At 50.2% G+C, this 57,510-nt stretch overlaps 2 protein-coding genes across 2 annotated transcripts in view; both read left to right on the top strand.

Annotated features, from left to right (window-relative positions):
• SEC23B (SEC23 homolog B, COPII coat complex component) overlaps positions 1-15,289 on the top strand; it is a 31,333-nt gene extending 16,044 nt beyond the window's left edge. Inside the window, exons 15-20 of the mRNA XM_059832974.1 lie at positions 9,352-9,429; positions 9,724-9,885; positions 10,737-10,823; positions 12,403-12,558; positions 13,816-13,881; positions 15,064-15,289. Of these exons, the coding sequence (XP_059688957.1) occupies positions 9,352-9,429; positions 9,724-9,885; positions 10,737-10,823; positions 12,403-12,558; positions 13,816-13,881; positions 15,064-15,153 (639 nt within the window). The 3' untranslated portion in view covers positions 15,154-15,289. The remainder of the gene's footprint in view (positions 1-9,351; positions 9,430-9,723; positions 9,886-10,736; positions 10,824-12,402; positions 12,559-13,815; positions 13,882-15,063) is intronic.
• Positions 15,290-19,333: 4,044 nt separating this feature from the next.
• DTD1 (D-aminoacyl-tRNA deacylase 1) lies at positions 19,334-46,526 on the top strand. The gene is made up of 6 exons (XM_059832965.1): positions 19,334-19,395; positions 22,303-22,393; positions 25,247-25,482; positions 34,142-34,239; positions 43,955-44,131; positions 45,931-46,526. Exons 1-5 carry the CDS (start codon positions 19,353-19,355, stop codon positions 44,108-44,110), a joined length of 624 nt encoding a protein of 207 aa, XP_059688948.1. The 5' UTR covers positions 19,334-19,352; the 3' UTR covers positions 44,111-44,131; positions 45,931-46,526.
• Positions 46,527-57,510: the final 10,984 nt, after the last annotated feature.

The raw sequence follows: 57,510 nt of genomic DNA, 5'->3' as shown, positions 1-57,510 counted from the left end.
TCACACCCCCTTTCCCACACCCCCTTTCCCACACCCCCTTTCCCACACCCCCTTTCCACACCCCACCTTTCTCCCCCCGCCCCTTTCTCCCCCCGCCCCTTTCTCCCCCCGCCCCTTTCTCCCCCCGCCCCCTTTCTCCCCCCGCCCCTTTCTCCCCCCGCCCCTTTCTCCCCCCGCCCCTTTCTCCCCCCGCCCCTTTCTCCCCCCGCCCTTTCTCCCCCCCGCCCCTTTCTCCCCCCCCGCCCCTTTCTCCCCCCCGCCCCTTTCTCCCCCCCCGCCCCTTTCTCCCCCCCCGCCCCTTTCTCTCCCCGCCCCTTTCTCTCCCCGCCCCTTTCTCTCCCCGCCCCTTTCTCTCCCCGCCCCTTTCTCTCCCCTGCCCCTTTCTCTCCCCGCCCCTTTCTCTCCCCCGCCCCTTTCTCTCCCCGCCCCTTTCTCTCCCCGCCCCTTTCTCTCCCCGCCCCTTTCTCTCCCCGCCCCTTTCTCTCCCCGCCCCTTTCTCTCCCCCGCCCCTTTCTCTCCCCGCCCCTTTCTCTCCCCGCCCCTTTCTCTCCCCGCCCCTTTCTCTCCCCCGCCCCTTTCTCTCCCCCGCCCCTTTCTCCCCCCCCGCCCCTTTCTCCCCCCCGCCCCTTTCTCCCCCCCCGCCCCTTTCTCCCCCCCGCCCCTTTCTCCCCCCCCGCCCCTTTCTCCCCCCCCGCCCCTTTCTCCCCCCCCGCCCCTTTCTCCCCCCCCGCCCCTTTCTCCCCCCCGCCCCTTTCTCCCCCCCCGCCCCTTTCTCCCCCCCCGCCCCTTTCTCCCCCCCCGCCCCTTTCTCCCCCCCCGCCCCTTTCTCCCCCCCCGCCCCTTTCTCCCCCCCCGCCCCTTTCTCCCCCCCGCCCCTTTCTCCCCCCCGCCCCTTTCTCCCCCCCCGCCCCTTTCTCCCCCCCGCCCCTTTCTCCCCCCCCGCCCCTTTCTCCCCCCCCGCCCCTTTCTCCCCCCCCGCCCCTTTCTCCCCCCCCGCCCCTTTCTCCCCCCCGCCCCTTTCTCCCCCCCCGCCCCTTTCTCCCCCCCCGCCCCTTTCTCCCCCCCGCCCCTTTCTCCCCCCCGCCCCTTTCTCCCCCCCCGCCCCTTTCTCCCCCCCGCCCCTTTCTCCCCCCCCGCCCCTTTCTCCCCCCCCGCCCCTTTCTCCCCCCCGCCCCTTTCTCTCCCCGCCCCTTTCTCTCCCCGCCCCTTTCTCTCCCGCCCCTTTCTCTCCCCGCCCCTTTCTCTCCCCGCCCCTTTCTCTCCCCGCCCCTTTCTCTCCCCGCCCCTTTCTCTCCCCGCCCCTTTCTCTCCCCGCCCCTTTCTCTCCCCGCCCCTTTCTCTCCCCGCCCCTTTCTCTCCCCGCCCCTTTCTCTCCCCGCCCCTTTCTCTCCCCGCCCCTTTCTCTCCCCGCCCCTTTCTCTCCCCGCCCCTTTCTCTCCCCGCCCCTTTCTCTCCCCGCCCTTTCTCTCCCCGCCCCTTTCTCTCCCCGCCCCTTTCTCTCCCCGCCCCTTTCTCTCCCCGCCCCTTTCTCTCCCCGCCCCTTTCTCTCCCCGCCCCTTTCTCTCCCCGCCCCTTTCTCTCCCCGCCCCTTTCTCTCCCCGCCCCTTTCTCTCCCCGCCCCTTTCTCTCCCCGCCCCTTTCTCTCCCCGCCCCTTTCTCTCCCCGCCCCTTTCTCTCCCCGCCCCTTCTCTCCCCGCCCCTTTCTCTCCCCGCCCCTTTCTCTCCCCGCCCCTTTCTCTCCCCGCCCCTTTCTCTCCCCGCCCCTTCTCTCCCCGCCCCTTCTCTCCCCGCCCCTTTCTCTCCCCGCCCCTTTCTCTCCCCGCCCCTTTCTCTCCCCGCCCCTTTCTCTCCCCGCCCCTTCTCTCCCCGCCCCTTTCTCTCCCCGCCCCTTCTCTCCCCCGCCCCTTTCTCTCCCCGCCCCTTTCTCTCCCCGCCCCTTTCTCTCCCCGCCCCTTTCTCTCCCCGCCCCTTCTCCCCCCTCTCCCCGCCCCTTCTCTCCCCCCCCCTTCTCTCCCCCCCCTTCTCTCCCCCCCCTTCTCTCCCCCCCCTTCTCCCCCCCCTTCTCTCCCCCCCCTTCTCTCCCCCCCCTTCTCTCCCCCCCCTTCTCCCCCCCTTCTCCCCCCCCCTTCTCCCCCCCCCTTCTCTCCCCCCCCTTCTCTCCCCCCCCTTCTCTCCCCCCCCTTCTCCCCCCCCTTCTCCCCCCCCCTTCTCCCCCCACCTTCTCCCCCCCCCCTTCTCCCCCCACTTCTCCCCCCCACCTTCTCCCCCCCCCCTTCTCCCCCCCCTTCTCCCCCCCCCTTCTCCCCCCACCTTCTCCCCCACTTCCCCCCACCTTCTCCCCCCACCTTCTCCCCCCACCTTCTCCCCCCACCTTCTCCCCCCCACTTTCTCCCCCCACCTTTCTCCCCCCCCACCTTTCTCCCCCCCACCTTCTCCCCCCACCTTCTCCCCCCACCTCTCCCCCACCTTCTCCCCCCACCTTCTCCCCCCCACCTTTCTCCCCCCCACCTTCTCCCCCCCACCTTCTCCCCCCACCTTCTCCCCCCACCTTCTCCCCCACCTTCTCCCCCCACCTTCTCCCCCCCACCTTCTCCCCCCACCTTCTCCCCCCACCTTCTCCCCCACCTCCCCCCACCTTTCTCCCCCCCACCTTTCTCCCCCCCACCTTTCTCCCCCCCACCTTCTCCCCCCACCTTTCTCCCCCCCACCTTCTCCCCCCCACCTTTCTCCCCCCACCTTCTCCCCCCCACCTTTCTCCCCCCCACCTTCTCCCCCCCACCTTCTCACCCCCCCCACCTTCTCCCCCCACCTTCTCCCCCACCTTCTCCCCACCTTCTCCCCCCACCTTCTCCCCCCCACCTTCTCCCCCCCCCCACCTTCTCCCCCCCCCACCTTCCCCCCACCTTTCTCCCCCCACCTTCTCCCCCCCACCTTCTCCCCCCACCTTCTCCCCCCACCTTTCCCCCCCACCTTTCTCCCCCCCACCTTTCTCCCCCCCACCTTCTCCCCCCCACCTTCTCCCCCCTTCTCCCCACCTTCTCCCCCCACCTTCTCCCCCCACCTTCTCCCCCACCTTCTCCCCACCCTTCTCCCCACCTTCTCCCCACCTTTCTCCCCCACCCTTCTCCCCCCCACCCTTTCTCCCCCCACCTTTCTCCCCCCCACCTTTCTCCCCCCACCTTCTCCCCCCCCTTTCTCCCCCCCACCTTTCTCCCCCCCACCTTTCTCCCCCCCCACCTTCTCCCCCCACCTTCTCCCCCCCACCTTCTTCCCCCCCACCTTTCTCCCCCCCACCTTCTCCCCCCCACCTTTCTCCCCCCCACCTTCTCCCCCCCACCTTCCACTCCCCCCACCTTCTCCCCCACCTTTCTCCCCCCCACCTTCTCCCCCACCTTCTCCCCCACCTTTCTCCCCCCCCCCACCTTCTCCCCCACCTTTCTCCCCCACCTCCCCCCACCTTCTCCCCCACCTTCTCCCCCACCTTCTCCCCCCACCTTCTCCCCCACCTTTCTCCCCCACCTTCTCCCCCCACCTTTCTCCCCCCACCTTTCTCCCCCCACCTTTCTCCCCCCACCCTTCTCCCCCCACCTTCTCCCCCCACCTTCCCCCCCACCTTCTCCCCCCCACCTTTCTCCCCCCCACCTTTCTCCCCCCACCTTTCTCCCCCCACCTTTCTCCCCCCACCTTTCTCCCCCCCCACCATTCTCCCCCCCCCTTCTCCCCCCCACCCTTCTCCCCCCCCCTTCTCCCCCCCTCCCCCCCCTTTCTCCCCCCCAACCTTTCCCCCCACCCCCCCAACACCTCCCCCCCCTTTCTCCCCCCACCTTTCTCCCCCCACCTTCTCCCCACAACCCCCCACCTTCTCCCCCCCCAACTCCCCCCCACCTTTCTCCCCCCCACCTTCTCCCCCCCACCTTTCTCCCCCCCCACCTTTCTCCCCCCCACCTTTCTCCCCCCCACCTTTCTCCCCCCCAACCTTCTCCCCCCACCTTCTCCCCCCCACCTTCTCTCCCCCCACCTTCTCCCCCCCACCTTCTCTCCCCCCCACCTTCTCTCCCCCCCACCTTCTCCCCCCCACCTTCTCCCCCCCACCCCCCACTCTCTCCCCCCACCTTCTCCCCCCACCTTCTCCCCCCACCTTCTCCCCCCACCTTCTCCCCCACCTTTCTCCCCCCACCTTCTCCCCCCACCTTTCTCCCCCCCACCTTTCTCCCCCCCACCTTTCTCCCCCCCACCTTCTCCCCCTTCTCCCCCCACCTTTCTCCCCCCCACCTTTCTCCCCCCCACCTTTCTCCCCCTCCCCCCACCTTTCTCCCCCCACCCTTCTCCCCCCCACCTTTCTCCCCCCCACCTTTCTCCCCCCACCTTCTCCCCCCCACCTTTCTCCCCCCCACCTTTCTCCCCCCCACCTTCTCCCCCCCCTACCCCCCACTCCCCCCCCCAACACCCCCCCCCCTTCTCCCCCCCCTCTCCCCCCCCTTCTCCCCCCCCCTTCTCCCCCCCCTTCTCCCCCCCCCTTCTCCCCCCCCCTTCTCCCCCCCCTTCTCCCCCCCCTTCTCCCCCCCCCTTTCTCCCCCCCCCTTCTCCCCCCCCTTTCTCCCCCACCTTCTCCCCCCACCTTTCTCCCCCACCTTCCCCCCACCTTTCTCCCCCCCACCTTTCTCCCCCCCACCTTTCTCTCCCCCCACCTTTCTCCCCCCCACCTTTCTCCCCCCACCTTTCTCCCCCCCACCTTTCTCCCCCCCACCTTTCTCCCCCCACCTTTCTCTCCCCCCACCTTCTCCCCCACCTCTCCCCCCACCTTTCTCCCCCCCCTCTCCCCCACCTTTCTCCCCCCCACCTTCTCCCCCCCACCTTTCTCCCCCCCTTCTCCCCCCCACCTTTCTCCCCCCCACCTTCTCTCTCCCCCACCTTCTCTCCCCCACCTTTCTCTCCCCCACCTTTCTCCCCCCCACCTTTCTCCCCCCACCTTCTCCCCACCTTCTCCCCCACCTTTCTCCCCCCCAACCTTTCTCCCCCCCACCTTTCTCCCCCCACCTTTCTCCCCCCCACCTTTCTCCCCCCCACCTTTCTCCCCCCCACCTTTCTCCCCCCACCTTCTCCCCCCCACCTTCTCCCCCCCACCTTTCTCCCCCCCCCCTTCCTCCCCCCCCCCTTCTCTCCCCCCACCTTCTCCCCCCCCCTTCTCCCCCCACCTTCTCCCCCCCCTTTCTCCCCCCACCTTTCTCCCCCCACCTTTCTCCCCCCACCTTCTCCCCCACCTTTCTCCCCCCACCTTTCTCCCCCCACCTTCTCCCCCCCACCTTTCTCCCCCACCTTCCCCCCCACCTTCTCCCCCCACCTTTCTCCCCCCCACCTTTCTCCCCCCCACCTTTCTCCCCCCACCTTTCTCCCCCCCACCTTTCCCCCCCACCTTTCTCCCCCCCACCTTTCTCCCCCCCACCTTTCACCCCCCACCTTTCTCCCCCCCACCTTTCTCCCCCCCACCTTTCTCCCCCCCACCTTTCTCCCCCCCACCTTTCTCCCCCCCACCTTTCTCCCCCCCACCTTCTCCCCCCACCTTCTCCCCCCCACCTTTCTCCCCCCACCTTCTCCCCCACCTTTCTCCCCCCCACCTTCTCTCCCCCACCTTCTCTCCCCCACCTTTCTCTCCCCCACCATTCTCTCCCCCACCTTTCTCTCCCCCACCTTTCTCCCCCACCTTCTCTCCCCCACCTTTCTCTCCCCCACCTTTCTCTCCCCCACCTTTCTCTCCCCCACCTTTCTCTCCCCCACCTTTCTCTCCCCCCACCTTTCTCCCCCCCACCTTTCTCCCCCCCACCTTTCTCCCCCCCACCTTTCTCCCCCCCCACCTTTCTCCCCCCCACCTTTCTCCCCCCACCTTCTCCCCCCCCACCTTTCTCCCCCCCACCTTTCTCCCCCCCACCTTTCTCCCCCCCACCTTTCTCCCCCCCACCTTTCTCCCCCCCACCTTCTCCCCCCCACCTTTCTCCCCCCCACCTTTCTCCCCCCCACCTTCTCTCCCCCCCACCTTCTCTCCCCACCTTCTCCCCCCCCCCTTTCTCCCCCACCTTCTCCCCCCACCTTTCTCCCCCCCACCTTTCTCCCCCCCACCTTTCTCCCCCCCACCTTTCTCCCCCCCACCTTTCTCTCCCCCACCTTTCTCCCCCCACCTTTCTCTCCCCCCACCTTTCTCTCCCCCACCTTTCTCACCCCCACCTTTCTCTCCCCCACCTTTCTCTCCCCCACCTTTCTCTCCCCCACCTTTCTCTCCCCCACCTTTCTCTCCCCCACCTTTCTCTCCCCCCACCTTTCTCCCCCCCACCTTTCTCCCCCCCACCTTTCTCCCCCCCACCTTTCTCCCCCCCACCTTTCTCCCCCCCACCTTTCTCCCCCCCACCTTTCTCCCCCCCACCTTTCTCCCCCCCACCTTTCTCCCCCCCCTTCTCCCCCCCCCTTCTCCCCCCCCTTCTCCCCCCCCTTTCTCCCCCCCCCTTTCTCCCCCCCCTTTCTCCCCCCCCCTTTCTCCCCCCCCCTTTCTCCCCCCCCCTTTCTCCCCCCACCTTCTCCCCCCACCTTTCTCCCCCCACCTTTCTCCCCCCCCCTTCTCCCCCCACCTTTCTCCCCCCCACCTTTCTCCCCCCCACCTTTCTCCCCCCCACCTTTCTCCCCCCCACCTTTCTCCCCCCCACCTTTCTCCCCCCCACCTTTCTCCCCCCACCTTTCTCCCCCCCACCTTTCTCCCCCCCACCTTTCTCCCCCCCACCTTTCTCCCCCCCACCTTTCTCCCCCCCACCTTTCTCCCCCCCACCTTTCTCCCCCCCACCTTTCTCCCCCCCACCTTTCTCCCCCCCACCTTTCTCCCCCCCACCTTTCTCCCCCCCACCTTTCTCTCCCCCCCCTTCTCTCCCCCCCCCTTCTCCCCCCCCCTTTCTCCCCCCCTTCTCCCCCCCCTTTCTCCCCCCCCCCTTTCTCCCCCCCCTTTCTCCCCCCCCTTTCTCCCCCCCCCCTTTCTCCCCCCCCCCTTTCTCCCCCCCCCCTTTCTCCCCCCCCCCCTTTCTCCCCCCACCTTTCTCCCCCCACCTTTCTCCCCCCACCTTTCTCCCCCCACCTTCTCCCCCACCTTTCTCCCCCCACCTTTCTCCCCCCACCTTTCTCCCCCCACCTTTCTCCCCCCCACCTTTCTCTCCCCCACCTTTCTCCCCCACCCCTTTCTCCCCCACCCCTTTCTCCCCCCCCCCTTTCTCCCCCCCCCCTTTCTCTCCCCCCCCCTTTCTCCCCCCCCTTCTCTCCCCCCCCTTTCTCCCCCCACCTTTCTCTCCCCCACCTTTCTCTCCCCCACCTTTCTCTCCCCCACCTTTCTCTCCCCTACCTTTCTCTCCCCTACCTTTCTCTCCCCCACCTTTCTCTCCCCCACCTTTCTCTCCCCCACCTTTCTCTCCCCCACCTTTCTCTCCCCCACCTTTCTCTCCCCCACCTTTCTCTCCCCCACCTTTCTCCCCCCCACCTTTCTCCCCCCCACCTTTCTCCCCCCCACCTTTCTCCCCCCCACCTTCTCCCCCCCACCTTTCTCCCCCCCACCTTTCTCCCCCCCCACCTTTCTCCCCCCCACCTTTCTCCCCCCCACCTTTCTCCCCCCCCACCTTTCTCCCCCCCCACCTTTCTCCCCCCCACCTTCCTCTCCCCCACCTTTCTCCCCCCCACCTTTCTCTCCCCCCCCCTTTCTCCCCCCCCCTTTCTCTCCCCCCCCTTCTCTCCCCCCCCCTTTCTCTCCCCCCCCTTTCTCTCCCCCCCCCTTTCTCTCCCCCCCCCTTTCTCTCCCCCCCCTTTCTCTCCCCCCCCTTTCTCTCCCCCCCCCTTTCTCTCCCCCCCCCTTTCTCTCCCCCCCCTTTCTCTCCCCCCCCTTTCTCTCCCCCCCCTTTCTCTCCCCCCCCTTTCTCTCCCCCCCCCTTTCTCTCCCCCCCCTTTCTCTCCCCCCCCCTTTCTCTCCCCCCCCCTTTCTCTCCCCCCCCCTTTCTCTCCCCCCCCCTTTCTCTCCCCCCCCCTTTCTCTCCCCCCCCCTTTCTCTCCCCCCCCCTTTCTCTCCCCCCCCCTTTCTCTCCCCCCCCCTTTCTCTCCCCCCCCCTTTCTCTCCCCCCCCCTTTCTCTCCCCCCCCTTTCTCTCCCCCCCCTTTCTCTCCCCCCCCTTTCTCTCCCCCCCCTTTCTCTCCCCCCCCCTTTTCTCTCCCCCCCCTTTCTCTCCCCTTTTTCTTCCCCCCCCCCCGCCTTTTTCTTCCCCCCCCCCGCCTTTTTCTTCCCCCCCCCCCGCCTTTTTCTTTTCCCCTTTGTCCCCTTGCCCCCATCAGAACTTCCATTTCTTCAGCTACCTGTCAGGTAGCTGTAGGCAGCGATATGACTCCCTGTTCCCACTCTTCACCAGGCTGAACAAACCCAGCTTCTTCAGCCTCTCTTTCTACATGAGGTGCTCCAGCCCCTGACAGGCTTGGTGGCCACTGCTGAACTCACTCCAGCATATCCATGTCTATCTTGCACTGGGGAGCCCAAAACTGGACACAGCATTCAGATGTGGGCTCACTGGTGCCAAGTTCGGGGCAGTAATCACTTCCGCAACTTCATACTGTCTCTTTCTTTGTATGTCAAAAGCCTGAATTGCTGAAATCGGCTCTGGCTTTGTCCAAACACCCGTGTGGAGTTGATGCTAACATGTGGCACATCAGACACTGAAAAAACAGGGCCAGTATCAAAGATGGTTGGACTTGATGATCTTACAGGTCTTTTCCAACCTTAGTGATTCTGTGATTCTGTGTGATTTGAGCACCAAAACACACACATGGGCATGCTGCATGCTGACGTGGCTGTGGAGTTGTTTATAGTTAAATGGTTAAAACCATTGATGCTTCTTATTTTCAGTGAAGCAGTTAGTGAAACGCCGGTCTGCTGCTCTAGTAGGAATTAGAGTTGCTGCGGAAGTGTTTCATAGCATACAAAGCAGCTTAGGTCTAACATAGTATCCCCGATTTCATGGGAAAAATTGGGTAGTACTAGAAGCATTATTTCTTTCATTCTTAGATAAATTCAAATCTAGATTTAATATATATATATAAAAATAGATAAATAGATTGAATCATCATTCTAATTCCAGAAAGATATAGAAACCACTGACTTAAAGAAAAGTAGCTTGTGAATTTTATATTACTTGTTACTGTCATGTTCACGCCTTGGTTGCTCTGTTCAAAACCAACCAAAAGAACACCCTTCCAAAAAAAAAGTGTTAATTAGAAAAAAAGGGAAAAAAAGAAAAAAAAAAAGAAAAAAGAGCGATAACCAAAGTATGCATTTTGCTTCCAACAGTGTCAGAAATTTGGACAGTACAACAAAGATGATCCCAACTCCTTCAGATTGTCGGAATCATTTTCTTTGTATCCCCAGGTAAGAACTTCACTTCCCGCAGCTGTGGGAGGATTGTGCAAGGGTGAGTGACAGTGATGATAAAACATCTTGTACCACTGGTCAGGTTCAAGAGGGGAGGAACAGATGCTTTTTTAATTTGGTGGGCTGGTCCTGTAGTTCAGTGCTGCAAATGGCTGATAAGGGAAGACCTCCGAGGAGTTAATAAGGGGTAGACTTTTTTCAAAGAATTTGCTTGCTGTTCAGAAAGATTGGACTTGGGTACAGAAGTTTTGGCAAATTGCTGACATTTCTCTTCTCATCTTTCTGGTGCAGTTCATGTTCCATCTGCGACGCTCCCCATTCCTGCAGGTCTTCAATAACAGTCCAGATGAATCTTCTTATTACCGTCACCACTTTGCTAGGCAAGATCTGACCCAGTCTCTCATTATGATCCAGCCCATCCTTTATGCTTATTCTTTCCATGGACCTCCTGAGGTGAGTCCCTGTTCAACAGGAAAAGGTGGATCAATCCCAAGTAATGAGTATTCAGTCAGAGTAACACTATTTCAGCAAAAAGGCCCCTATGTATTTTCTTTTAATCAAGGTAATTATTAAAGGATGAGATGGGGCAATGTAAAATATGAGTTGTGTTTTCAGTAAGCTTACAGCTTTGATTAAAAAAAACCAAAAACACCAAAAAACCCCCCAAAAAACAACCTCCCCAACCCCCTCCCCGCCAAGCCACAGCCCCCGCCCCCCAGCATCTGGTGACTATTGCGGCTGTCAGTATCACTTTTGCCTCTCTGCCAGAGGCTGCTATCTCCACAGCAAGCCTTGGCCCTTCCAGGTCATAATCTCCCACCAGCTGCTTGTTTTCAGTTGTTTATGCAGCAGTGTTTAACTACATGCAAGTATTCAACGGACAGACACGGATTCCCTTATACTAACAGCTTCCTTGAAAGGAGTGTGTCTGGCAGGAAAGAAACGCGGGAGCTGCTGGACTAACACCGTGAAAACACTTCTTGGCAGCATTTGCCAGAGTTCACATGTTATTCCTTATTATTCTTGAGACGCTTTTGTTCAAGATCATTTCAAATTAAACTTGGATAGCCATAGAAATTGCTCTCTCGCATGCCGCGCTTCATACAGTAGCCGATAACCTGCTGCTCCCTTCAGTGATGCTGCGGGAGGCTGACTGCGCTCTGCCAGGCGTTCACACGGACCGAGCAGCTGTTGGTGGAGTCGTGTCCATACGAGCAGGTCTGAGAAGCTGTTTGGCCAACCATGAAGGTGAATACAGTTCTGAGGGCTTAGTGGCGCCTGACTTTCTTCTTTATTTTCCCCAGCCGGTGCTTTTGGACAGCAGCAGCATTCTTCCTGACAGAATCCTACTGATGGATACTTTCTTCCAGATAGTTATCTACCTTGGTGAGGTACAGTGAAATACGTTCTCTTTCTCTGTTTGCACTCCCTCCCTCCCGCCATACATGCAGACAGTGTCACTGTTAGTATAAAAAGAGCTGCTGGCAAAGCCCACATGAGCATAATGACCTTGTGTACATGCTGCCAGTTTTAATACAATTTCCTCACTGTCCGAGTTAACAAAAAAATCCTCCTGGAGTCGCTAAGGATGTGTTCTGCACTGAGGAATAGCTGTCGTGTTAGCTTGGTAACAAAGATGGTCCCGTACCGTGCCTGGAAAAGGACAGAGAAACTTGAAACTAAGCAGGGCAGAGAGCTGCAGTTTGATTTTCAGATGCGTGATGTACTTGGTTGCTGGGCTTTGACGCTTAAATACTGCTGCTCTTAAAGGAATCAGTTACAAATTTTTCCAGTTTTTGCTTTTAAATATTGGACATTTTTGACAGTTGTGCCTGTATTCCTTCCATTGTGACTGAGGTCACTCTGGCCGTGTTAGGTCCTGGCCGCTTCTGAACGTCCAGATTTATACCAGTATCCAAAGCCTTGGCTTTCCAGTGCCTCTTCATTATGCAGACCTGTAGGTCTGTATTTCTGTCCTGTCAGGTTTTTGTGGAGACTGGCATGCTGCTGTAGCTGCAAAATGGAAATGTCTCGTGTCCTGAAGTAGTTATGGGGTAAGGGATGAAGAGGAAGCTGGCTTTCCACTTTTTTCTCCGGAAATCTCCCTCTTCATTGACGCCTTTTTCCCCCTCATATCCTTTATAGTCCTGCTTGGGGAGTGGCCCTCATCCAGTTTCTTCTACCTAAACATGGCATCAGATTGGAGTAGTTCAAATAAACCCATCTTGGTTTACGGTCAAACATTCCTATTAGTGAAAACTTTCTGGGAGTCATTTCAACTTTTGTTTTTGAATTAAGCTTCTTCATTTAATGACTGCTATTAGAATGCTCGGAGTTTGGCATGATAGTTTGCAGCAGCTCTGTTATTAGCTCCTGACTTCACTCCGTATAGGACTTGTTCCCTTTGAAAAGTGAGTGGGGATACTGGATTGATGTGAACAGGAGTTGAACGCTTGAGTCAGCAATGATGATAAATCTTCCAGAGTTAACTTAAACAGTGTCTACCTACTGTTCCAGTAAAATCTAGACAAAGGAAGAGCTAAGTGTGTGATCTGCGCATGTTCCCAGCAATCATTAGGTACCTATTGTTAGGTACCTTGAAAATACTGTAAGGCAATGGCTGCTTCATTTAAGACCAGGTCAGATTCAAAATGTCAGTGATTTATAAAAGCTTTGTGCTTCTATGTTGGCGCAGGTTGAAACATAAAGGCTTGAAGATCACTTTCAAGGAATTGCCCTTGCACTGCACAAACTGCTACCAAGCTTTTGTGTTGAGTGCCTGTTCTTAAATTCAGGAACAGACAGAAACTAAATAACATTATTGCCAGAGAGTGAAAGTGTGCGTTTGCCCTGTGCTCTGTGGGCAGAAGTACGCGTAACATTCTGCTGCCTTGAGACGTGCGGGTTAAAAAGGGGAAGCTTGCAGACATCTCGACTATTTTTTTTATTTCCTCCCTGTCCTGTCAACAGACTATTGCACAGTGGCAGAAAGCTGGTTACCAAGACATGCCTGAATATGAAAACTTCAAGCACCTACTGCAAGCCCCACTGGATGATGCCCAGGAAATCTTGCAGACTAGATTCCCCATGCCGCGTTACATCCACACGGAACATGGGGGCAGTCAGGTAAGGAGGTTTATGGAGGAGCTCTTTCTGTTGTTGAATAGAGCAAATACCTGTCTTTTTCTGCTTTACTAAAAGGATGGTTCTGTAAGTTAAATACGGTAGTAATTTCGCTCTTCGAAGCATGGTGCTTGCATATTTTCTCATGAACTTTTACTACAACATTGTCTTCTGATAAGTCAATCACTCGCTGGATATGCTTTTGAAATCTGAGGATGGAAAAAGACCTGAAAAAGCCATCTTAATTATCTTTTTATTCCCCAAAGAGGTGGGTAAGAAATGATTTGGCTACATATCTAAACTTACCCAAGACAGGGAGTGTAGTTAGCTTGCTAGGACAGTAAGTTATGCTGAATGATTGACCATCTGTTCCTTTATTCTCAGATGCCGAATGAGGATATAAAATAGTTCCTATTTTTGCTCTTCCTGGAATTGCAGTTTTGCAGTGCTTGTCTGTGTCTGGCTTGTTTGTAGCAGCAAAGAGGCAGGAATTGATGCTCCAACCCCCAAATTTGGTATTCATTCCTGATGTGACAGTGTTAACGCTGGTTCTCCACTGACCTCTTTTCCAAAGAGCAGACGAGGGCATGCAGCAGCGCTGGCGACATGCCGGTGTCGCATGGAAGCAGGGCTGACCTGCCAGGCGAGTGCCCCTTGCTGTAGCAGAGCGCTCCATGCCTCGTGGAAATAGTTGGGAGATCATGTTTTCCCTTTCCACATGGAGGTGCCCGTTGAGTACTGCCACCTCCCTGTGGGAAACTTAACTCCAGAGTAATAGCAGGGAAGGGAGCGCAACCAGCACAAATTCCTGCTCGCATTTTGAGAGGATAGGAAGATGCCCAGAGTTTTTAACCTGATTCCCCCCTTTCTCTCCCCTGAGGTTTCTTCCTCAGCTTCATTCTGTTACAAGGTTCCTGAACATTGCCTCTTGCAACGCAATTTGTAAAATTACAAGGCATTGAAGCAATACTGTTGTCTCTGCCCTGTGGGAGTCACAGCGGAATCATAGTATCCCTTATTTATCCTTGCAGAACACACGACCGTTCAAAGCAAGCAGATGCTTGCTTTTAAGTCCAGCAAAAAATTGGCTGTGGAGCAGGGCTGTTCCCAGACTTGAAACCTGTTTAAGTTAAATTAGTACCTTGCTGACAAAAGCAGAGGAACATCGCTAGTCATGTATCTAAGGCAGTAAGAAGTCTTGAGGGAGCTGACAGCTCTGTCATTTTACAAAACTACTTCTCTAATGTTTTGTCTTAATAGGCCCGGTTCCTCTTGTCTAAAGTGAACCCTTCTCAGACCCACAATAACCTCTATGCCTGGGGGCAGGTAAGCAATGGAAGAGCTGCTCGTGTTTGGGAATACTGGGAAATGTACAGTTACATATTGGTCTACGCAGTAGCCATCCTGTTTTCACAGGGCCACAAACCGTGAGCAGGTTACGTTTGTCCTCTATTTCTTACCTAAGAGCTTTTTGCAGACACAGGTGACTGGATTTGAAAATCTTACAGTGCTTTGCGGTGCAAGGGAACAAGGTTATTTCTGTGTACCAAAGGATCTGATAATGGAATTACCAGCTGAGACTGCAATAATGGTAGCATTTTAAAAGACACAACTGATTTATTAGATTTGTCTCTAAAGCTTGGGCAGGTTAGATTTTTATTCAACCTGCTTATTCAAGTCCATGGTTGTTGATAAGATAAACAGTACTGGTGGGGAGCACTCGATGACAAGACGATCAGAATTCAGTTTTCAAGCCTGGATGATTAAACTCATGTTCCTGTTCTTGTACTGAATCCCTCTGCATTTTCAGCAAAATCCAGTTGGCTTTGGGGCTTTTTCTCAATGCATCCAATGAGTGGCCGTCCAAGCAGAGGTGCTGCCACAACAGCTCAGGACCTCAGCAGCTCGGTGGCAGGAGATGGAGTGGTCTCCACGAGGAGTGCTTCGCCCCTTTGATCTCCCTCCCTGTATCCCAGCTACCCGTGGGGCACAGGCAGACCAGGAGAATTCTCTGTGGTGGCTCCTACTGAAGGAGGCAGCTAATTTGGTGTAGAATATGCTCTTACAGGTTTCAGATGACCTGATGTAGAAATTTATCTTCACCCTTCCCTACAGATACGGTTTAAAACTCGTAGGTCACGGTGTGTTTAGTGTTGTGGAAAAACTAACTAGCATATGGATACATGCAGATCTAATTTATCTGAGACTACTAGAGTTTTATGTAAAAACTTTCTTTACCTTGTTTGTGTAGAGCTTTGGGCAGCAAAATGCCTAATGCTTTAGAAAGAAGAGGTTTTATTTTTTCCAGTAGCTCAGGTTGCACTAGAGGATAGTGTCAGTGCTGTTGCCAAAGAGTAGCGTCTTTCCACTAGATCTCTCCTTTGCAGGAAAAAAGGTGGCTGATTTAGCAGGCAGGCAGTTCAGAGTGCTGACATTCGATTTGCTTTCAGTTAGTCCTCAGTGCAAACAATGCTATTTTAGGCTCATTATTTCTTTACTTTTCTGCAGGAATCGGGAGCTCCAATCTTGACAGATGATGTCAGTCTCCAGGTATTCATGGACCATCTAAAAAAGCTGGCAGTTTCAAGTGCATCATGACTTGGATCTAACCGAGAAGCAAGAAGAGAGGAGTTACATAGATCATGTTGATGACAGAAATGGAGCAATTTATTTACGTTTCCTTCTCTCTCTTTTAGACTAAGGTTTTTAAGTATTAAATGAAATAAATATTCAGGGAGAGTTTTTTACTTGGCTCTTCTAGATGTTAATTTATTTGTATTCCTTTTTGTCTATAGTCTGTTTACTCTCTCTTTTTCACACATAGTAGTTAGAGCTAAAGGATGTTTTAGCCAATATAGATTTTAACAGTCTTTAGCTTAATTTTTAACGTTGTGTGTTTTTAAAAGGTGTCTTTTAGCAACCAGGGACTGTATTAATGAGAAATAAAACTGGGTGAGAGCATTACTGTTTAGTGCTATCCCCAATTCAGCTGTATGTGCAATGGACTTGGCCTACCTCCTTTTTGGTTTTTGAAAACGTTAACAGTAGGGTACGAACATACTATTGAAAATAGTTTCGAGGAGCTCCTAAAGGTAAGGCAGTGCAGAACAAGTGTTAGGTGGTGGAGAACGCTTTGCCGGACGCGGGGAGGGAGCGAGACGTACAAGCCCTGTTTTGAGAAGGATGGAGGGTTGCCTCAGCGTTGCCTCTGGCTCACGGCCACGCAGGGCCTGAACGTCAGCCCCTCCCTGCTCTCACCTCAGCACAGCATTAACAGGCGGGCGGCCTAACGGGAAAACCGGCGCTGCGGCCGCCGGTGGCTCGGGCCCTGCCCTGAGGAAAAGGATGTCCCGGTGCGCTGCACCGCCTCACACCCCCTCCACCGCCTCGGCCGCGGAGCTCCCGCCCGAACTCGGTTCTCAGCCGCTGCCCTGCGGCCCGCTCGCCCCTCTTCCTGCCCGATCCTCGCACCGCGCCCAGGCGCTGTGTTTTCCAGCGCCGCCTCTCCCTTAACCGCGGCGGCGGCCATCTCCCGGCCGCTCCCGCCCCGCAGCCAGGGCGCATGCGCGCACCGGCCTTCCACCACCCCGATTGGCGGCGGGGCCCGACCAATGAGCGCGGCCGTTGCTGGGGGACGATGCGGGCGGCGCTGTGGAACGCGCGGGCGGCCCTGCTGTACTCCTTGGGCGGCTGGACCATGCTGGGGGCCATGCTCCACTACAACTCCAGCGGCGAGAGCGGCGGCGAGCCCGGTAGGGGCTAACGCGGCCCCGAGCCCGGGGACGCCGCCCGGGGTCACCTTGGCGGCGGGCGGGGGCGTGACGTGGCGGAGGACGGGCCCGGCCGAGGGGTGGGGCCTGGCTGAGGGAGGGCTGGGCCGAGGGGGCGGGGCTCGGCGGGGGGCGGGGCTCGGCGGGGGCGGGGCTCGGCGGGGGGCGGGGCCCGGGCGCCCTCCAGGGCGCGGGGACGGGGCGCTGCCGGCGACGGGGTCCCCCCAGCCCCGGTTTCGGCTCTTCCCTCGGCCGCGGAGGGTGGCGTCGGGTGCTGCCTGCGCCGAACTGTCCCGGCAGCCTGCCTGCCTGCCTGCCTGCCTCGCGGGGCTCTTGGAGCTGGGCGCCTGCCGGGTGCGAGGGCTCCGCAGGGGACGGGTGAGGTGTCGGGGCCCGGTGGGACTCCCGAGGTGGGCTCCCGCAGGGTTGGTGCACCCAGCGGCTGCTGGCACCCCGCGGAGGTTCATCCCGAGGGAGGGTAAGTCCCATGTCGGTGGGAAAAGCACGTCCTTCATCTCTGGTCTAGGGTCTAGACCCTTTCCAGCTTGTTGCTTTTATTTGCACTGGGGGAACGGTTCAAAGCTGCGTAAGGGGAGGTTCAGACTGGACGTCAGGAAGTATTTCTTTACCGAGAGGGTGGTCAAACACTGGAATAGGCTTCCTGGAGAGGTGGTCAACGCCACGAGCCTGTCAGGGTTTAAGAGGCCTGCAGACAATGCCCTTTATAACATGCTTTAACTTTTGGTCAGCCCTGGAGTGGTCAGGCAGTTGGACTGGATGATCATTCTAGGTCCCTTCCAACTGAAATATTCTATCCTATCCTATCCTATCCTATCCTATCCTATCCTATCCTATCCTATCCTATCCTATCCTATCCTATCCTATCGGCTCTCTGTGTTCCTCTTGCTCTTCCTCAGCAGCCTGCTGCTTGTTAAGGTGCAGTAACGTGGAGCTAGCTGTAACGTGGATAACTTGGAAGCCAGTTGTCACTACTGCTGCTGTCGTACTGATGCTAGTTCAGTACCAGTGCAGCAACCTAACTTACCCTGGTAAATCACTTTCTCTGTCTGCACAGTCACCAGATCTTTGCTATCTGTTTCTTAGAATTTGACAAAAAGCAAAAAGAAGACCGAATGCCTATGCGGATGCTGTTTTGCCATGATGAAGGGATAAAACCTTTTTATTGCTGTGCTCTTTTTTACCTCCCCTCTCCCTCCCCCTGTTCCTTAGGGAATGAAAGTGATCCTCAGGCAAACCAAGGAACCCGCAAGGAAGTATTCACGAAAGAAACAGTTTTAGGATTACGAGTGACAACGGTAGTAACATACAAGGACGTTCAACCTCCTATTACTCGACTGCTCAGGCGTGTGAAATCATTCTTTGATCCCAGTGACAGCCCTCCTTCCGAAAATTGACGGGTCTGGCGGCTCAGAACTTTGTGCTGGAGCTGGCTTGTCCGCGGAAGTCGTCCTGGCGCCTGGCAGCATACCGTCGGTGGGAAACTTCCTCTTGCGTTGCTGAAACGACAGCTCCATCTCTGACACAACTTTGCAGAACCTGCAGACCTTCTCGTCTGCTCGCGTCACTGCTGTTCTTCGCACGTGTATTCAAATTATTAAACGCGAATGGGGTTGTGAGGTGTTAATGACTCTGCGTGCTGCCTGGCGTCCCGCGTCTGACACTCTGCCCAGGTGGCCGTTGCGGCTTTTTTTTGTGAAGTTGCTTTCCCGGCTGGCGCGCAGGACGTACCCGCGTGACCGGCCGTCCCCTCCGCAGCTGCTCGGCTCTGGAACGGGTACTTCAAGAACGATGAGGAGACGGGAAAGAGCGTAGTTTAATCTTTGGGGTTCGAGCGTTGTTAATTGTCCTTCAAATAAAAGCTTACAGAAGATGAATTACAAGTGCAGAAATACTACTGTAAGCTGAAAACTTACTAAGTTTTCTGCTCCAGGCCCTGCGCCAGGCCCTTGTTTCCATAGGGGTTTCCTTGATCCCTATACATGCTACCTCCCTTTGTAGGGTACAGCCCACCAGGTGTGTGCCTGCAACTAACTTTTGTTCTATAGGGCTTGCCCTAGTCCTTACGGACATCGCCTCCTTTTGCAGGAAGCTGCTCCTAGCCACTGTTTTCTATAGGTGATGCCCCCAGCTTCTCTCGCTGCTGAGCCTCATTGCTATAGGGGCTTCCTGCAGCCACCACTTCTAGAAGGCTGCTCCCAGCCCCTACTTTCTACAGGGGCTTTCCCCAGTCCCTATAGACGCTGCCTCCCTTCCGAGGAAGCTGACCCCAATCCCTGCACAAGCAGACCTTCCTTTCTGTGGGGGCTTCCCCCTGCCTCTGCGGATACCTTCCTGTTTCTACAGTTTTTTCTAGGACATCCCCACCCCTGCCCCACCACTGGTCTCTCTAAGGTCTCCCCACAGTCCCTGCAGACACCACTTTGCTGTATAGAAAGCCGTCTCCAGTCCCTCCGCGCACACCCCCGGCTTCTATAGGGGCTTTTATACCGCATGAGTCCCAGCCCGTGCACCTACAGACCCACCTTCATGGGCTCCTGCAGTCCCTGCAGCCACCACCTCCTTTTCCAGAAGGTTTCCCCCCAGCCCCTAGTTTCTATGGGCACGCCCGTGGCCCTATAGGCGTTCCTATAGAGGCTGCCCCTCCAGCTACCTGCGTTTGCTCCTTTCCGTAGGCGCCCCCCCCTCAAAGACCCTATAGGCACCAACTGCCTTCAGAGGAAGGGAGCCCCTCCGCACGCAAAACAATTGTAGGCACCTCGCCTGCCTCACCGCGCACCTCCCCCGTTTCTATAGGGGCTTCCTATAGGGAGGCTATAGGCTACACCGCACACACTCGGCGGCCCTCCAGGGCCTCTCACGGGGAGGCTGCGGCAGCCCCTCCCAGCCGCCAGGGGGCGCTGTGAGCGGCGCGGGCCGGCACGAGCGGCCGCCGTTGCCTAGCGCCGCCGCCCCCCCCCCCCCCCGCCCCACACCGGCGCCGGGCCTGCGCTGCGCGGCCGCCCCACCATGAAGGCCATCGTCCAGCGGGTGGCCCAGGCCAGTGTCACAGGTCAGTCTGTCGCCTCCGGGAGGGGCACCGGGGCCGGGCCTCCCTTCCCCGCCACGCTCCCCCCGCGCGGCCCCCTCAGGGCCTTCGTCCCCTCCTGTGGCGTTGCCCGCGTCTCTGGGCAGCGCCCGCGCCCTCGCTTCCTCCCGCGGCGGCCACGCAGCGCCCCCCGTCCCCCGTCCCCCGTCCCCCGTCCCCCTGCCTGGGGCCGGCTTGCTTCGCTCGTGCTGCCGGCCCGTGCCGGCCCCGCTGGCCCGGTCGCCCCCTTGCATGGCCCGGGGGGGTTGGCGGTGCCGTCCCGGTTGCTTTTACCCGTGGCTTGTGCGTGCCGTCTAAGGAGAGCCGCCCCCTTGCACGGCCTTGCTCGCCTGGGGTGGCAGGCCGCTGCAGTTGCCTCCCTGAGCGGCTCGCAGGCCTCGACGCTGCGGTCGCAGGCATCGCGCGTTGCTGGCCTGTGTCGGCGGGGCAGTTGCCATCGCCTTCTCCTACGGCTGGCATGTGTCGGGCACTATAAGTTGCCTCCTTGCATTGCTTCTGTGTGTCAGCGGAGCTGTCCCGCTTGCCAGGGACATGGTTTGCATGTGTTGGGCGCTATAAGTTGCCTCCTTGCATTGCTTCCGTGTGTCAGCGGGGCCGTCCCGCTTACCAGGGACATGGTTTGCATGTGTTGGGCGCTATAAGTTGCCTCCTTGCATTGCTTCCGTGTGTCAGCGGGGCCGTCCCGCTTGCCAGAGACATGGTTTGCATGTGTCGGGCGCTATAAGTTGCCTCCTTGCATTGCTTCCGTGTGTCAGCGGGGCCGTCCCGCTTGCCAGGGACATGGTTTGCATGTGTCGGGCGCTATAAGTTGCCTCCTTGCATTGCTTCCGTGTGTCAGCGGGGCCGTCCCGCTTGCCAGGGACATGGTTTGCATGTGTCGGGCACTATAAGTTGCCTCCTTGCATTGCTTCCGTGTGTCAGCGGGGCTGTCCCGCTTGCCAGGGACATGGTTTGCATGTGTCAGGCACTATAATCAGAGTTGCCTCCTTGCATCGCTTCCGTGTGTCAGCGGAGCTGTCCCGCTTGCCAGGGACATGGTTTGCATGTGTCAGGCACTATAAATTGCCTCCTTGCATTGCTTCCGTGTGTCAGCGGGGCCGTCCCGCTTGCCAGGGACATGGTTTGCATGTGTCGGGCACTATAATCATTGTTGCTTCCTTGCGTCGCTGTCGTGTGTTGGCGGTGCTGTTGCGATCGCCTCCTTGCATTGCTTGCATCTGTTGGCACCGCAGTCATCTTCTTGCATTGCTCGTGTGTGGCGGCAGTGCCGTCCCAGTTGCCTTTGCCCATGGGTTGCACGTGTTGTCTCTGTTAATGAGAGTTGCCTCCTTGCACGCCTTGGCACTACAATTGCAGTCATCTCCTTGCATTGCTTGTGCGTGGTGGCGGTGCCAACCCATTTCCCTTCCCCTCGGGCTTGCATACGTCGGCACTACCATTGCAGTCTCCTCCTTGCATCGCGAGCCTGTCGGCAGCGCAGCCTGACTCACCTTTTCGAGTTGCTTGCGTGTGTCGGCAGTGCTGTCCCGGTCGCTGCCGTGCATTGCTTGCGTGGGTCAAGGAAGCCAGCGATAGCCCTGGTGCTCGCTTAGCTGTGGGTAGGAGTGGCGTGTCCTGATGGTACGTCCCTGCTGTTGCACCGGTTGGACCTTCTGTGTTCAAGACGCTTAAAACCCCCAAGAAGTTTCCATGGGAGGCAGTCAGTGTGCCTGCTGCGGGGCCCAGGGGTGTGCAGCAGGACAGCCTGCATGTGAAATAACGAGCTTCTGCTTGTGTGTGGCTGGTCGGTAAGCACTGGAAGAGCATGCTTGCGAATAAGGAGCACAGCTTTTCTGCACAGCTGGTACTGCGGGTACAATAGCGGTCAGACCCCGTCAGCATCGAGATTGTGGCTGACTTATTGCCACGTTTCTGCGTAGGCTTTAAACTGTTGTTTCTGGCCGTTAAAGAGTTTGAGATGTCCCTCCGTGAGGGAGATAGTGCTGTGCTTAGCAGGGGGAGAGATTTCTGCACTGGAGGGCTCATACCCAGACGGGATGGAAAGGAAGAGGTTTTGGGAGGAGTTTCCCCCCCTGGTTTGCTTCTGCCCATTGGGAATAGTCTGGATCCAGCCACTTGCACAGACACAAGCTTTCAGCTTTCCCTGGGGGCCTGCCCTCCTTTCGTTTTTTTCCCAGTTGCATGAGCCTGGATATAGTTTTAACAGCTGAGTAGCTGATGCTTATCTCAGTTTTAAGACCTCATTTAAATCTTACTACAGTCATCTCAGGCTCAATCATGTCAAGATAATTTAAATTAAGTTCATTTAATTAAATTAAGATAATTTAAAACATTTCTTAGGAAAACACAATGGATCTGCAATGGTTTGTGTTTTATTGTAAATGTCAGTGAAGAGATTGTTTTCCCAACTAGGAGGGTAGAATTTGCAGATTGTTAAAAGTCATGTTTCAAAAAACCCACGAGGACTATGTCAAGTAGTAATCACCTTTTCGCAATTAATGCAAAGTATGTAGGGAGTGGTGGAGTAGAGAAATTGAGTACACTTGTTGATATCAACCAGGTAGATAATTTTTACAAGGATTGGAGAGTTCTGCCACCTCTCTGCTTAGCATTGCTGATGCAGTTGTAGTAAAAAACGTTTATACGGTGTTTTTAAATGGTAGAGTAAGCATCTTGAGCTAGCCCCTCACAAATTGAAAGAGGGCTTCTACGTGATCTTTTCTCTCTAACAAGCTTAAGACAGAGAAGAAGGGTTTAGAATGATGTTTTCTTTGGTGGTTGTACAGTTGCCAGCTGAAATCAGTGCTTACCTGTGTCATAAAATGAGACAGTGCATTTAGCCTTACTTTTCTTTTTTCCCCCCTTCCCCAGTGGGTGGTGAACAAATAAGTTCAATAGGACGAGGCCTCTGTGTGCTGCTGGGCATTTCTTTGGAGGATACGCAGAGAGAGCTGGAGCACATGTAAGTCACACAGTTCCTTTTGCCTTGTACTCTTCTCTTTGTGCATTTCTGACACTGAATCAGTGATACCTGTGCAGTAGCCAAACAAATGGGGCACTCCTGTTGGGAAACTCAGGTTTGCCTGTTAGTTCCTCTTCAGATTTTACCTTGAATACAGGTTCCCCAGTCAGAGTTTTCTTTTTATGTTCCATTGAGAAGAATCTGTTTCCATTCCCTGTGTATGTGGCTTTTGTCAAGAACAGACTCAAAAAGGAAGAATCAACATGTTGGGCTTTTCTGATCTCCCTTTTTTAAATGTCTGTCCTTTTTACTGTATGCATTTACCCCGAAGGACTCCATCCTTCAAGGATGGGATGTATCAGAAACCTCAAACTCTCATTTTAGCTTGCACGTGAGAAGTTTTGTCCTTCCAAAAGGCTGGATAGTCCCGTCAGTTACTTTTCTGTAAAAGTGAATCAATTTTGGCAGCCTGGAGGGCTGGCTCTGGCCATCTGTTCCATGGCCACAAAAGGTTGTGATTTGGCCAGCAAACACACGCACAAGAGTGTTCTCCAAGGGCTGCTTCTGTCTCCTTCGGACTGTTTGTTGCTCTGGGGCTGACCTCGGTTCTTATGAAGGCAAAGAAGAAACAGGCAATAGAGCTAACTGATGTCAAGAAGAGGAGAGGCTCAAGCAGTGAAGAGAGAAGAATGTGAGCGAGGGTGAAAACAACCCTTAGCAGATGCAGAAGAGAAAGTAGAGAGTGGGGATGTGAACTAAAGGTCACCAAAGATCTCACATAAACATGTGAAACTTGTAGAGAATTGCAGCAATGCTGAAGGTGATTTTATTATGAATGACATGCTCCTTTGGCTTGCCTTACTGGTTGCCTCCTCAGTGTGTAACATTTGCTCTCTGGTCGTTTCTCATTCCTGCCTTGGTGAATGTGAAAGATGCTTCTGAATATTGCGAGTGGGTGATCCGTAGCGACTGTGCTCTCAACACCAGGTTGTTTGGATGACTGACGCAGGAAAGGCAGGAAGCCAGCATCTGAAAAAAAAAGAATGAAAAAAATCAGCTTAACCGGGCTCTTCAAGTCCTATTAAAGGAAACTTTAGTAATCCTGTAAATGAAACAACAAACATCTTTATCATTAAAACCGAGCAGTGACGATGATTTAAGCTTATGCGCTGGGGCCTTCCAAGGCTTTTAACCATCCACTTCATTCAGGAGTCAATTCCGTTTGTCTTTGACATGCACAAATTGGCAAGGATAGGTTTTATGACTGTGCCTCGGGGGGGTGGACTACATGACCTTTAAAGGCCCCTTCCAACCCAAACTATTCTATGATTCTATGATTCTATTCTATGACTACAACAAAGTCTCGGCTTTGTTTTATAGCAACTGCCTCACCTCTGCTGCAGCATAAAGTGTCTGGCTGACGGCTGCAGTTGAAATGCTTTGCACTTGATACGCTCCCTTGTTTATAGATGCTGCAGATTTGTAGAAGCTAAAAGAAGAAACCAAAGACAGGAGAGTGGCATGCATGAAGTCTTGTTATCCATCAAAGTCCAGCCATAGACTGGGTTGCTGGTTTTCAGGATGCATTTATGTTGGATCTCCTTGTCCTCTCTGAGCATTCAAACCAGTCAGTTCTGCCCCCCAGATCCAAAAATCGGCCTTAATACAAATACAAGCAAGTCCCAGTCACCACTTTGCTGCCACCTGAAGTTCTGCACTGGTCCCTGCCTTCCTCCTCTCATCCGTGGCCAGCAGCAGGTCGAGGAAGGTGATTCTGCCCCTCTGCTCCCCTCTGGTGAGACCCTACCTGCAGTACTGCGTCCAGCTCTGGGGTCCCCAGCACAGGAGAGACATGGGACCTGTTGGAGCGGGTCCAGAGGAGGGCCACAAAAACGATCAGAGGGCTGGAACACCTCTCCTATGAGGAAAGGCTGAGAGAGTTGGGGTTGAGACCTTATTGAGGCCTTTCAGTACTTAAAGGTGGCTTATAAGAAAGATGGGGACAGACTTTTATTAGGGCCTGTTGCAATAGGACGAGGGGTAATGGTTTTAAACTAAAAGAGGGTAGATTCAGAGTAGATATAAGGAAGAAATTTTTTACGCTGAGGGTGGTGAAACACTGGCACAGGTTGCCCAGAGAGGTGGCAGATGCCCCATCCCTGGAAACATTCAAGGTCAGGCTGGATGGGGCTCTGAGCAACCTGGTCTAGTTGGAGACATCCCTGCTCACTGCAGGGGGGTTGGACTAGGTGACCTTTAAAGGTCCCTTCCCACCCAAACCATTCTATGATTCTATGATCCTGATGAACAAGTGCTGTCCTCATGTGGCTTGTGGGGTCTGGTTTGGAAAGAGTGCTAGGAGGTGACAAAGCTGGAGGAATATATGTGAATTGTGTTTGGAAACAACCACAGATTAGGACGATGTCATTTCTTACCGAGTGTGATTTCCCAGTGCGGTGGGAGGATTAAAATTCCCAAAGCTATTCACATGTTAAATAATGTTGTGACACAAAACATCAGATAGCGAAGAGTAAGTTTTCTTACTTCCTATGCCATCTTTATGTCACCCTGTAACTTGCAGTTATTCTGTCCTGATCTCATGCTCTGTAAAATGATGATGTTAATGAGTGGTCTGACGATGTTATGTGTAAGGGCTTTCTTGGTTATGGCTCTGCCTAATGTGACGAAGTTCCCATGGTTTAGGAAGGAAGGGACAAAGGGATATCTGGTTAGGTGGAGACAGAATGAATACGCATCTGCCTCCCCTGTTATCTCATCCTTTGTGGTAGGCATTAACTTGTACCTGTTGATCCTGCATGGGACAATTTAGGAATTATCTTTTTCTCCCCCTAGGGTTCGAAAGATCTTGAACTTGCGAGTATTTGAAGATGAAAGTGGGAAGCACTGGTCCAAAAGCGTGATGGATAAACAGTATGAAGTGTTGTGTGTCAGCCAATTTACTCTCCAGTGCATCCTGAAAGGAAACAAGCCCGACTACCACATGGCAATGCCCACGGAGCAGGCGGAGTGTTTTTATAATAACTTCCTAGAGCAGCTAAGAAAAGCCTACAAACCAGAGCTTATTAAAGGTAAGGGCAAAAGGTTGGTAAGGTCCTTGATGTGACCAGCGGACCTTGTTTGTGTGTGCTCTTCCCTGATTGTTACTTTCTTTATTCTGTGATTTTCTGTCTGTGTTGCAAAGGAGCCGTCTTTACGCAGCAGTACATGAGGGGATGTTACGGTATTTTCACTAGCAGCCCAGCAGGGTGATTACTCCAGTCTTCCTCTAGCCAAGCCGTTTCCCGGCGTTCCTTTGGAATAGTTTGACATGTAGATGTTCTGGTATTGTTACCGGCTGCACAACGTGAGCAATGACTCTGACAATGTAACCCAGAGAGGCTGCAGCCATCAGAACAAGCTCGGGGGTCAGGCTCCCTCAAAGGCTGGATGTTTTGTGCTGTGTAGCTGGATTAACCCAGGAGGGGCATTTTTTCTGAGGCATATGTGGTTAGTCAGGCTCGAAGGCTTCGCCAGTGTGTGAAGGACAGCGTAGCTCCATCTGTCACTTTACTTTTACATTCTGTTAAATGGTCACGATGACAGTGGGAGGTGTAATCTGCTACTTGAGAACAGCGTTTGATTTAGACTATCTTTTCTCAACTCTACGCCATGTATGCAACAGTTTTCTGTTTACCAGAAAATACCTGGCTTCCCTTTGCATTTGTGTTCTATCTGCCCTTAATCTTTTCTGTTGGCTTTTCTGTTTGCTTTCTGGCTGTCTTCGTATTTAGACTTGAATTTTTGATACACTTGCCCAGAAGACAAGTGTCTAGAAAAGGCTATTTTTTAAATGGGGGCTATTGATAGACTGAAGTGGAAAAACTGAGAGCATGATAATGGTCAGCCTTACTTTCCTTATGAGGGAAAAATAAAGGGAAAAAAGGCAGAAAACCAGTAGCTGGGGCAAGGTTTAGAGATTAATCTCTCTATTGACTGTAGAAGAAAGATAATTATGCCAGGTACCCATATCACGAAGTACTTTCCAAAGAGACGCAGTGAAATGCACACATAAAATGTCCGTCTTGTGTCACTTTTCCAGTAACTTGAAATATTCTTCCAATCAACATTCGTTGATGATAGGGAATGCACTTCTGATACCCCTTCCATGCATCCCTTTTGGTCCGTACCGTAGAAGACTTCTGTTCTAACAAATTCAGAGTATGTGCTTTTTGAATCTTTATCTTTGCTGAGTTATGACTAAGTTAGAACCCGTTCTTGTGCCTCTGGTAACAGAAATTCCTGGGAAGTCAATGGGAATAACATTTACTCTAGTAAGGTTTGACTGAGTTGGACACTTATGTCTAGGTAAACTAAAAGCAAGTGTGGGCTTGCTTCTTTCACTTAAATGAGGTGCAGAAAAATGTATGTATCTCCGTATATCTACATCTTTGTCCTTGGACTTTGGAAAATGCTCTGTTTCCGAAATACTTTCAATCAGTTCATATTTTCACAGCAGCTTTTTGAACTTCTCTTTTCAGTGGATAACAGTTACACACCTGAAATGGATAGCCACCACTGTTAAGTGCCCATATTTTGGCACTTGTTTGCCAACGCTTCCTGCAAAAAGAACTTTCACTTCTGCATTTTCTTTTTTTCATGCTGAAAACATAGGTTTAGAAACCCAAGAGTAGCTGCCTGTGCTGTTGTGTCAGGTAACACATGCATTTGACACTGCTGGCGGCACTGGAACCACCTGTTAATTTATCATTTTGCTTTCTTTTTAGGCTGTGCCGGTCTGCGTTGTGCTGCATCCAAGTCTGTTAGACTCTTATGACTGAAGTTTCTGTTGTGCTAATTGCTTTGCCAGTGTTTTTTTTTTTTTTTTTTGTTTGTTTGCTTGTTTTATCTATTTATTTTTGTGCATGCAAAGTTTCTGAAGCTTGGCTGGTTCATGGATAGCAGGCTAAGTCCTGTGGTTTCATCGACAGAGTATCTTTTTTCAATAGACTACTTTGGCTGTTTGAAGTTGGGCTACACGTGTGCCACGGTTTTAGGTGCTGGGCAGGCAGCTCCTCCGTCTGGCATCTGGTCTGTCCGGAGCTTGCCTGCTAGGAGCTCAGAGTGGTAAGTGTTCCCCAAAGAGAAGCGCAAACCATTCTTTCACACTTTTTTCCCATTTTTCTTTCACATGTTTTGACAAACAAAATCTCAGAGAAGGTTCAGAGCTGTGGTTACTAGTTTCACACCGATTTCTTAAGACACCCATGGACACCCATGTCTGGGAAGGAGAGGCTGCATCAGAAATCCTTGCTTGTCTCACTTCAGTGCTTTCTTGTTGTGAAATTCATTCCTGAACACCTCACTCCACTCTCAGGACTCTGTTGCGCAAGCTGATATCCAAAAACCGGGCCTGCCAAGGCTTCTCCTTGTGTGTCAGGGCCTTCACTCTCTGTCTTGAATGTGGATTTAGTCTTCTGAGGCGGTAAGGATTAGCATGGCAAAGAGTATCAAGTATCTCACTCCCTTAATAGCAATATCTATCCGAGTATATATGAGAGAACTGTTCAACAAGTAGGAGTTTAATTCAGATTAAGCTTTTGGTGCAAGCTGGGAGCAGAATTATTCCCTCTGATTAATTCCCTTTGTAAGTGTTGTCACTTTGGAATACCTGCTCTTATCTGGAGCAGGAGTACCTGCAGGGGGTTAATTAGGAATAACTTTCCAAGCAGACAAGCTTAGAAGTTTCTAGATTATGAGGCTTGACATATGTCCAAAAAATATTCTGAAAGTAAATTATATCTCATTTTCAAGTCTTTACATCTCAGATGTGGCTTGTCTGTCTCACCTCAAAGATCTTCTTTGCCTCTGAAGAAGGTGTGCGTGCCAGATTCTGAGGGAAGAGGAATTTGAAGAGATAGGTGTCCAGCAGAATAAATTTGTCACTTTAATTATACTTGTAGGATCCTATTTTATTGCAGAGGATGTTGCAAGGAGATGACTTGATCAGTCAAGAAGTCTTAAAGTGAGCGAAGGTACTTACCACATTGAAGAGCATTGTGGTATAAAAAGCAGGAAAAGAAACGGTATTGAAGGGTAAGTTGCTAGTGTCTCCCATGGACGGTACAGGGTCATGTAGGAAATGTACCTCCTTTCCTTCTGACTGAAAAAATGAAAATAAATCCAGACAGACTCTTGGGACAGAGGGATGGAAGAGATGATGTTTTCAGGTTCCTTGCAGTCCTGTGCAGAAGAGGGATTTGTCTGCATCAGAGTTTCCAAAGTTGCATTCAAGGGCAGAACAATCACCTCCTTTGCAGCCTGTCTGCCCCAGCTCCGCAGAGGTGATGTGTTCACCGGTGTGCTCCTAGGTGAATGCAAAATGCAGTGGTACCACAGATGTCAGTCTGTTTTAGGGGAGTCAGGCTTGTCTCTCAGCCTACCTCTTCAGGAAACCACAACACGCAAATGAAAAACGCCTTCTCTGAAAGGTTATATGAATTGCCGTATACTGAAACTACAGTAGACACTGGGACAAGGGAAGGAAGGCGGGAGCATGTTTTTGAGGCAGACGGCCAACACGGGGAGATTTTGCTGAAGAAGCATCTCTTCCTAAGGAGGAATTAGGCATTGATTTAAGAAGAAATTGTGAAACTAGGTTTTAGCTTTCCCTTGTTCTTTCAGGCAAGACTAGACTCTGACGCTGCAGAGAAAAAAGCTGTGTTACAGTGGGGCACTTCTTGAAAAGAGCTATGAGGACCGATGGACCTCTAGAACCCTTTGGTTTTCTTGCATAAGGGAGCTGCCAGCACAAAAATCCAGAAGCGTCCCATGAGGAAGGCACATACTTGTGCAGGGACCATGGTCCCTGAAACTACAGGTCGTATCGATTTGTGATAAGGGAGGGTGGCAGCTGCCTCCGACAACAACATCACCTTCGCGGTGTGTTTGAAAGCTTGAAGATGAGGGCGTGTGGTTGTGCACAAGACATTTTGGATTAAGACCAATAAAGGGATTTTGGAATGTGTGAAGAAATTCTCCCTCAGTTGGCTTTTTAAATCCTTCGAGAGAATGAGGTTGCTGAGACTGAAACCCGCGCTGCCTTTCATATTGTGGTGGTTGCAAGGCGCTGAGACCCTTCCTGTCTTTGAGAGGAAGGTCTGGAAGAGAGAGGCTGCAGAGGGGGCAGCATTAGCAGACATTTCTGTTTTAAGTACTGTTTCCATTAGCTCTAAATCTTAAACTTTCTGAGCTGTGCTTCACCTTGACCCGGGGTGACCTTGGGTCAAAAGGCTGGAAGTTTAAGTATAAGGAGAACGGGAGGGAGCTGTTATAGAAAGACATCCCTCGACAGTAGTTCTGATGCCGAAACAAGATAGAAAGCGCTTGTGACATGGGGGTGGCTTTGAGTGTTCTGGTAAAGGTGGAGGATTATTTGACCACTTTATTAGCCTTGGAAAAAAGGAGCCCGTGAAGTTTACGGGTTTTTTTAGGTCCATACACTTATGGGAAGTGTAAAAGGCAGTCCTTTTCTGTGGGTAGAGTACAGCAGAGGGATGACACAATATGTAGAGAGCTATTTGAAAAGTTTTGCTTCCACTAATCAAGTTTAAGACGGTATTTTTGTTTATTATTTTGTTAAAGAAAGATGCATTAGTTTTGACTGGTTTATGTGGTCAGCATATAGGTACAGCTCTTTCCACATACACTGTAAACATAACAAAAACCCTTCTGGAGCAGCAGCTCAAGTAGTGTCTGCTTGATCTTCCTAAAGAAGCAATATAACCACTTTCTAAGCGTGTCAGTAGATCCTTCCCTCATTGTCTGCATGACGGTATAGAGTCTTGTTTTATTGTTCTTGTCAGATGCAGAAACTGTTTCTGTGCAGGAAAGAATTCTGTGAGATTCCTGCGCTGTAGTCGGTATTTGCTCTCTAAGAGACTCTTACGCATTATGGTAGCTCGACTTCAGGTGTGCAGATACAGCTAACCAAAAGCAAGCATTCTTCAAGCTTTTATTTCTCAACTGAGAGTCATTTATAGGCATCTCTGAAAACGTGTGCCTGCACGATTCACCAGTGAAACCATAAGCTACAGGTTTACAGAAAAACTGCTGGGGTTTTCTCTGCAGGTTCTCATCTATCATGGGTGGCAAAGGGTTTGAAAACTGTGCTGGAAAATTATAATCCTATTTTTTTGATTGCTCTGACATCTTTTCTCAGTGGGACCCTTTACATGTTCCAGGCTCCTGCAAATTTATAAAATGAGAACAGATGTGTTTGATTTTTTTTTTTGCTTTCTTTGTAATACTTTTGTCTTGTAAATTCTCTGTTATTTTCTGTAATTATTTAGTAACTCTCTTCTTTTTTTCTTCTGCACCATTAGCTAGCATTCAGAACACACCGATCCTTTCCTGAAATACCGACAGCTTCGTGGTATTTCTATTTACCCCATTTACCCAATGAAGTCGGCTGCACCTTGTTAAAGCAGTAACTGTTGATGTGCCAGTAACTTCTGATGTGCCATTCTTTGACGCGACTGCAGCCTCAGTTGTCCCCTCCGTCCAGAGGGTACTGACCCTACAGTGCAGTTGTCAGATGGGAAGATGTGTTCACTCCTGCTGTAATAGTTCTTCTTAGGTTATATGTGTTGCAAAACTGGTCTGCACACACACAAAGGAGCACAGAGGCCGGCAGGGAAACCCAAATTCTGGACTCAGAGAATCACAAATCCTTTCCGGGGCTGTCCTGGGGACCCTCAGTCCCGTGGTCCAGATGTGATGCCCATCCTGGGGAGTCAACAGGAGTGGCTTTCCGGAGCACCTTTTGGACTGAGGGGCGTCACTGCCTAGAGATACAGGACAGGCGCAGGAGGAGAGCATTTCAGGGTTGCACAAGACTTATTATGGGATGTTTAGGTGAGGAAGCAAGGGCAGGGAAAGGGGTGGATCTAGGCGATTTCAGGAGGAACAAGCATGGGAAAATAAAGGGATATGGGTATAAAAAGGGCCAGCCACATGTAAGCAATGACCGGTCAGTAGGCTTGTGGCCATGCCCTGCACCTGATCAGCACAGTCTGCCTTGTCTTCTTACTAAAGTCCATTTCTAACTATTTTCCTGGGTGAGGGACCCACTGTTTTGTGTGCGTCTATGCGAATGGGGGTCTGAGTGCAGCAACTGGAGTGGGACCATGGGTCCAAGGCCCGTGTCTGCGAGTGAGGGTGAGTGAGCACATACACGGCAGGATGAGCTGGCGAGGTGTCTGTCTCGGAGGGTGACGCACAGGAGGAACTGGCTCCTGGAGGGACTAGAGGAGTCCTGGCCAGCTGCTGGTGAGACCGGGGATCTCTACGGACGAGACCTGTGTCTGTCGCTAAGGGTGAGACAGGGGGGAGCCAGCAAACTGCCAGAGAGCTTGGGGGAGAGATGTGTGTGTATGTGCATGTGTGCGAGGGGGTCTGTACCAGCAGCTGGAGCAGGACTGCAGGCCGCAGGGGCTTGTATCCCCAGGGGCTTGTATCCCCAGGTGCCAGCATCCGGGAACACCGAAGATCCAGGGGCAGCTACTGGGCAGACTGAGTGTCTAAGCCCAGCTGCTGCAGGGGTCCGCATTGTATATATGTACGTATTTCCCACTAATGGACCTTCATCCTGACCAGCTGGTGAAGGGTTCGGGGTGAGGCTGTAGGTGCTGTTTGTGTTCACGTGAGTGCTGAGTGTGTCTTGTGTTGGTATCTGTGCAGCTGGCTGTTTGTATATATATATATATATACACGTGCATGCGTGTGTGGCATACATGTGTTTGTGCATATGTACCGAACTGGAAATACATGCTCAGCCTTGCTACTGTTTGGACCTGGGGGTGTGCAGCTGTGGCAGCCATGCCTTTGTCAGGTTTCTAGATTCAACACCCATAATGTTTCTCAGCTCGCATGAAACGTTGAAGAAGGTTGATTTGACCAAAGGAGCCTGTGTAGAGACAGCGAGCTGGGACACTGGGCACGCGTTCTCTTCTGCCACCTCCTCTGTGGGGCAGAAAACGTCTGAGGAGTGCAGCTGGTAAAACTGTGCAGCTTTTTGTTCAGTAAATCACATTCCTTTTCATAGAAATACTTCCTCGAATCATGCTCTTCCCCCTTCCCATTGGTGTTTCTGTTGCTGTGACTCTCCAGTGATCAGTCCAGGAACCTTTTCCTTGGCCGCTGGACCATTGCCAGCGGGCTCTTGTGCAGCGCTGTAGATTTTGGCTTTGCCAGAGCTTGTATCTCTAGCTCATGGGATGGCTTGTGGCATACGGCCTTTGGAAAAGATCTGTTGTGATATGGCCCATATGTGTTGGACAGGCCTGAGCATGCCTTTTCTTTTTCCTTTTTCTTTTAAGCAAATACCAGACTTCTATCTGACTTACAGAATGTGACAGGGAAAGTCTGAAAACTCTTCCAGAGCTATTTGTCCCCACTAACATGTTGGTGAAGAATCAGGACAGTTTGGTTTGACCTTTGTTCAGTCAGGGACATCACATGTTGCCATGGAAAGCTGCTGTGTAGCTATGCAAAGTCTCACATAAATATTCCCAGTGGGTGGTTGCTCCACTGACGTTTGAGCCTACAGCTTTCAGCATGTTCTTGCTCACTGTCTGAGGTGGTACTGGAAGCGGTTTTGATTGTGTTGCTAAGCAGGCTCCAGGCCTGCCTTCCCAGCAAGTGAGACTGTTCCAGTCTTTGGATAACTGCTGTCTGCTTGCTGCAGTACACCTTTTTCTCTTCCATGCATTTGTATTGATATGGTAGCGTCTGTTCTTGTTGCTGTCCCTACAGGAAGGTCTAGAAAGGCTACTCAGGTGTGCGGGACAGGAGAAGAGAATATGTGGGAGTGAGCAGTCAGGTAGGCTCAACCAGGGGTGGGCTGAGTTTGAGGAGTAGAAAGCTGGACTAGAAAAAAAGGAGCAAGGAAGTTTGCACAAAGAAAAATGAGATGCGAGGAGAAGAGAGCATTCAAAGGGATGGCTTTTGTAGACTCTACAGGATAAAAATGTCATGGGTCTGTTGTGGTGGAAACTTCTCAAACGCTTACCAAAAATGTGGTCTGTGTCTCAGCTGGTATGCTAACAAATGCCATTGATGACAAATGGCATAGATGTTTCTGATTTCAGAAGTGTATTCCTGTGAAGTAGGCAGTGTTGAGGGAGTAGACAATGTCTTTTTTCCACCCTTTTTGCCATACTCTGTCAAAGAACGGCCTAGGTTGCAAACTGGAATGTAGAAATTGCTGTAGCAGATTGGGACTGAGCTGCACACCAGTGTCCCCTCCTCTAGGATACTCGATGTCAAATGCTTCAGAGTAGTCTTCAGGTCTTTTTATCCTTTGCTTATATATAAGATATCTTCAAAACGTCAGCTGGTTAGCTGGACTGGATCCCTAGGCTTAGCTGTTAACATACATACTTTCAAATTTCATCTCCTGCCTGTGAGAACTATCCTGCCTATCCTGAACTGTGAGAACCTTGATTATCTGGAGACTTGGTTTGTTTTGTGGACATTTCTGTACTTAGCTGCGTATTTATCATCTCTGAATGTCAGATCATATAGCTGGGTGCACATAGACTGTTTTTTTCTTATCAGCTTTCTGCAGTTTGTTAGTTGGCTGTCCTTTTACGTATTTTTTTTTTCTTTTTAGTAGCACATTTGGTAAAGATTTTGGTATGTGTTATCCTTCCAAGAGCCCTCAGCACTTCTTGTCTTTTCCCTTTTCAGATGGCAAGTTTGGTGCCTACATGCAGGTGCACATCCAGAACGATGGTCCTGTAACAATAGAATTGGAGTCCCCGGCTGCCACTGTCGACCCTAAACAGGTAAGTGAGCCAGAAGGTCTGTCTTGGAAAGGACCTGCCACCTCTGCAGATTTGTAGCATTCCTGTTATGCAGCAGTATAGCTTTCCTTAGGCATGAGGATCTTGTGCTTCCTGTGCAGCCTCTGAAAAGTTAAATTGCATTGTTTTCTTCAGTTCCTGGCCTGTTGATAGCTGCCTGCTATCCTGGTAAAGGTCGTGTGTGTGTAACACAAAACAGCTTTTTTACAGTTTATTCTTGCTCATCATTAAAGCTGCTGTTTAATCATGACTCATTAACTATGTTTTTAATGTGTCTGGACCCCCTCCCATTTTTTTAGTGAAGTTTCTTGACATTTAGGAACTTTTGCATGTGGGTGGCTGGATGGAACTGGAGAGCTGCCTCTTTGTCAGAAACAAGAGAACAGCAAATTTAAGTCCTGAATTTAAGTCTGGAGTGGAGAGGAGAGTTAGCTCTGCTGAGGAACAGCACAAGCTGTGCTGAAAACCAAATGCAGTGGTGAGGTTTTCTCGTCCTCTAAACACAACAAGGACCAACTTTTCCAGGCTGAAAGAGAAGGGGGAGGGATTGTTATTACCAGCTGTGCTTCAGCGAGGCCACACTGACCCTATTTGTATAACACTTCACTTAGCCTTGTTAAAATTGTTATTGCAGTTTATAAGAAGGGCATGAGGGAAGAACCAGGAAACTACAAACCTGTTAATCTAACCTCAGTACCTGGAAAAAATGTGGAGGAGATTATACTGGGTCCTACTGAAAGGCATTTAAAGGACAATGCAATCATCAGGCACAGTCAGCATGGATTCACGAAGGGAAAGTCCTGTCTGATATCCTTCTATGTTAAGGTCGCCTGCTTATTGGATGAAGGGAAGGCAGTGGATGTAGTTTTTCCATGTTTTAGTAAGGCTTTGATGCTGTCCCTCACATCATCCCTCTGGACAAGTTGTCCAACTGTGAGATGAGCAAGTTGACGGTGCGCTGGGTGAAGAACTGGCTGAAGGGCATTGCTTAGAGGGTTGTAGTCAACAGGGCTACATCTGGCTGGCGACCGGTCACCAGCGGTGTTCCTCAGGGCTCAATTCTAGGGCCAGTTCTGTTCAATATATTTATCAGTGATCTGGATGCAGGAGTTGAACACACCCTTAGTAAGTTTGCTGATGATACTAAACTGGGAGGTGCTGTTGACTCTCTGGAGGGACAAGAGACCTCGTAGAGGGATTTGGATAGATTGGAGCACTGGGCAATCATCAATGGCATGAAATCTAACAAGTCGAAATGCTGGATTCTGCACCTAGGACAGAGTAATGCCAGGCACAGGTATAAATTGGGAGAGGAGTGGCTGGAGAGCAGCCCTGCAGAAAGGGGTCTGGGGGTGCTGGTCGGCAGCAGGCTCAACAGGAGTCAGCAGTGTGCCCTGGCAGCCGAGAGGTCGAACCGCATCCTGGGGTGCATCAAACGCAGCATAGCCAGCCGGTCAAAAGAGGGGATTATCGCACTGTGTTCAGCATTGGTGCGGCCTCACCTTGAATTCTGTGTGCAGTTTTGGGCCCTACAATTTAAGAAGGGTGTGAAGGTCCTTGAATGCATCCAGAGGAGGGCAATAAAGCTGGTGAAGGGGCTGGAAGGAATGTCCTGTGAGGGAGGGCTAAGGACTTTGGGCTTGTCTAGTTTGGAGAAAAGGAGGTTGAGGGGTGACCTCATTGCTCTCTACAGCTTCCTGAGGAGGGGAAGCGGAGTGGGAGGTGCTGAGCTCTTCTCCCTGGGATCCAGCGATAGGGCTCATGGGCGTGGTTCAAAGCTGCGGCAGGGGAGGTTCAGACTTGACATAAGGAGACATTTCTTTGCTGTGAGGGTGGTCAAATGCTGGAACAGGCTTCCTAGAGGGCTGGTTGATGCCTTGTGCCTGTCTGTGTTTAAGAGGCATTCGGGCAATGCCCTTGATAATATGCTTTAACTCTCCGTCAGCCCTGTAGTGGTCAGGCAGTTGGACTAGATGATTGTTGTAGGTTCCTTCCAACTGGAACTAAACTTATGGTATAGACTTGTTAAGGCTGAGGTTTAGTTGTGGTAACTGTGGCAGTACTGACCCTCTGCTTTTGCCACTCCAGCTCTTTGTGAAATAGGAAAAGACACGTTCCCTCCATGCCACCAAGCAATGTTTACTGCACGAATTCTCCGTGCTCTTGCATGGCTCTGTCTCAGGTGCAGGTGGCCATATCCTTATTCTAGCAGCATTTATTGTAGCCTGCAGTTGAGGGCATTAGTGGCAGGATGGATGGCAGCATCATGTTCTGCTGCCTGTGACTATGAGACGGAGCCCTGTGGTGTTTTGGTCTCTAGGGCAAAGCTGGTGACCAGTCTTTTTTGCTCAAGCAGTCCAGTGGCAATCATTGGTGTAAGGGTAGGTGGATCACTGAAGGATGGCACGGTGCAGTTTCTGACTGAAATGGAGAGCACTGAGAGAGCTTTTACCCCCGCTGTCCCGTGTGTGGGTGTAAAATACCCCAAGAGGAATCACCAAGGCATACTGGATTTTTCAAGCTTCTATCTCTTTGTTGGGGAACATTGTGTTGTTTAAGGGTTTTGCCCTCACGGTTGCCTGCTTTTCCCATCTGACAACACCTTCCTGGTGGCCATAACATGGGCTGAGGACTGGGAAGGATGCTGGTTTTCAAACTTTGTCAGGCATGAATTTGCTGTTTAACGTGAATGTTTCTGCTTCAGTTTCTCCTGCTGATTGCCTTCCTTTCCTCCTTAAACCTCATTCTTCATCAGTAAAGATGAGGTTTCTTGTGCAGGATGTGCTTAGAGCACTGTCATTTATCCTAAGGTAAGGTTACACCAAGTATCTTCTTACTGAGTCTGTGTCTGGACCCTGTGAAAAGGAGGACAGAGTCCTTCTCAGGGCTATTTGAGTGGGTTCAGGACAGTCCTTATATGAGAATAAGAGTAGTGTAAATTTGCCTGCCTACCTTCCTTCTGCAGCATGTTGTCCACACACATTTCATGAGCCACCCTCAGTTCCAGCTCCTTGCAAGTCCAGATGTGGGGGATTCTTGTAACAGAAACGGATGAGCTCTTACAGTGGCACAGACACCGATAAAGCAGTCCAGCCTTGTACGCTTTGGATGCACAAAGAATTTAATCTATGTCATGTTTCAAAGAACCCCATTTACTTGAAAATTGGCAGCTCTTTTACCTGTTACTGGGTATCTTTTCCAGCTCATATCAGGTCCTTAACACGCACAGTCGGAGGCACTCCTGTTTCTGACACTCTTAAGCATCCTTTCCTGATATTATTTGACGTGTGCCATCATCTCTCACCCATCATACAAGATGAGGAAGAACCAATTTAAATTTGTCATTCTCTTCTGTCATACAGTCTGTTGATTTGCGTGTAGCATGGGAACTAAGACTTAGAGATGGTGTGTTTTTTGTCTTGTTGCTTTCTGCTTTAGCAAGAAGAGATAAATAAACCATCCTGCAGTGTTTAATGTGACATTAACAGAAAGAGATTAGACAAATAATTGCTGATTAATAGCTCTTTTATGTCATTGGATGTGACAGTGAAATACCTTTTTTTTTTTTGAGTGATTGTCTGTGGTTGTAATTGGTAATCAGATCTTTATAATTCCTTAGCAATGTAGTTAGTAAAACTGCATTAGAATTAATTAATTAATCCAAATGTACTTGTACTACAGAGGTATAAATAAATCACTTGCAGAATTAATAAAAATTAGCGTGTTAGATGAGGCTAACTGATGAACGGCTGGGTTTGGGCCTATATACTGTAACTTCATTGTGTGCTGCTCATGTTTCTTCTAGGAACAAAATGAAGTTTATAATTCCTTGCATGAGCTGCTCATTGGCCAAAAGGATCTTCTCACGGAGAAAAAAGCTCCTAATAACATGTTGATCATAAGTCTAAGGTGTAGATATGTGGAAAGGAAAAGGAAAAAGTCAGATGATCTGCCATCTCCTTAACAGATTGTGAAGACTACTTTTCTTCTGTCACGACCTTTCCATATTGTTGCAGTAGACCTCTGATACTCATTTTATCTCAGTGCTATCATTTGCTTAGTGGCATTACTATTAAACTGCTAGTTTTGTAATGCCCTACGGCAATTTGAAGGATTGGTCTCTTCCTGAAATGTAACATGTCCTTAAAAGTTGTTGTGATTTATATTTTTTTAGATTTGAAATTGTAGCAGCTTGGCACATCACTAGTGAAACTTAAAACACACATCTGCAGATCTTGTTGTGGTTTTAGGTTCCAGAAACATGAACACTGCCACTGATTTTCTGGCAGACTGCTAACAAAATAATTCTCTTGTTGGTGTCATTCACTTCTTCCTGGTGTTATTCATGGCTATCGCAAAAGGAAAAGCTGTCACTAGAGCAGCAATCAACCTCAGTGTACACACTGATCCCAGAGAAGAAGGAAAACAAAGGATATGTTTCTGTATTCAAGAAGGTAGAACTTCAAGGAAGGTTGACACTAAGGCATTTCTGAATTGTGGGAAATTAACTTCAGCAAAGCAACCCAGAGAATTATTAGCATTTTCAAGGGGGGGACTTGGTGTGCCTGTTTGCATATTTTTACTACAGCAAATTGATTGCAACAGTGATGTGACATAGTATTACAGCTGACGTAACGGCAGACGTTTCTGCCTTGGTGAAACCTTCTTTCACATGTGCAGTCTAGCACTGTGATTACTCAATTTTTATAATTTCATGTCTGTGTTGTACTGCTAAATTGCATCAGGCTAGAATTTGTCAAAGAAGCTATCAACCCAAATGTAAATTTTGACCTTTTTCAAAACTATCACTCTACATGTTGGTCGATATGTTGGAGACAAAGGAATGTCCACATAGTTTGAGATTATTAGTTCATTGGTAGCGTCTCAGCAATGTAAAATATCTGTATTACAATCGGAGAAAAGAAAAGTTGCCTTCTGTGGACTGAGGACTCCTGCACTTTTGTGTGTGGCCGCGAGGGAAATGGTCTCAAACACTTGAGATGTTTCAAGATTTTTTTGACTTCTTTCATGCTTCAGAAATTCAGCAGTTGGGTCAGACCAGGTATTGATCCCCAAAGCAGATTTTGACTGCTGGCAAGGGACCATAAAGGACTTCTTCTGAAGAACAGCCGATTGATTTGTGGGTTTTGGTTCTGGCCAAAGTTGTAACACAGAGTGATTCCAGGGTACTGTGGCTTGAGGTAAAAGGATTGACATGTACAGGTTTACATTATTTTCCATGTAAGTTTTCAGGCTTACTTACTCCTCTTACGTCTATAGATAAGACTGTCTTAACGGATTGAGGGGCACTGATTCTAATCCTGTGCATGAATTTTTGCCTATATGCATGTCATAGCTCAACGCGCAAGATGTCCGATGTGGTGTTATGGGTATTTCAGTGCTTGTGCAAATGTAACCGCTACACACTGCTGACCAGCCCAGCATTACATCTCAGGCACGAACAGTACTTTTGCCGTGAGACAGTGCTGTTTCTGCTGTAAGATGCCCACACTTTGAATCTGTAGGAGCCTTCCAAGATGTCTGAGAAAAGAATGAATTTTGGTTTATAGATGTAAAGCTGAGTTAGACGCTTTCTCTACAGGTGCACCATCTCCACAGCTAGCCAGCAAACATCGTAAGGCAGTAGCCACAAACAGCTTATGATATTTATGCAGATGAGACGATGAGTATGGACACAGTCTGTGAAACACATTAAAGATGTGTTTCATTGGACCACACTTGTGTGTCTGAAGTTTTATTCACTGTAATACCAAAAAGTTAACTGTTGTAACTTTTTTCAACTCACTGCCAGACCTTTTGTGGTGGAGTGTACTCCTGTAACACATACTTTTGAATTACTCAAGCACCTTATAAGCACAGAAATGAAAAAATCAAGAGATGTGGAATTCTTTTGTTGCCTGTGTAATAACAATGAGTGCAAAGAAATGCATTTTAATCTTTGTGTCTGAACTTTGGTTCATAGACTGATCACGGTGTATGCACAGGTTGGAGAGCATGCGTGTGTGTGTTTCTGTCCATAGGTACACACAAATCCTTATCTATTTCAGTATTATTTGAGTTTTAGATGGATGAAACAGTTCATAAATGAACTTTACCTTTAATTTGTTACAATTTTCAAAAAAAGTAAATCCTGTTCGTATGAGACATGGACAGCTTATCAAATTATCCTCTCCCCTCATCTAAATCAACTTTTTGTGTCATTTTTCTTTGAGCTGGGTGAATACTGCTGTCAGATCATGCCCACCTGGGAGTTGTTCTAAATATTCCAAGGTTATTCCTGCTCCTGTTTTTTCTCCATCTATTAAAGATGTTGCCCTGTGAGAAAGAGATGGAGTTGAGTAGTCATGAGTAGAGCTTTTGGTCTGCTGCAGGGCCAGGTGTGAAGATGGATCTGGATTTATCTCTGTGTATCTGCTGTTTTGTTTGCCCTCTGCACTACATTGTTCTCAAACTAATTAGTTACAGAATTAGGTAATTTATGAGTTTCTTCATGATAAATATGCATGTCATAACTTTGGAGACCATCTGTTGCATTCTGTTTACTCTAGGATATGAATGCTACTCCTATTTCTACAGAGAATAGGGTCCCCTTGTACATCAGACTATATGTACACATGAATATGTATTTATAAAACTGTATGTAACTATATATACTTCAGAAGTCCTAGTGAGCATGCTGTTTGCCCCCAAGACTATGTTGGAAAATGGCCAGCGTTTGAAATGGTAATACGACACACTATCATATATTGAGCCATTTCTGCCTCTATATGTAAATTATATATGAACAAATATACATTATGGGTGTGGATTCTGTATTGCATAACACAAGGCTTATAGCGTGAATACACTGCTGTTTTTCATGTTTGGAATATCCAGGGTTAGCTTTATTGGGTTAGCTCACAGCCTTCTCAAAGATAAAGGTAACTCAATTTAAACTATCGGTGTCACGTGCCTTCGGCTTTTTCTTCTTCCAAGTAATCAGAAACACTAGTTAGAGAAGAGGGGGTCTCTTGTCATTCACTAATGACATTATTTACAGAAGCAAAGAAGTTTCATGGAGTTATAAGTTACAGAACTACGAGGTAACGGGAATGTTTTCTTGCATCATTATTGTCAAAAAAGGGTGACTGCTAGGAGCCTTGACACTGCAGTAGAAGAAAGGGGTACAGACTGCAGCAGCTGTTCATAGGTTTGTTGCAGCAGGTTTGACTGTGGTTTGGCGTGGTGTTGGGGTTACTTGTGGTGGGGGGTACTTCGCAGTTACTGACTGTTAGGTTGAGGGCCAGTGAGGAATGATGAATGTGCACTACCTGCTCAGGTAGTTATTCAAATGCGTACAAATCTGGATTTTGAAACCTAGGAACTGTGCTTTCGGTCTCCTCAGCCTGCAGCTAATGCAGTGTGCCTGCCCTCTTCTGGTACACTCTTGTGCCATGAAGATCACTGAAACCCCAGTTCTGATTTCAGCAGCTGGATGACCCCAATACCATTTGCAAAAATAAAACCCAACTGCATAGAGACCATGGGAGTACCATTAATTAAGGTTGAGTACCTTTAATATTAGGGGCTCACAAACTTTTGTTTCCCTTCCTGCAGATGCACTCACTTTCTCAACTACCTTTAACGTTCACATGCTGTGTATATAAGCTTGTTGGCAGAAGAGCAGTGTGCATGTTGTCAGACATGGGAGTTAAAATATTGCCTGTATCATGCCCAACACATTTGTTCCATCTATGACTTGAGGACTGGATCACGCTAGACAACAACTACATCGTACTCTGTCATTTCACATAGTAAAAATAAACTATTTTTAGTTTTGAAATAGCCAGCTAAGAATAATCTGTGTTAGACTAGAAGTCCATGTGTGCAGGTGTTCAAGGAGGGTGTGTATGGGGGATATGGTACCAGGGGATGCTGTGCATCCTCCCAAGGCTCTGCAGTCTGCGCTCTTAGCTCTTACTGACTTGGAGCTCAGATTCACGTCTTTGTAGGCATCTTCCATGAGCCCATCTAATTCATAATCAACACACATAATCTAGCTTATTTTATTCTATGAAGATTTCACCTCAGAAGAGATCTTCCGGCCATGAAATTATGATGTATGACTAGTGTGCTTTATCTTGGGGAAATTGTGGAAGCAGTAGAAGAAATGAGTAGGTTACAGAAATTATCCAAACGGATAAACAGCACAAAGTGTAGTGATTTAAGTAGCTATCAATATGTAGTGTCCCCAAAACTTACTGCAACCTGCTTCTCTGAAAAATGGGAAAGAGATGTAGAAGTGACAGCTATGTGCAACTTAGTTTGACTCTTAGTAGCATTGAAAGCATTTCTACTGAGAGGTGGCAAGGCAGCGTTAGCCAAGGGTTTTGGCCAAGCTGATTTGAAATGCTTATCTATATCTTAGGTAATGTTAAGGCTCATATATCTCTTCCTCTGATAAAGAATAAAATAAATTTATTCTTGCGTGCTGGATGGCCAAACTTGGGATACATCTGTTGTCAGCAACTTTGAAACCACAAAACTGCCGCTTAAGACCCAAAACAGAAGAGGAGTTTGGTGGAATCCAGCTCCCCTTTTTGGTCCTTGTGTTTTACTCTTTTCCACGTTTGCAGATTGTGTTGCGTGGAGAAGGAACCCTGGAAAGCAGAGGATAGTCCTTTGAATATGTGCACTTCTCTTTTATACACAGGGGGTGATCATGTTAGCGTATGATGATAATTCACTGTCTTCTCCAAATTTCGGAAAAATCTAAGCCTTGGCCTTTTTTTTTTTTCTTTTCTCTTTTATTGATATATGTATTGGTGTTGTGAATCTGAGTTGCAAGTTTTATACAAATGCTCATATTTACGATTTTTTAGAAATAGTCTTCTGAACAACCCTCTTCTAACAACCCCATGCAACGCTACAGGCTTGGGGACGAGTGGCTGGAAAGCTCCCCCGCAGAAAAGGACCTGGGGGTGTTGATTGACAGGCAGCTGAATATGAGCCAGCAGTGTGCCCAGGTGGCCAAGAAGGCCAATGGCATCCTGGCTTGTAGAAGAAACAGTGTGGCCAGCAGGAGTAGGGAGGTGATCGTGCCCCTGTACTCGGTGCTGGTGAGGCCGCACCTCGAATACTGTGTTCAGTGTTGGGCCCCTCACTACAAGAAGGACATGGAAGTGCTGGAGCGTGTCCCGAGAAGGGCGACGGAGCTGGTGAGGGGTCTGGAGCACAAGTCTGATGAGGAGCGGCTGAGGGAGCTGGGGTTGTTTAGCCTGGAGAAGAGGAGGCTGAGGGGAGACCTCATCACTCTCTACAGCTACCTGAAAGGGGGTTGTGGTGAGGTGGGTGTTGGCCTCTTCTCCCAAGTGACAAGTGACAGGACAAGAGGAAATGGCCTCAAGTTGCGCCAGGGGAGGTTTAGACTGGATATTAGGAAAAATTTCTTCAGTGAGAGAGTGGTGAGACACTGGAATAAGCTGCCCAGGGAGGTGGTGGAGTCACCATCCCTGGAGGTGTTCAAGGAATGTGTGGACGTGGCACTGTGGGACATGGTTTAGTGGGCATGGGGGGGTTGGGGTGATGGTTGGACTTGATGATCTTACAGGTCTTTTCCAACCTTAGTGATTCTGTGATTCTGTGAAATCGTTTTATTTCATGAAGTGTTTTCTCGCTCTCCTTACTTTGTGAATAGCTGACAAAACTTGAAAAACAGCAACAAAGAAAAGAGAAGACCAGAACCAAGGTGCCGTCTGAGTCAAGTAGAGAAAGAAACGCTCCCCGTAACAAGGATGACCCCAGCGCAAGCAGTGGAGCAGAAGGAGATGTGTCTTCGGAAAGAGAGCCGTAGCTCATCCAAAGCAGGCCTCAGGTTTGGCTTTTCCACTCCTCTGTGAAGCTGTGTCCTCCTGCTCAGCAGTCTCTAACCCTGGGTGCAGAGAGTTGCGTTAGAAGTGCTGAAAGGTGAAATTCTGATAATCTTGCTGGCGGGTAACCTTCACCTCTATCTGCAGTCGGCACACCAGAACGCAGAAGTGGGTGAAAACCTCAGCCCAGTTCTGTGCTTGGCTGGAGGTGTGTATCTGTGAGTCAGCACGACTGTTTCCAGGTTGACTCAGGAAATCTAAAATTTTGGTCTTAGGACACAGCAGTCACTTAACTCAGAATCCTGCTTTGTATCCTTCAGAGCGGAGGTACATGGCTGTGTTTCTCTCTCTGTCCTTACCTAGCAGGCAGTTCACTCTGGAACAGCCCCCACCATTTGTAATACCCAAATAACACATAGTCCCCAGCAATGGAAGTGGAAAACATTTTGAAAGTTGGAGACAGGCCAGAACTGCAACTGCACCATGGTTCTTACCCCTCCCTCCTCAGTTTGTTCTTTCCCGGGATGACTTGATAGCAGGCTATTTCAGATACCTTCACCATCTAATGAGAACGTTAGGCCAGGCGTTGAGAGCCAGACTTGCGCCTTGAATTTAGTATCAGAACTGGGATTTTCTCTCCCTTCAGGCACTTGACCTGGAGGACATGCGGGGACATGAGTGAATGGAATTGGACTGAATATAGACCTGAATCCTTTGTCATTGATTATCTACATACATAGATATGTATTTATCATACTCTTCCAGTCAGTTTTAAGTCTTCAGGACACAGCTTTCATTGCCTTCCTTCCCCCTGCCCCCCGCCCCCAGTCAACATTGCTGATTTTGAACTTTCAAACACGTCTGAGCTCTCGAGAAAGTATTATTTCCCTCATGTCCACACTGAAGCCCTGAGCTGGCTATGCAGTTTAGTTATTAACAGCTTTGCAAAGTTAAGGTCTAACCTTTCTCACGTTTTCCCATCCCTAGAGTTCAGTCTGGCTTGGGGTTTATGCAATTCAGTATCACGCATTGCTCAGAAAGTGGCTTTTTTTTAAAAAAAAAAAAATCCACGGATTTCCCTGGTGGTCAGACATTGGGGGATGATTTCTGTTTTATAGAAGTTTGTATTATCTGTGTGGTACTAATATAAATGAGTTTGCATACGGCATTGAATAGATTCCTGGAAATGTACTAATTTGTTTTGGATTGACCTGGAAAAGGGATCAAAGAAACTTTCAAGTCACAGGCTTTTTTATGCTGGCCTCCTGGAGAGAAGATTCAAGACTGGTGTGAAATGGTTCTGTTCACTAATCGGGTTGCGGTCAGAAGTGGATTGTCGTATCGTACAACAGCTGGAATCACATGAGTTCTGCTCTCTTCAGCGTTATGCTTGGTGCACCTTCCTGTTTTAATACTGGAGATGAGCAGGCACACTGGGAAGGAGAACGTCGTCTTAGAAAACAAAGCGAGGGTGTACTCTTTCTCAGCAACTGTTGGCCTTGCTGCTATGCTACAGGAATACAAGGTTTCCCCCGCTGTTTCTGGGTTGCTTGTTGAAATAAGAACATTTTAGAGAGCAGGAGTTTGCAGGCCTTCTAGAGTGCTTTGGGCAGTCTGACCATTCCAATAGCATTTGAAATTCTAGGGAGCTGAAGGTTTCCAAAATGGGATATACTGATAACCTAGTGTTAATTTTTATGCTGTGACAGTAAGTAAAGATAACTTTTCTTTATGGGATTTGAAGGAATCATACTCAATTTCTACTCTACTTACAGTGACGTTCCTGTTTGTTTCCCTTCCACAGTTTCTCGTACAAAAGCTACACTGGATTCTTGAAGAGATACCCAACAGACATTCACCTCAGCACCTCTCTTCAATGACTTTGGAAAAGAATGGAAATGGGAAAACAGAACTAAGACATTAGAAACCTGTATCATTCTGTACTGAAACAACCAAAGCAATGCTATCAGATTCAGTTGTTAATGTGTAGTATCAGTAGTAAAAAGGACTTGTAGCATTTTTGTGTATGTGTTTTCACATGACTGCTGAATAAAGGGTGACTGTAGGCAGATTGTAGCAGAACATTCACTCTCAGTACATGAGCTCCATTTCAAAGATAAATCAGGGTTTTTCCTTAAACTTACACTTGAATTCTGAAAATTATCCATGCAGGCTTGTATTTTGATTCGCACTCTGTGGTGTCATGTGCTACCTGTTCCCATGGCAGCGTGTAGATCTATGTATATTTTGGTATATTGTTCAGCTGCTACGTAACACCAAATTAGGCCTGCCAGTCTTTCTGCATGGATTAAGTTATTAAAAGGAAGGATCAGCCGCTAGTCGTTTATCGTGTGGAACACATCTGTCTTGTAAACTTTTTTAAAAACAGAAAAGACTTTATTAAACAAATGATGCTAGCTGAGTGCCTGTTGGTGTTTGTGTATTGCATTCCTATCGTGGTTTAAGCCCAGCTGGCAACTAAGCACCACACAGCCGCTTGCTCACTCTCCCCCTGCCCCAGCAGGATGGGGGAGAGAATAGGAAAAGGAAAAGCGAGAAAGCTCGTGGGTAGAGATAAAAACAGTTTAATAAGTGGAATGAAGTAAAAGAAAATAATAATAATAATGATAATAATAATAAAAATTGTAATGAAAAGGAAGATAACAACACCAACAAACGAGAAAGGCAAGTGATGCAAATGAAAACAATTGCTCACCACCCTCTGACCAATGCCCAGCCCAAGCAGCGGTCCCCTGGCCAGCTTTCCCCCTAGTTTATATACTGAGCATGACATCATATGGTATGGAATATTCCTTTGGTCAGTTGGGGTCAGCTGTCCCAGCTGTGTCCCCTCCCAACTTCTTATGCACCCCCAGCCCACTCGCTGGTGGTGAGAAGCAGAAAAGGCCGTGACTCTGTGTAAGCACTGCTCAGCAGTAACTCAAACATCCCTGCTTTATCAACACTGTTTTCAGCACAAATCCAAAACACAGCCCCATACTGGCTACTATGAAGAAAATTAACTCTATCCTAGCCAAAACCAGCACATTCTCTACCCCTTATTCCATACCATTTATGTCATACTCAGGTAGCACACTATCCAATGCATTCTCTACCTGCCATCACCCTTCCCATCCTTTGATATAGTACACAGATATCATTCCCTTAGTCTATGGATTACCCCTGTGAAATGCCTGTAAAGTGTCCATAAATATCCAGAAATGTCCACAAAATGTCCATTGAGTTCATTTAGTCCATGACTTTGGGCTCCATCTGTTATGGTGGTCACTCAGGACAGGAGAGATGTTGTATTGCATGGAGCTATTGGGCACCACAGCCAGCTCAGGTCAGGTCACTGCTGCACTTGCACTGCTTCTTGTAAGGCTTGTCCTCCATTGGTTCAGGCAGTTCCTGCTATGGTAATTCCCGTAACATGTAACTCAAATCATGGATTAGTTTCACGCAGAATTAAATCATCTTGAGGTACGCACTGGACTCCCCCATCCTTCTGCATTACCCACCAAGTACACCCAGGTCCTTGAGCAAAAACAACCCCGCCAATAGGTTTACCTTTTCCTGAGGAAGGAATAACCCAGACTGTTTTTCCCAGCAAGGTCTTTAAATGTACTACGGGGATCTTACCTCCTTCCACAGTGCGCAGGGGTTTTGATTGGGCAGGGCCAGGTCGACTGGCAGAGCCTCTGGTGTTAACTAGCCAAGTGGCTTCTGCTAAATGTGTATCCCAATGCTTGGATGTCCCAGCACCCATTGCTTTCAGTGTCGTTTTTAACAGTGCGTTGTATCGTTCAATTTTCCTGGAGGCTGGTGCGTGGTAGGGGATGTGATACACCCAGTCAATGCCATGCTCCTTGGCTCAGGTGTTAATGAGGTTGTTTCGGAAATGAGTCCTGTTGTCTGATTCAATTCTTTCAGGGGTGCCGTGTCGCTATAAAACTTGCTTTTCAAGGCCCAAGATAGCGTTCCGGGCAGTGGCATGGGTCACAGGGTATGTTTCCATCCATCCAGTAGTTGCTTCCACCATTGTAAGCACATGCTGCTTCCCGTGGCGGGTTCGTGGTAGTGTGATATAATCAACCTGCCAGGCTTCCCCGTATTGATATCTCAGCCGTTGTCCTCTATACCAAAAAGGCTTTAGCAGCTTAGCTTGTTTGATTGTGGCACATGTTTGACATTCATGGATAACCTGTGCAATGGCATCAATGGTCAAATCCACCCCTCGATCACGAGCCCATTTGTATGTTGCATCCCTTCCTAAATGTCCTGATGTGTCATGGGCCCATCGAGCTATAAATAGCTCACCCTTATGTTCCCAATCCAGATCCACCTGAGCCACTTCAATTCTAGCAGCCTGGTCCACCCGCTCATTGTTTCGGTGTTCTTCAGTGGCACGACTCTTGGGTATGTGAGCATCTACGTGACACACTTTTACAACCAGGTTCTCTACCCGAGCAGCAATATCTTGCCATAATTCAGCAGCCCAGATGGCCTTACCTCTGCGCTGCCAGTTGCTCTGCTTCCATTGCTGTAGCCACCCCCACAGGGCATTTGCCACCATCCATGAGTCTGTATAGAGATAAAGTACTGGCCATTTTCCTCATTCAGCAATATCTAAAGCCAGCTGAATGGCTTTCACCTCTGCAAACTGACTCGATTCACCTTGTCCTTCAGCAGTTTCTGCAACTTGTCGCGTAGGACTCCACACAGCAGCTTTCTACCTTCGATGTTTTCCCACAATACGACAGGATCCATCTGTAAACAGGGCATATTGCTTCTCAGTCTCTGATAATTTATTATACAGAGGGGCCTCTTCAGCACGAGTCACCTCCTCTGGTGACACTCCAAAGTTTCGGCCCTCTGGCCAGTCCATGATCACTTCCAGGATTCCCGGGCGGTCGGGGTTTCCCATGTGAGCCATTGCGTTATCAGTGCGACCCACTTACTCCGTGTAGCATCAGTTGTGTGATGTGTAGAGGGGATCTTCCCTTTGAACATCCACCCCAGCACAGGCAATCGAGGGGCCAAAAGGAGCTGTGCTTCAGCACCAACTACTTCCGAAGCAGCTCGAATTCATTCATATGCTGCTAATATTTCTTTTTCAGCTGGAGTGTAACGGGCTTCAGATCCCCTATATCCCCAGCTCCAAAACCCTAGAGGTCGAGCTCGAGTCTCTCCAGGTGCTTTCTGCCAGAGGCTCCAGGTGGGGCCGTTATCCCCAGCTGAGGGCCCCATTCAAAGTCGTTCTTCTTCTGGGTCACTCGACAGACAGGGCTTAATGATCAGACTATAACCTGGAATATGCATCCTCCAGAAACCCACGACACCTAAGAAAGCTTGTGTTTTCTTTCTGTTAGTTGGTGGAGACATAGCTGTTATTTTATTGATCACATCCATTGGGATATGATGATGCCCATCTTGCCATTTTGTTCCTAAAAACTGAATTTCCTGTGCAGGCTCTTTGACCTTACTTTCTTTTATAGCAAAACCAGCTTTCAGGAGAATCTGGATTATTCTTCTCCCCTTCTCAAACACTTCCTCCGCTGTGTTGCCCCACACAATGATGTCATCAATATACTGCAGGTGTTCGGGAGCTTCACCTTGTTCCAGTGCACTCTGTATCAACCCATGACAAATGGTAGGACTATGTTTCCACCCCTGGGGCAGTCGATTCCAGGTGTACTGGATACCCCTCCATGTGAAAGCAAACTGTGGCCTGCACTCTGCTGCCAGAGGGATCGAGAAAAACGCGTTGGCGATATCTATTGTTGCATACCCTTTGGCAGCCTTTGACTCCAGTTCATATTGAAGTTCTAGCATGTCTGGTACGGCAGCACTCAGCAGCGGTGTGACTTCGTTCAAGCCTCGATAGTCCACTGTTAATGGCCACTCTCTGTTAGATTTTTGCACGGGCCATATGGGACTATTAAAGGGTGAATGAGTTTTACTGATCACTCCTTGACTTTCCAGTTGACGGATCAATTTACAGATGGGAATCAGGGAGTCTCGATTGGTGTGATATTGTTGCCGGTGCACTGTCATGGTAGCAATTGGCACCTGCTGTTCTTTAACTTGCAGCAACCCCACCACTGAAGGATCCTCTGAGAGACCAGGCAAGCTAGACAGCTGTTTAATTTCCTTGAAGGGATCCCTGTCCTTCACACTTGACAGGAGTCGCTGCCAAGGACTGAGGACTCCTGCCTTTTTTCCAATCCCTTTGTCAATGACCTTATCCTTAGCAAGGGATCCCAGATGCCGGGCTTCCTTACCCTCTAATTCCTGACTACTGGCCACAATATCCCAGCGTCGAAGCAACCAGCTGAGAATTAGCTCACCTGGTTGATGGCTAAAATCTTTTCGCATATCTCACAGCTCACTTAGGGATAGGGAGCGGGTGGTTTCTGTCTCATTGATTATCTCAGTCTCTTCCTCCTCCTGTTCTTGTGGCTGCTCTGCCGCAGAACAGGCTGCCTCTTCTGATTCTTTCTCCTGCTCCCTCTTAGGAGAAGCTTCTTCATCCCTTATTAAATGAGCTGACTTCCGATTCCACTGTTTCTTTTTAGTTATAGGGGTGACTGATACAGTGCCTGGTTTAGCCACAGTGTCTGTTGGTTTGTTTCCCCTCTCTTCTTCCTGGGGGTGCTGCATAGTATAGAGCAGTGTTTGGCAGATACTGGCCAGGGCCCAGCACAGTGCAGTAAGTTGTGCCTCTTTGGAGTAGCCAGGGCATTTTTTTTTTTTCAAACATTCTATCACTTCATCAGGATCCTGTAGTTGTTCGGGAGTGAAGTTCCAGACCATTGGAGGTGAGAAGTTCTCTAGATACCTGCCCATATTCTCCCACATGCCGTGCCACTCTTGCGGAGTCTGGGTCATATTCCTAAATGGCTTGTTAACCTTAGACAAAACTGAAGCAATATTTCTAAGACATACCAATAAAAGTATTTTAACTACCCAAGGATGTTCAAGATACTGAGAAGTCATTGTAACAAGGGAGACAACATCACAGAAGAAGATAGCAAGGGTGCCGTTCTGTATTTCCTCCACAAAAAACCTCTCGGAGGAAGAAGTATAATTGTTAAATGTCTCCATGAGATGGTACCTGAAGTAGAGTAATGGCTTCAGTACAGATACGACATACCAGATTAAGCTCAGGGTCAGTGTTTTAAAAACAAATCTCCCAGGCAAAACATCACTAATCACTACAGAGCACAGCAAACTGGAAAAGCCAAAACCAATCTATCTTTAACAGGTACAGCAAAAAAAAAGAGCATGGAGCAGATCAAATAAACTAATGTTGAGAACAGATGAATCAGTATTGTGACCTGTAAGTTTTAACAGATAGAAACCCCTTCTAATAAGTTCTGTTGAATCTGTTATTATCTCAAACCCTTCGTGCCCCACATTGAGCACCAAAAAGGACTGCCGTGGTTTAAGCCCGGCTGGCAACTAAGCACCACACAGCCGCTCGCTTATTCCCCCCTGCCCCAGTGGGATGGGGGAGAGAATAGGAAAAGGAAAAGTGAGAAAGCTCATGGGTTGAGATAAGAACAGTTTAATAAGTGAAATGAAATAAATAAAATAATAATAATAATGATAATAATAATAAAAATTGTAATGAAAAGGAAGATAACAACAACAACAAACGAGAAAGGCAAGTGACGCAAATGAAAACAATTGCTCACCACCCTCGGACCGATGCCCAGCCCAAGCAGCGGTCCCCTGGCCAGCTTTCCCCCTAGTTTATATACTGAGCGTGACATCATATGGTATGGAATATCCCTTTGGTCAGTTGGGGTCAGCTGTCCCGGCTGTGTCCCAACTTCTTGTGCACCCTCAGCCCACTCGCTGGTGGTGAGAAGCAGAAAAGGCCGTGACTCTGTGTAAGCACTGCTCAGCAGTAACTAAAACATGCTACTATGAAGAAAATTAACTCTATCCCAGCCAAAACCAGCACATCAAGCCTTTATTCCCCTTAGGATCTGCAGGAGCTCCCGCAGCAGATTGAAGAATTCCACCAGCTTCTGGAGTGGAAATGGGCAGGGTGTAATCCTGCCCGATTGTGTTGGTATAGGCCTTTGCGCCTGGAAGGGGGTGGAGGTGAAGAGTGGCTGTGGCATGGAGTAGCCGTTGCTGCTGGGCGCACCCCATCTGTAGCAGGATCCAGTCGTAAAAGTGCTGAGTGAAGAAGTAGAGACTCCGGGCTGTTTTGCTCTCACATCATCAAAATCATCATCTTCTTGAAGATGGGTGTCACGTTTGCTAACCTGCAGTCACCTGGGACCTCCCCGGTCAGCCAGGACTGCTGGTAGATGATGGAAAGGGACTTGGTGAGCACTTCCACCAGCTCCCTCAGTGCCCGTGGGTGCATCCCATCCGGTCCCATAGACTTGTGGGTGTCTAAGTGGTCTAGCAGGTTGCTAACCATTTCCTCTTGGATTGTGGGGGCTTCATTCTGCTCCCCGTCCCTGTCTTCCAGCGCAGGGGACTGGGTACCCGGAGAAGAACTGCTCTTACTGTGAAAGACTGAGGCAAAGGAGGCATTAAGTACCTCAGCCTTTTCCTCATCCTTTGTCACTATGTTTCCCCCCCCCGCGTCCAGTAAAGAATGAAGAATCTCCTTAGCCCTCCTTTTGCTGCTAATGCATTTATAGAAACAGTTTTTGCTGTCTTTTAAGGCAGTGGCCAGCATAAGTTCTAGGTGGGCTTTGGCCCTTCTAATTTCCTCCCTGCAAAACCTCATGACATACTTGTAGTCCTCCTGAGTTGCCTGCCCCTCCTTCCAAAGGTCATAATCTGTCTTCTTTTCCCTGAGTTCCATCCAAAGCTCTCTGTTGAGCCAGGCCGGTCTTCTTCCCCACCGGCTCGTCTTGCGGCACATGGGGACGGCCTCCTCCTGTGCCTTTAAGACTTCCTTCTTGAAGACTGTCCAGCCTTCCTGGACTCCTTTGCCTTTCAGGACTGCCTCCCAAGGGACTCTGTCCACCAGGCTCCTAAACAGGCCAAAGTCAGCCTGACGGAAGTCTGAGGTAGCAGTTCTGCTCACCCCCGCCACTCCTCACTTCTCCGAGAATCGAAAACCCTATCATTTCATCATCGCCATGACCAAGACGGCCTCCCACCGTCGCATCCCCCACCAGTCCTTCTCTGTTCACAAAGAACAGGTCCAGCGGGGCGCCTTGCCTTGCTGGTTCACTCACCAGCTATGTCAGGAAGTTCTCTTCCACACACTCCAGGAACCTCCGAGACTGTTTCCTCTCGGCCATATGGTATTTCCAGCAGACATCTGCTAAGTTGAAGTCCCCCACGAGAACAAGGGCTAGCGAGCGTGAGACTCGCACACATACTTTGCTGGCATGAACGGCAAAGCACAGTAATGTAGGTAGAGCAGTACCTTTACCAGCGCCCGCTTGACACAACAAGCACAACCCAGTCCTTGTCTTCCTCTCCAACTGAGCAGGACTGATGTTCAGTAGCGAAACATACACATACATCACTCCCTACATTCGCAAGCGCAGCATGTTCATGGGTCCCTTAAATATTAGCGTGGCAATTAAGTTCAATTTAAATCCGTGGCTGGATGTCACACTACTTACCCCATAATTGGCACAGACCTTGGGTCATTCCAGACCTGTATCTCCTCTTGCTCGTGAACCTGTCCAGCCTCAAGTTCACGAGTGAATTGCACACGCACACAGCGCTCCCACCAGTAGCTGGTCCTAGACACTCGGTGTCTCCAGCTGCTGGGTCCCTACGACCTGTGTTCCCTTCTGCCATGGCTAGCGGCCGGGCCTCGGGACCCACCCCCTCACCGGGTACAGAGTGGGGCTGTTGCAAATACTCTAATTTTTAAATAATCAAGATTTGATCATCTAGAAAGGTTAAGTTTGATTAATAAGTAAAATAATGAAATACAAATGTATAAGTTAGGATTGTTACGTTTGAAACAATTGTCGTGGTTTAAGCCCGGCTGGCACTCAGCACCACACAGCCGCTCGCTCACTCCCCCCAGGTGGGATGGGGGAGAGAATCAGAAGGGTAAAAGTGAGAAAACTTGTGGGTTGAGATAAAGACAGTTTAACAGGTGAAGCAAAAGCTGCGCAGGCAAGTAAAGCAAAACAAGGAATTCATTCACTACTTCCCATCGGCAGGCAGGTGTTCAGCCATCTCCAGGAAAGCAGGGCTCTATCACGCGTAACGGTTACTTGGGAAGACAAACACCATTACCCCGAATGTCCCCCCCTTCCTTCTTCTTCCCCCAGCTTTATATGCTGAGCATGACGTCCTATGGTATGGAATATCCCTTTGGTCAGTTGGGGTCAGCTGTGTCCCCTCCCAACTTTTTGTGCACCCCCAGCCCACTCGCTGGTGGGGTGGTGTGAGAAGCAGAAAAGGCCTTGGCTCTGTGTAAGCACTGCTCAGCACTAACTAAAACATCCCTGCTTTATCAACACTGTTTCCAGCACAAATCCAAAACGCAGCCCCGTGCTAGCTTCTATGAAGAAAATGAACTCTACCCCAGGCAAAACCAGCACAACAATAACCACAGGAACCTCACCAGGTAGCCACTGTTCTGTATTAAGGAACTAATCGTAACGAGATGGAACAATGAAGAATCGAATAGAGAAGTTTTGAGTCCCGTAACAATGTGACCTGAGATGCACCAGTGATGCTGCTTGGAAAGCCCGTTACCTTTCCCATCTTGATTTGAATATCAAGAATGCCAATCAATAGATATTAATAGAAATAACCATTGATTATTTTAAGTATGGATATTGATGGAATGATATAATCAAGAGAGCGATTAATGAAAAATTACATTATGTATTGTGTGCAATGGTAACTAGGTATGATTTACCTGTGATTTAATCATAAACTAACTGTTGAACAATGTAGCATTGCGAATAGGTAGGATTTGCTTGTCAAGAGAAGGATAAGTTGTAGGCCCGGTCAGTAACCGAGGAAAACTTAGGAAGAGTCCAAGAATGGAATTTTGCAACTAAGCTGAGCATGCGCAAAGATTGGGTTCAACTAAAGGACACCATGAGGAAGATGTGGATGACCACCAGAGGACCTTGGACAACCACCTGTGTACCTGGAGGCGCATGCGTCATGAGCATTTACATATATTAATGAGTTCTCGGAAATTGTATGAATATGTTAATTGTTTCTTGGAAATATGATGAATACGTATACTTTGATTGTATATAACTTTTGTAGCGGAGAAACTAAGCACGCACGCTAGGCGGAGTAATCCCCTGTGCATCCAGCGCTGCGATAAAGAGGTGCCTGCTCACCTACATACATTGTGTAGATGAGTTTTTCTATTACAGATTTGTAACAGGGCCACACAGAAATTTTGGGTTTGGGATCGCTCTCAGAAAGAAGGTAGGACGGACTGTGGGGATTAGGTGCAGGGCTCAGGCAAAGAAGCAAACCAAGCAGCAGTTTGCTTATGTGTGACTAGCTCCTTGATCCTCCCCTTCTCTCCATTTTCCGTGCTTATACATCCCCCTCATCTTCCTCGACTCCTCTCTTTCTCCGCCCTTGGCTCCTCCAAACAAGGGACCTACCCCCGCTTCTTTTTCCCCCCTTGCTCCCAGGTTTGCTACCTCTGTGGACGGATTTGGCCTTGCAGGTGCTCTTAGCTAGGTCACCTTGGCCTTCCATGGCATTACTGGTGCGCTTTCCTGGGTCCTGCTGTCCCTGGCAGATCCCTCTCCCCAGGATGACGCCAACTCTTCCTTCAATTACCTGTGAATTGTGGCCACCTCTTGCATCGATCCCCCTTAACTGCCCGTGAAATATGGCTCTTCCTCATGGCACTGTAACTGCCGTCAGCTTCTCAGCCTGTCTGCTCTGCTCAGCAATTTCTCTTGCGATGCTCAGGAGTTTCCCACAGTCTGTTCAGGGAGCTAAGGCTTACGCCAGGCCCTAATCCTCAGCTTGTGTGCCTTAATGCCTACCCCCAAAGTCGTCTGTATGTCGCATCGTTTTTTCCTCTCCTCTTTCTAGCCTCAACGTGTCGGTCTTCTCCACCCCACGGCGGCTCTGAGCACCCTCCTCTCTGACCAGGCACGGTTTCAGCCCTTTTGAGTGGCTCTTTCCCTCCGTGCCCTACTTGACCGCCTGCAGCCTCCTTTTGCGGGTGCCGGGCATGGAAGTCCTTGCCTCACACGGGAGACTGAAAGGGACTGAAGCATGGTTCGCTGTGAAAATCGGCAACTTTATTTCGAGCACGAAGTCACCTTCAGCACTTGTGTGCACTCGGAGGAGCGTGGGCAGGACAGAGCAAGCCTTTGACACTGAGGCTGCCTTTGGATGAGCCATTGCGGGAGGAGGAAATGGTGGTGGTACACTGCAGCCTGCACTGGACCCAACTCATCCTGCTGCTCAGGCCTTTTTTCCTCTCAGGAGCTGCAGGAGCTCCTGCACCCGAGTAAAGAATTCCACCAGCTTCTGGAGTGGAAATGGGCAGGAGCTAAACCTGCCCGACTGCGTTGGTGTTGGCCTTGGCCTCTGAAAGGGGGTTGAGGCGGTGAGAAAGTGACTCCATGCCCGTGATGTTGGAGTGCCCCTTACTTCTGGGCGCAGTCCCATCTGTGCCAGGATCCAGTTGTAAAGTGCTCAGTGGAAGTGTAGACTCCGGGCCGTTTTGCTCTCGCGCAGCCTTTCCCCCAGCTGGTGACTCCAACGAGCCAGAAATAGTCAGCGTTGTTATCTTTGCAGACGAGAGGACCACCGCTGTCACCCTGCAGCGGAGGAGAGAGGACAAAGGTGTTGTTGGGTGGCCTCTGTCAGCGCTCTGGCTGGCTCCTTCTCTCTCACAGCACTGCCAGAGCCCTGCTCACTGCACAGAAAGGCCCCGCTCAGGTGCTAGAGCCTACAGAGCCTTGTCTGGGAGGGGGTCGCGGGCTTGGAAGGTAGGGCGCTCTCTCATCTCTGCCCAGTGATCGTGCACGTGTGGAACGCAGATGCTCCAGGCTTGGATGTGGAGCTGCGTGCTGCCAAGAGCACTGGATGGGGTTCGTGGGCAGAGTCGCAGGCCTCTGGGGCAAGGGGGGCACTGGGCAAGGAGCTGCAGGTGGGGAAGGGGAGGTGAGCCCCAGCAGCGGTGGGGGACCCAGCGGTGGGAGGGTGACTTGCCAGGCAAAGCACGCGCTGGGGTCTGCGTGGGACGGTTGTGAGAGGGCTGCCTGTGCTGCTGGGGCTTGACTCGTAGCACGCTCCTACCTGGCAGGTGTCGATGCCACCCTGCGCGTAGCCAGCACACAGGTTGTGGGTGTGGATGGCCCCTCTGTACCACCTGCTGCTGTTACAGAGGTTGACACCAATGAGGCGGACCTTGGCCTCCTGCAGGACATCAGTA

Source organism: Gavia stellata, chromosome 37, assembly GCF_030936135.1.
Source record: "Gavia stellata isolate bGavSte3 chromosome 37, bGavSte3.hap2, whole genome shotgun sequence".
NCBI classification, from domain to species: domain Eukaryota; kingdom Metazoa; phylum Chordata; class Aves; order Gaviiformes; family Gaviidae; genus Gavia; species Gavia stellata.
The sequence above is the reverse complement of the archived record's forward strand: the minus strand, read 5'-3'. Positions and strand labels throughout refer to the sequence as shown.

Coding starts and splice junctions, on each gene's coding strand:
- DTD1 (XM_059832965.1), top strand. CDS start 19,353: ATGAAGGCCATCGTCCAGCGGGTGGCCCAGGCCAGTGTCACAG. Junction 25,483..34,141: donor CAAACCAGAGCTTATTAAAG/GTAAGGGCAAAA, acceptor TTCCCTTTTCAG/ATGGCAAGTTTGGTGCCTAC. Junction 34,240..43,954: donor CCACTGTCGACCCTAAACAG/GTAAGTGAGCCA, acceptor CTTTGTGAATAG/CTGACAAAACTTGAAAAACA.